General features: G+C 34.2%; 2 protein-coding genes and 1 pseudogene across 2 annotated transcripts; 2 read left to right on the top strand and 1 right to left on the bottom strand.

Moving 5' to 3' along the window:
• Positions 1-34,635: 34,635 nt before the first annotated feature.
• On the bottom strand, positions 34,636-34,723 carry LOC124899909 (annotated as a pseudogene).
• A 12,354-nt stretch (positions 34,724-47,077) lies between these two features.
• On the top strand, positions 47,078-48,490 carry LOC107874466. The gene has a single exon (XM_047414324.1). The coding sequence runs from the start codon at positions 47,078-47,080 to the stop codon at positions 48,488-48,490; it is 1,413 nt and encodes a 470-aa protein (XP_047270280.1).
• Positions 48,491-50,089: 1,599 nt separating this feature from the next.
• LOC107875139 (cation/H(+) antiporter 15-like) lies at positions 50,090-54,486 on the top strand. Its single transcript, XM_016721756.2, has 3 exons — positions 50,090-50,407; positions 51,780-52,784; positions 53,158-54,486. Exons 1-3 carry the CDS (start codon positions 50,201-50,203, stop codon positions 54,322-54,324), a joined length of 2,379 nt encoding a protein of 792 aa, XP_016577242.2. The 5' UTR covers positions 50,090-50,200; the 3' UTR covers positions 54,325-54,486.
• The last annotated feature ends 13,311 nt before the right edge of the window (positions 54,487-67,797 follow it).

Below are 67,797 nucleotides of genomic sequence, written 5' to 3'. Positions count from 1 at the left end.
AATATTTATAATTAGTTTAGTGAATTGGGATATTATGTAATAATAGAAAGTATAGTTGTGGTTTCACGTAATTTTTAGAAAAATAAATGGCTCATAATTGGACTATTAGAAATGAAATGGCCAGTCGGTCTAAATTAATTTCAAAAATGACCAGTCGAGATTGTATCAATATTGTAAATGGGTTGTATCTATATGGTATAAGGAGTGTATTAATATGGTACATGAACTATATCAATATGGTATAACAATTGTATCAATATGATATAGAAATTAAATCAATATGTTTATATACTATGTAGAATGTGCATAAGAATTGTATAATAGTCGTATAATTTACATATATATGATATGTATAGAAACCATATCGTTGTTGTATAAAATATGTATATGTACAAGATATATATAAAAATTATATCATTGATGTATAAAATATATATCTAAATAATCATTTGTAATACCCCGCACATTCCTAGCTCAGTTCAGCCCTTAGTGTATGCCTATATCACTTAGAACCTTAAAATAAAGCTAAGAGTTGAGGGACTTAGTCATTTTTGACTCCCTTTAAGTTTTGAGAATTTTTAAGTTGACCTTCCGGGCTCCGAGATGATGATTTTTTAGTTGAATTATATAGGGGTGTAAATATCATGTCTCGAGTAAAGTTTCAGAATTTTTGGACGAGAGTCGGATCACTTTTAAATTGTCAAAACAGCAGCTCACCGCGATTAGGACGCATCATGGTGAGTATCGCGGTGAGGAGGCCACCGCGACGTGATGGAGAGTAAAAAGGCAATTGTGAATTTCTAGAGGGTCACCGCGATTGCACCGTATCGCGGTGAGTATCGCGATGACCCATACACCGCATCGCGGTAAAGCCCAAATCAGTAATGGTCCTTTTCCAGTGAGTCCCCGCGATTCCATTGCGTCACGGTATGTATCGTGATGACACCCCTAACCATGTCGCGGTAAGGCCTTAAACGGCAACCCAGTTACAAATTTTAAATCCCAAGGGAAATTCAGTCTTTTTTTCAAACCCCCAAATCGTGAAAACAGATTATTAAGTGCATTATTGAGCAAAATATGCTCATTATTCATCAAATCCCTCTAAAAAAAACTCTAGGATTCAATTTGAAACTCCAAAAACCTCTAAATTCCACCATTCTTTTTTCAAGATAGTTCAAAATTCAAGGTTCCCAATTCAAGATCTTCAATAATCAATCTTCAAGAGAACAAATAGGAATTCAAGTCAAGTGTCTTTATCAATTTAAATCAATTAAGGTATGTGGAGTTATGAACAAGGGTAATCCTTTCACCTTTGTGCCCAAAACTAGCTTTTAATGATGTTTTTACATGAATTTACATGAATACACATAAATTTTGAATTAGGGTTCATACCCAAATATTTTTATTTAAATATCATGACATTACAAATGTTTTAGATGATGAATTACATGTTTATTTTGTACATTTATGCTTGTGAAGTAATTTTAGATTTACCAAAGGTTGAATTTCACTATTTTGACTATTGAGCATGTTTTGTGATAATTTGACATGAATTTGAAGCATGGGTTATCAAGCCCTAGTTTGAATATTGATATTCCAAGAATGATTATGTCTTTAAGCCTCTTATGGTTTGTTTTAATCAGTTTTTTAATCAAGATTTGATCTTTTGATCCTCAGCTAAGATATGGAATCCGCTTTCTAGTTTTATTACAGTTTATAGAAAACAGACTAGTTTTGATTACAGTTTTAAATAGATAAATGTATAACTGATTTTTATTATAAACCATTATGCTAGTTTTAAAGTGTATTTCCTACAGAATAATCATACAGATTAAAGGGAGTAGTATTTAGCATCGAGCGGGAAGTGTGGATTTAGCGCATCCTACTTTCCCAGAACTACGAGCCAACGTAGGTACAAATTCAGATTATTCTCATTTCTATATGGATGATAGTTACAGATGTGATAACTTAGCTCAGGTTATACTCCCTGGTAAGAGTATGACACCTCTCCCCAACGTGTGGTTTTTCCCTTAAGAGAACAAGACATTAGACTCTATGTCAGCTTACATGGTTTATGTCGGTTAGAAGAACCTCCATAAAGTTTAAAGTTTACAGTAAAGTCATAACAAAAAAGAAAAACAAAAAAGCTTTAGAAACTAAGTGTGATGGCTCACGGTTTTATTCAGATATTGCGATACATCAGATATTAGCCATGATACATCAGCTTTCAGTTTTCATATATAAAAGTGAGACCTTTCCACACTTAGCTTGCATGGTTTCAAGATAGAATACAAGTACAACTTTTAGAACTAAATGTGATGGCTCACCAGACTTATACAGTATGCTTTATCATTCATGATTTATGATTTTCAGTTTTCAATTATTCAAGCCAATGTGAGTCATTACACTTAGCATGCATTCTTTCATGGACTTCTATGAACTTGAGATATTATTTTACTTCTGCATTCACTCCCACATGCTCAGTACATTTTAAAAGTACTGATCCAAATATATGTCTATGGGCTACATTGTTTAATCATGTAGGTTCAGGTGCTCAGTATCAGCAGCGTGAGTAATTATGAGCATATACACCTACATCCTGGTTGGTGAGTCCTCATAGTTTGGGACCCAGTACTCAAACTTTCATTTATTTCAGTAGCTTGTTTAGTTATTTTCAGTTAGTTCAAGTCAGACGGGGGTCTATCCCAGTGGCTCTCTAGTTGTTAGTAGTAGAGGCTTGTTGGACTATTAGTCATAACTCAGATTTTCAGTATTTATTGATCAGACTTTCTAGTTTATGAGTTCTCATACATTATGTTCAGCTAATTTCAGTATAGTTCAGACAGAATTCAGTATTTTAGTATTGATTATATAATTAAATCCCTTAAACACGAGATTCAGGGTTAGTAGAAGACTTACAGGGTTAGCTTGAAACTACTCGTAGTCTTGAACACCGTGTGACATCTCGAGACCCATTTTCGAGGCGTTACATCATTGTAGCTAAAGATTGTATAAAATATGTGTAAAACTATGTAATTGTTGTATAGAATATATTTTTTATATATGAGATATATAGAAATTATATCATTATTGTATAGATTATATATAAGTTATAAGATGTATGTCTTTATGTTGTTAAAGAACAGAAATAAAAAGCAACAAAAAAAAAAGAAAATAATCAGCAAAATTTTTTAAAAAATAACTAGCGAAAATTTTGAAAAGATAAAGTGGAGCAACAATATTTAGAAAAAAAATGCAATAGTTGCAAAAGGTATAAATGACTATTTAGTGGAAATGTAAAATCAAAGCATTATGGTGTCAATGCATAAGGATCAGCCGCAATACAGAGAGTATTGTAGACATGTAATTTGTCCCCCCTCCCCCCTAGAGTATATTTTTACCCATTTATCCCGTCTTACCATGCACCCTCAACCATGTGATAATCTCCCCACTAAGAGCCAAATAAACAAATCCATAACCATCTTATCCTAACAAGCTCTTAACAAATTCACTACCCACCCTAACTAATTTATCCACCTCACACCCCCTATTTAAGAAACTTTGATCCTAATGTACGATGTGCATATCATTCTGATGTTCAGGATCACAGTATTGAAGATTGTCGTGCTTTGAAAAAAGAAATAGAAAAGATGATTTAAGATAAATTGATTGTGGTACAAAACATTAACAGTGATGAAAGCTCTAGTCATGATGATGTGAAAATCAGTGGCTAAGATGTCAAGCTCAACAATTGAGAAGTCACTCCTCTCCTTGCTTGGAAGGATTGTTGGTAGTTTGTTTTGTTTTCCTTTCTATTTTTTAAATTATTTCAGGGTTGTAATTCGGAATCTATCTTGTTTTGTTTCTCTGTCGTCTTTGTTTAAACCCTTTTATCTTTCCTTTTAATAAAATGTGGCATCCCTTGATTGTTTTGCCTTATTTTAAGTTGTTTGTTTGTCTTCTTTACACAATACATTTTATGTTGGATTCTAGTGTTATGACATACTTGCAGAATTTTTAGTCAGATCTTAAAATCCAGTTTTAATCATGAAACATTGAATCAGAGGGCTAAAGTTAGAAAAAAAAACATTTGATAAATAGGTAGAGTGTTGAGACATTTGGTGACAATGTTGAAGCCTTTTTTCAAAATTAAGGCAATTATTTAGAGAATCACGAGAATAACTTGGTCATCAATTGAAAATCATAGCTCAATTAGGTCAAATAGTGGATGCGTGATTCCTATATCAAGAGAAACAAGAAGATAATCAAATCTACGAAAGCATGAATCATTCGATGTGAGGGATGTAAAACAAAGGTGGAGTTGTATGTTTGACAAGTGTAGAAGAAAAAGTGGCACACATGCTCAGTTAAAGTCAGTGTTGTTAAAGTGTCAAAAATGATCTTCATCTTTCACTGTCATATTGCATGAATTTTCAAGGATTGATATGACGAAGGCATTTCATTCTGCTATCCAAACATTGTGTCATCCTTTGCTTACCCTATTAGAGTTTAGTTCTATTTTCTTTCACACCCCTCTTTTGAAATCAAGATAGAGTCAGCAAAGTTCAAAAAAAAATGGCGAGTAAAATAATAGAGTCAGAAAAGTTTTAAAAAAAAAAGAGAAAAAATGTGTCAAAAAGAAAGATGATGGGTGCCAAGAAAATTGAGTCAAAAAAGTTTCAAAGAAAAAAGGAGTCAATAAAAGATAAAAGAAGAAAAGAAATCAGAATCAAGCAAAAGAACAAATTATCGGAACTACGTGTGACCTGATTCTCCTCTCTCAGGGGTGAGATACATAGGTTGGCCTACTTGGGGCTCGGTCTAACCAAATAAACAATTTAGGATTATCCAGCCAAAAAAAACTAGGGCATACATAAATCTTAATTTTTTGAGTTGATTTCAAAAGTTGTAAGTCCTACCCCACTTCAAGTGTCATTTGGGCCTCATGTCATTCTTTATTTCTAACCCTATCCAAAAGCCAAGTTACAACCAAAGAAAGACCTTCATATTAATCTTTAAAAATATTAAGGCTAAGCATGCAATGGATATGATGATGCATTTTGGGAACTACTTGTTTTCCTCAGCATAAGGAATCAGGAGAGAAAAAAAAAATGAAAGAGTCTTATCGGTGAAAACTCTCACGGGTACCGTAAGGCGATGGTAAGTTAAGAAAAAAAAGTGAGAGAGTCTTATTGGTGAAAACCCTTATGGGCACTGTAAGGCGATAGTAAGTTGAGAGAAATGAAAATAAGGGAGCCTCAATGGGAAAAACCCTCATTGACACCATAAGATGATGATGAGCTGAGAGAAAGAACAATGAGAGAGGATTGTTGGCGAAAACCCTTCAAGGTGTCACTAGCCGAATGAGGTCTATAAGTATAATTAACCTAATGAAGCAACTCAGTTTTAGTGCCATTAATTCAACTACAATGGATGGAAAGTTTTAATGAAGAGATCAAGCAGCTCAATCCGAAAATGCATGGCATAATCATTAGAATTGATTATCATTTTCAGATAAATCTTTTCTTTTTCTTTATTTTCAAAAAACGACAAACAGTGTCTTTTTGTTCTCCGCTTTATTTCTATTTTTGTTCTTTTAAGTCTGTCATTCGAATAAAAAATTATTTTTCTCGTGTCTTTGAGTTCAGTCATGTCAAAACAAGTGAGAAAGGACCTCAAAACTTGATATCAACTTCTTCAATTGCACAAAGTAAGATAAAAGGTCAGCACATGAAAGAAACATGATTGTAAGTTGAAACAAAACAAGCAGGAAGTTTTGTCAGAAAATAAGTTTGGGGAATCAAGGAAAAAACAAGGTTTGAAAGATTCATCTGAGAGACATAGCAAAATGGAGATATTGTGCTTGTTTCTGAGTCACTTTTGATAATTTGAGTTTGGATCATAGTGGAACAAGTCAATAACGTATGCCATTAGTTGAAAGCAAAATTAATGGGACTAGTGCAAGATAAATTGAATCAAAAGCCAAAGCCGTAAGCCAATGACTCTATTTTAAACTCACAAGTTTTCTTTATATGAAACAGGAACATTTGCTACATTCAAATCAAAGGCTTCAAAGCGCAAATAGCCAGAGGTGCAATTGCTCATTTTTTTCAAATGCAAGAGCAGTGCTGCTGTACAAGTTTGGTAATCACAATTCTGGTAAAACTCATCATCTTGTACCCCTAAGAGACACATTCTCTAATTTGGGTCTTTCATGTCTTATGGCTAGAAGGTGCAATTCCTAATTTGAGCCTTTAATCCTAAAAGATGCACTTCTAGTAAGAATCTTTCACTTTCACTCTTAAGAGAAGGAATTTTTGGCCTCAGTCATTTAATTTTACCCTCAAAAGGTGCATTTGTTGATCAGAATCATTGATTCAGCTTTGCATTATGCATTGTTGCAAGTAGTTGTGATTGGGTTTGACACCCGCAAAAGCATTTGATGAATAACTGGGGCAAAAAGAAAATTTAAGTTTTGTTATTAGGAACTTGACTGTAGGACCCTCCTAGCAAAATGAGACTTTATTTTTCTTGAAAATAAAATTTTTCTTTATCATAATCTTTGTATGGAATAATTTTTGTTCTAGTTTTGATTTTGATGTCAGGAGCCCGCCTGGAAAACATGATGATGAAATTAAAAGTCAGGAGTCCGCTGAAGAACAGGATGGTGAAATTGCAAGTTAGGAGCCCACCTGAAGAATAGGGTAATGAAATTGCAAGTCAGGAGCCCGCCTGAAGAATAGGGTGATGAAATTGCAAGTCAGGAGCCCGCCTGAAGAACAAGGTGATGAAAATTGTAAGTCAGGAACTCGTCTGAAGAACAGGGTAATGAAATTGAAAATCAGGAGCTCGCCTGAAGAACAGGGTGATAAAATTGCAAGTCAGGAGCCCGCTTGAAAAATAGGGTGATGAAATTGCAAGTCAAAAGCCCGCATGTAAAACAGGGTGATAAAAATTAAAATTCAGGAGCCCGCCTGAAGAATGGGGTGATGAAATTAAAAGTCAGGAGCTCTCCTGAAGAACATGGTGATGAAATTGAAAGTCAGGAGCCCGCCTGAAGAATATGGTGATGAATTGCAAGTTAGAAGCCCGTCTGAAGAACAGGGTAAAGTCAGGAGTCCACTTAAAGAACAGGGTAATGAAATTAAAAGTCAGGAGCCCGCCTGAAGAACAGGGTGATGAAATTGAAAGTCAAGAGTCCTCCTAAAGAATAGAGTGATGAAATTGCAAGTCGAAAGCCCGTCTGAAGAACATGGTGATGAAATGGCAAGTCAGGAGTCCGCCTGAAAAATAGGGTGATAAAATGGCAAGTCAAGAGCCCGCCTGGAGAACAGGGTGATGAAATGGCAAGTCAGGAGTGCACCTGAAGAACAGGGTGATGAAATTGAAAGTCAGGAGCCCGCCTGGAGAACAGGGTAATAAAATTGCAAGTCAGGAGCCCGCCTAGAGAATAGGATGATGAAATGGCAAGTCAGTAGCCCGCCTGAAGAACAGGGTGATGAAATTTTAAGTCAGGAGCCCGCCTGAAGAACAGGGTGATGAAATAGCAAGTTAGGAGCCAGCATAAAGAACAGAGTGATGAAATAGCCAGTTAGGAGCTCGCCTGAGGAACAGGGTAATAAATGGTAAGTCAGGAGCCCGCTTAAAGAACAAGGTGATGAAAAGACAAGTCAGGAGCCCGTCTGAATAATAGGGTGAAGAAATTAAAATTCAAGCAACTAGGTTAAGAGATTAAAAGTCAAGAAACAAGGTGAAGCCATTGAAAGTCAATAAAGCGAGAAAATTATAAGTCGGGGGTCCGCCCGAAGAATAGAGAGATGAAATTGAAAATTAAAAGATTAAAAATAGCAAGTCAAGAGACCGTCTGGAGAACAAGGTGATGAAATTGAAAGTCAAGCAATCAGGTGAAGAAATTGTAAGTCAGGAGCCCGCCTGAAGAACCGGGTGAAGATTTTCAAGTTCAGGTTTAAATTCTGAAGTACCACTGACAGAACATGGTCAGTTTTTTAGTTCATCTCCAACATTAAATTTGTATGGAGAAAGAATCTATTCTCAAGTTCAACCCGAAGAAAATCAGATCTTTTGTCAATTTGGAAAGCATCAGAAACTCAAGTCAATAGTCCAGAGAAGTTGTATAGATAGGACTTTTGTAATTTCTATTATCTTTTAACTTGTGATTTTTATTTTTGATGTAATGACAGAGCCATGGACCAGAACCTCAACGGAACCTGACTCGATTCTCTAACTCGATATAGTCTTCTTTTTTTCCAATTCTTGAACCACATGTGACTTGATCCCCACACAACTTGGGATGGGTAGGATATCCAAAAGCAAAACTTGGTTGCCCTCTTTCTTTCTGTTTCATTCTTGTGAATAATAGTCGGGACAAATTCTGTCTCATTGTCTACTTCTTTGTCAGGAAACACTTTGTTTTTACATCTAAAGAGGGGCATGATGTAGACACGTAATTTTGTCCCCCCCCCCCCCCCCAAGAATATATTTTTACTCATTTACCCCGTCTTACCATGCACCCTCAATCATGTGATAATCTCTTCACTAAAAGCCAAATAAATAAATCCATAACCATTTTAACCTGACAAACCCTCAACAAATTCACTACCCACCCTAACTAATTTGGCCACCTCACACCCCATACCCCCTTTTACCCACATACCTCACCTCACTCACATATACAAATACATGATTCTATCATCTTCCATAGGGATTACATATACACACAGAAAATATAGATGAGGGATTCCATTTTTTTATTCAAATCATAATATATACACACAGTTACATATTCACTAAGGGAAGACATCACTCATCCTCATAGTACACACATCTTACATATACATACACACTGGAAGGGAGAAAATAGTAAAAAAGAAAAGAAAAAAATAAAGCTGAACGAAAATGGTGAGAAACAGAGGGAGAAGAGTGAAAATCAGTAAATAACGGAAGAAGGGAGATTGGGAGAGAGACCGGCAGTGAGAGAGGGTACTTCTGAAAAAATCCTCATCGAAATCGCCTCCGAAAACACCCTTCGCTGATGGTTTATCACGGTTATGGTGAACCATCATCGAAAAATGACCAACAACTTCATCCATTGACCAAATCTACTTATCCCATCCCTGTTTCTGGCAAAATCCACTGGAGAGCAACCAAAATTAGCCCCAATCAATCTCAGCTCCGGCGAAAACTACCAGAAAACAAACCAAATAGTAGCAGCGTGTACCAATTATGTACGTATCTTTTGGTATTTCTAGATTTTAGTTTGAGTTGGCAGAAAACAGAACAAAGTGAGTATATTGAGGTCCTATGGATTTCGTTATTTAGGTTTAAGTTGGGTTTTCTGGATGCGGTTCTATCTTCGATATATTGAAAGCTCCAATTTAGGTCCAAATTCTCAACTCCGCTCTTTTTATCGTCTTAACGTGTTTGATGGTATGAGTTATTGGTGTGTTTGAATATGTTTGAATTTTCATAATTATCGTGGTTTGATTAGTTGATCTTATGTTGAAATTGATTAATGTTGGGGGCATGCATTGAAAATCGATAAAAGGTTGAATATTAATTAGTTTAATTCATTGAATCATTTCTTGATTTGAAACGGACAGTAATTTTATGGAACTCCATAATGTCATGTGTTAGGCCAAAAATTTATAGGCAAATTGTAGGCCGAGTAGGCAAATTTAGGAATTGTGAATTATTGAATGATTGAAATATTTGTTGAATGGTTTGTTTTATTGCATTTTATTCAATTGTATTCATTTGGTCAGGGAATGTCTCGAGGAAAATTATATTTGTTACCGGAAAAGGCGCCGCGAGATTTTTAGTCAACAGACTGATCGTGATCAAAGTCCGAGGCATTGGGTAAAGCATAGTATAGGATAGATAGAATAGTTTAGATTTTAATTTCTGAATTTTTTATTTCAGTTTGTAATATATTGGACTGGACACTATATTTTTGGACTTATTTTGTTTTGTTTGTTTGATTGATTATTTTTGTGTGTTTTATGTGGTTTATATATTCATAGTGTCATACTAGCCGATACACTCCACAAAGAGACCGCAGTAGAACTACGGGACCGAGGGGTGCCTAACACCTTCCCCTCGGTCAACAGAATTTCTTAACTGGAATCTTTGTTCATGGATCAGTTTGAAAGAGTCAAAATCATTTTGAAAAAGTATTTTCAAAGGTGACTTGGCACACCTAATTTATGCCAAGTGGCGACTCTGAGTTTTGAAGGTAAACAATCCTTTTCGAAATAAATTATTTTCTTTTGTCACTTAATAATAAAAACTCTTTTGAAACAAAAAATCATAATCTTTTTGGTAAAAAAAGGGTGTGTCAAGTATCATGATGGATATTTACAAAAATGGACCAGTTGAGGCATTTTTTACTGTGTACCAGGTAACAAGGAGATGGGTTAATAGTATTGTAAATTATAACTTTGGGGTGGGATATATAGAATGGCTTTAATTGCATCACCTTTCACTTGTAAACATTTGAAACTACATGTTAACTGCCTCTTTTTCCTTTCCCATTGCATAATACTAACTCATCAAGAAATATGTATAGTGGTTACTATCTTGCCTATTAACTTAATGGGAAAGTTTTCTTGTTATTTTGTCTTCCTGGTATGGTATATAAAATGTACCAAATGGCATATAGTGCTTATGCTTGTCCTGCTGAATGCCCTTCCAGTAACATTACACTCAAAATACACCTTTTTGGGGGTAAAAATTGTCTATTGTTACCAATACCAATGCATCAGAAGAAAGGCAAGAAAGCAGTTCACCTGTTAAAGCTAAACCTGTCAACTGGGTCAGGCTAGCCCATTCTGGCCCAGTAAGCCCAGCCCAATTAGACAACCCATCCTGATTTGACCCGGCCCGGTGAGCCCCCGGGCTACAGGACTTTCGGTCTTGAGTTGGTCCATCTACATTGATAGGCTCGGTTAGCCCAGCCCAGTCCAAACCTGGAATAGGCCCATCGATTACCCGACCCGACCCGGCCCAGCATATAATTTTTTTAAATTAATAATGGCATTTGCTGAATGGGGAATTTGACTGTTGGCCCAATGGCTATAATGTTGTTTGGGAGCCCAACAACCATTGGCCAATTTTCAATTTAAAAAAAATTAATTCAAATTTTTTTATATAAATACCCTACAATTACAAATCATTTTTCACACAATTCTCATTCTCTCAAATCTCAATCATTCTCAAATACTCTAATTATATCCTAAAGTGCTCAATTTTATTTTTTTAATTTAGTGATTACAAATACAAGTGGAAATTTTCTAAAGTCAAAACTTTTGGATACTTTTAAAATTTAGTATTGTCGGTCCATCTCTTACCTTTAATTTTTAATTTGTGTATTAATTGTTGAATATTTATTTATATTATTTTTTGTGTATTTTGAATATTTTTAGTTTATTTATAATATGGATAAAATAAGAAACCTCGATAAAAGTATCAAAAAAATTTATCCCGAAAGTGGTAGTGGTAGTAAAAAATAAATTGGTGGCAATTTCAGTAGAGGTAGTTCAAGTAATAGATATACCTGTGTCCCTTCGGTACCGGTTAGTCAACTTTTTAAGGAAGAAACAGGTGTAGGTGCTCACGAAATGGATTATGCAGAAGCACAGGAGAATTATGGTATAGAAGAAGAAAATGAAGTGGATGTGGTTAATTTAGATGAAGATAATGAAAATATTGGTAAGACACCCGCAGTAGAAAATGCTAATGTTAGATCTAAATCGGTTAATATTTCTCCCCGTCGTCCCCGTGCCCCAAGAACTCGTAGAAGAACTAGTATTGTATGGAAATTTTTTACGAAAATAGAAGGAGAAAGTAAGGTGAAATTCATTTGTGAAATTGTATTTGAGCATAAAATCGGAGGCAATAAAGGGGGTACTAGTTCGTTGATGAGACATTTAAGAGATAGACACTTTAGAAAGTTAATTATTGCACAAGGTGGTGAGGCTGTTGGAATGCCAGCACAAACTAGATTGGATCCAACAAGTGATCTGTTGACACCTAATTTTTTCCCTCCAAGACTAAATTTAGTCCTAAGTTTCTTCAATTTTTAATAAAATTGAAATATTTATTTCATCCGAATAAGATTTTTGAAAAGTATATTTGTACATGATTTTGTCACTTTAAGTAGCAATTATATATTATCGTGTTCAATTATGCGATATTATATAATTTGATTACTTAAATGTTTATTCTATGGGATATCGGATTTTAATTAAAGATTATTTTAAAAATGAATATAATAATTAAAATCTTGATTTGAAAATGATCTACTTCAAAAATGGTTTATTTGGAGAAATATTTGCTTGATTTTATCGAATCAAAGAAGCTCGGAATTAAACTAGTTGCTAAATTCGTTTTAAATCTTGATTCAATTTAGTCAATATATTAAATTAGATTTAATTGAAGTCAATTTGACTACAGTTGCAACACAAGTGGCCGATTAATCTTCAATTAGGTCAAAATTTAAACAAATTGACTAAATCCTATCAATAGGCTAATTAATAAATAGCCCAAATCTAATTCATCCTTTTATTTAAACCCAAACAATTTCCTAATACCAATTTAACTACACCCAGCAGCCCATCCTTTTATTTTCCCCTCAACAGCCCATCACAACAATCAGCTAACCCATTTAGCACCTACCCGACCTAGCCTAGCTTTCTATTCCCATTCTCCTCTTCAAACATAAACCAAAAGAAGAACAATCTTCAACATCCCCCATAAAAACGAAGAAACATCAGGAATACCTGAACCAGAACCCATCTCGACCCGTATCAAATTTGATCCCATCAAACAAATCAATAACCTGATTCCCCTCTTTCTCGACCCGAATCCGTTCCCACCAGCACTTAAAATCGCGACAACAATTTTGACTCACTTCAGCAAAACCTAAATCGACCCGACATTCTCCATACTCGTCACGTGCCTTTCCACGCAAAAATAACATGAGAAACATTGAGGAGCTTCTAGAAAATCAATAGGTAGCAGCCAAGTCGCGATTTCAATGAATGTTCTCCAAATTTTATGGAGAATTTGTTAGATCCATACTGAAAAATTACATATGTCCTCGATTCCAATTGGTTGAGAAGAAAATCCGTTTTCCAATGTTCCCCAGAAATTCGTTCAAGAAATCAAAATGGGGGTACAATCGGTTACTACTCTCATCATTTAAATTTCAAATTTTCCCAAAAAAGAATCCTGAAAATATTCCTCAATGTTCCTCTATATAAGCGACCCATTGTGAAGCTGAAAAGGGGGTGGGAACATTTCTGAGAAAAAATCTCTGGTTCGAAAAAATTGAGAGAGAAAGAAGAAATAAAGAGAATGAAATTTTTTAGAAAATTGAGTTTTGAGTAGGAATTTTGTCTTTGTTTTGAAAGTTGGTCGGCTAAATTAGTGTTTCGAGTTGACGGTGGAGAAGTTTTCTGGTGGTCGTGATCTCCCTACCCGCTCGTCGTCCCAGTTGATGCACTTAAAGAGGTAAATACACTCTGTTTTCCCTTTAATTTGATCGTTTCTCTTCTTTGTCTCTTTTCTTCATAGCTGATGTAGTTGAGGTAGTAATCTTGTTCTAATGGGAGTAGCTGATGTAGTCTTGTTTGTGATTTTGTATGTTGGGTTGCCTTCTTGGAGAGGTCTTAAAGACCATAGGGTGTTGTTTTTGGTGAAAGATATTTTGAATGTATTGTTATGTTAGGAATTAATCTCTGTTCTGAGTGTCTACTACGTAGTTTTCTTGGTTCTCTTTTCATTTTGGTTTTGTAATCTGTTATCTATTCTTGGTATTATTGATTAATTTATGACCTAATTCCTAACCTTGTGTATTAGTTGTGGTTAGATTCATGTTTTTTCTTAACAGTTTCAGCCTGATGTTGTTTGGTTTGTTATTGTCGCTGGACAACGTCGCAATTGTCGATCTAGTAGCGACGATAGTAGGATTGCCTTGTAGACTCCTTTGGGCTTGTCAGATGCCAAAGGAAAAATGGGCAAGGTCCAAAAACGTATCAAAAATTCTAGGATACCTCAATGACCACTTTGTTCGAATCTGTCAGAATGAGGAGGAGGATTGGAATAACAGTCATCTTTACTGCAGTTTTTAGAGTCATGGTTGGTCGTATTTTTCGTTTTATTTGGATGTGATTGACACTGAATTGTTGGTTTTGAGAGGTTTTGTTTTCCCTATTCATTTAAGTTTCCTGGTGTATTCGTTATGGAAATATATGAGAGGTTTTCACTTACGAACCTTATAGATTGTCGACTTTGCTTAGTAACAGTGTCGACTTGAACTTATTTGTGGGGTTTTTTTCACGTTTTTTTTATTTTTATTATTTTTATTCTTGATCCTTGATTCGAAATGTTTGGGTGTAATCCATTATCTCTTATTTAAAGTCATTTGAGAAATTGTTGAAACTAGTTTAGCCAGTTTGTCTTTGAAGTAAAAGTTTCATTAAATATCTTTGGTTTACGATGTCTAAGAGGATTAACGGAATTGAAAACCCGCGCTCTTGTGAAAACAGAACTAAAAGTGAAATGTTCATGATATGTTCTCGCCTTTGAAAGTTCTTATGCCAAATCTTCTTGTGGGTATTGTTTGGTCCAAGAGCTTTTATTCCTGTTCATGGAAATTTGCACTGATTCACTTTTGGGTTTCTTTTGGAAACTGAAAAGGGGATTAGAACAACTATTGAGGCATTGAGTTGGAATTTTATGGTCTTAGACGTGAAGTTTGAATTTCTTTTATGTGTTCATGCGATTTTAAATTTGTATTAGGATTGTATAATGAATGTTTTTTACGTATAGTCCTTGCTGACACTTATTCATAAACACGAGATAGCAAATTTTGGCTTCTCTTTGTGTTTCACTTTATATTTTGAACATGCTCCGAAATAAAAATAGCTAATACACAATTATAACCTCTTTCAAGTAGTAAATTGAATTGTATTAAGTAACAGTAAGGTGGAGGTAACATTCCAAAGAGAATGTGTTAAATTATGTGGTATCTTGTTCTTTTCCTACACTGCCATCACTCTATTTTATTTTATTTTATCTTGTCCCTTTGTCATTACTCATATCACTATGCCTTATCGAGTGATGTTTAAATTTATCTAATTATGTGATTCGGATTCTAATTTCTTGCCTTTTCTTCCTTCACATGTCAATTTGCATTGGAGTCCACAATGGACTCCTTCCTATCGTATTATCAAGTGGGCCAGTGAGGGCCATATCCTCAAGGATCAATTCCCGAAGTGATTCTATGGCACTCTAGTAAGAAGATAGAAGCAGATAGCGGGCCCAAGATCATTGACAAAGTTACTAAGATTTGGAAGTGAAAAAAGCCTCATCTTCTTTAGTTTATTTAGCGTTGAGTTGATTGTTTTTTATTCATTTAGTTGCTTATTTATGCATTCATTCGAGCCACGAAGCCAAGGTTTTATCTAATACAGGTAGAGCAAGATTCGAGCCAAAGGCTCGACAATTAGATTGGGACAGGTGAAATGGGTCGAAAGCCCAATTAGACTAGGACAGGTCTCATTGATTTGGGCCTAATGGCCTAAATCCTTTACTTTCTCCTCCTCCCTTCCCCCTTTATGTGTTTATTTGTTTATCAGTTTCATTTAGACTTATTTAAAATCTCTACTAAGTCGCCTAAATTTATTTTGTAAAAGCCTTTTTCTAAAAAATCAATCACTTTTCAATAAATTAATTTTTTAGAAGTTAATCAGAAGATGTTTTCAAACAGTTCGGATAACCGCAAGTTAGCGGACGTTTTAGGTGTCTAACACCTTCCTAAAATGTTAATAGAAACCACTTATCTAGAATCTCTAAATTAAACGATTTTACTGTTTTGAATCATCTAAGTACATTACAAAGGTTTCTTAATTCCTTTTAAAAATTAAGTGGCGACTCTCTTTCAAAAGTCAAAATTTAGTCAAAAAAGAAATGGCGACTCTGCTGGGGAGCTTTAACTAGGTTCTAACTAAATGTTTGATTTCGTCTCTTGATTAACTATTTATGTGTTTATATGTTTCGATTTTGTAAAGTTTAACTATCGCATCTCATGGCATATTCCTGCATTATTTAAACTGTTTTGGGGTTTTGTGGATGTCCCGGCCCCTATTATTCAATTCCAATAATGTCTTGGAAATACGAATGGTTTATTAGCACGTGAGTCATCTAATGTTGTTCGTATTTTCAAACTCAAATTGTCCGCTTGAGAACCATTGTTAAAACCCACTCTAGACACCAAGGATTGAACGAAACCAAAACCCTATTTTCAGTATGAGCCTAGGACGACCCAATACTCGAGCGGGGTATTGGGCCCATTAGAAAACCTGCCCTGCATCTATTGACCCCGAGTCAATTACAGACAATTTATATTTATGTGTTGAAAAAATACATGCTTGTCTAATTCAATCCATTATCTTTTGGGGTCGGGGGAAGGCTTATCTTTGTCTGCTTTCATGTAGGATATGGCTCAACTATATTCCCATGAAAAGTTCAAGATGGTTACTAAATTTGACGATTTCTTGAAACTATGGTGGGACCATATGAGTGCAGAAGAGAGAAAGATTGTTAGAACACACATTGGGAATCTCCCTTCTTTGATCGAGGTGGACGCTTGGTCCGAAATGATCCATGTACTAACAATTTTTAGGGATGATCAGAATATGGTATTTCACTTCGGGGATGTTGAATTTCATCCTACCATTAAAGAGGTATTGATTTGCTATAAGAGTATGGAAATGCGTTTTAAGAGAAGGGAGACACCTGATAAGAATATTTTAGTTCCGGTTGTGTGGGATCGTCAAAAGATCAAGGAGGTATTTTTAGCTGACGACAACACCTGGCTATGAGAACGTGATGGAGCAAATATCACTTTTTGTAAGTTGTATTGTCGGTTTGGAAGATTCAATGCTTTTCACAAATTTGGGCGTAAATTTGAGTCAGAAGCAAAATAGAAGTAGACGAGAGCCTTTGCATTCGCGGTAGGCCTAATTGGAACCATGGTGTTCCCACAGGGGGGAAATGGCACAATTCATCCGAGGGTTGTCTCAGTGACCCATGCACTCTTCTTATGAGTGGAGTACAATTCTAAAAAGGTATTCCACAACTTAGCTCCTATGATTGTAGCCGACATATATCGAGATTTGGGAAGATTTCAAGTCGGGAATCGTTTCTTTCAAGGCTGCAACCTTATATTACAATGGTGGATGATGATGCATTTAGTGAAAAATCCTAGAACGGCTCAACCTGACCATAAAACAAGGAGGAATCTGCTATAATCGCACGACATGTGGTTGTTTTTACACAAGTTCAAAAGGGAAGCATCTCATGAATTTTGGTTTAAGACTCTTGGAGAATTAAGAGATGACGATGTCCAATGGTCCCTTGACTATCTTCATTCAGGGAAATAGATTATTCGAGGGGGCGAGTGGCCTTTTCTAGTGCTTTCAGGTCTCAGGGGAACCCGTCCCTACAATCCTGGAAGAGTTCTTAGGCAATTCGAGATCAAATAGGAGACGCCTCAAATCGATTCGATGCTCAGATTCTTTATCGAATATGATGAAAGCGAGCCCCCTCTCAAAGACTACATGATAAACGAATGGAGAAGAATAAGGTGAATGGAAGTCTCTTTCCGTATAGGGTATGAACCTGAAGTTAGCGACACTTACAAGGAGTGGTTAAAAAAGAACCTCGCCGGAGCATTAATTTCGGGGCCGAACATGCCCACTCGGGTCGTGGATATTGATACCGAGCATCAAATCCGACCCCACAGGCTTTAGGATAAGTTTCAGAAAAGTGAAATCACGCACCGACAGATACATGTAGAAGATACTTTAACAGTACGTATTTTGAGGGAAGATTTAAAAAGAGCTAGGCAAGAGGTTGATGATGCTAGGAAGTGTTTAATAGATTTGGATGATAGCATGGCCTCTCAACTCGATAGTATAGGAAAAATGACTTACGATAGCAAGGCATAGCTATGTGGGAGTCATCTGATCATCAATAGGTATCAAATAGCACAGGAGGTGAACAAGGAAAAGAAGGCAAAGGCAGATGAAGGAGCCTCCGGTAGCTAGTTTTTCTATTTACCCTACGCAAGAACTTATTTTCTTTCATGTTATTTCCCTTTTTCCCTAAAGATTGTATCCCTCTTTTGTTATCTTTTGTAAGCATTTATGCCCTTTTTCGTGTCTATATAAGTTGGGGGATAATGGATTGACTTTAAGGAAGTGTATATTTTCTTCAAAATCTTTAGGCCTGAACCCTTGGCTGAAAAAAGGTCACCCCAGTAAGGATACGCATTATTATAATATTTTGTGTATTATAATTGTCTTATGCGCTTATGTGTGTTTGTTTGGATCAAAGGCAAGTTTATCCGCAATTCTCCTATGGATAAATTTGGCTATGACTCAAACAACTCTACATGGTTATTTCATGTCAAATATTTTGCATTACTTATCACATACGAAAACTGCCTTTAAGTTGTTTTACTTTACAGATAATAGAAACTACGTCGTGTTGATATAAGCTGGCAGAACATCCCTACTTCACCCGATCAAAAGCGCACAAAATCCCATCCTCTGACCATCATTCAATAATGGCTGGATATGATGAAGAAAACGTATTGACCATCAGGGACAATGTAATAGCGGAATAAAGTGAGATGATTGCGGAACTCGCAAGAAAGCTTGAAATGTTTTAGGAGGAAATAAATCGTACTCGAGAATTAGCTCACCTGGACATCACTGTTAATTCTCCCGCTCTAGGAAAACACGGGAATCCACTTCAAATCCCTTCCCTTAGTACGCCTATTCTTAGGGATCAGCCAAATAACATATCATCCGTCTCTGCCCCTCCACTTGTCTAAAATATCAATCGTGAAAATAACCCAGATGCTTACCATCCACAAAATCCATCTCTAACCCCACAAAATCCATCTCCCAATCCATTCCCAAATCCCTAGAACCCATTTGCAAATCAACAAAATTCGTGTCCAAATCAACAAAATTCACTCCCAAATCCACAAAATCCATCCTCGAATCTTCCATCGAATCTATCCCCGAATCTACCAAATTCATTTCCAAATTTGCAAAATCCTTCTCAGATGCCACCAAACTAATCGCAAATTCCATAAAACCTTCCTAAATTCCAAAATGTCCTCCCCACCTACCAACCAACTTCTTTTAATCCGTAAAATCAAGCCTCCCTTCCAAATCACCCTCATGCCATCATATCCCCCGACATCTATAATCCCCTTCCTAATCTCGAGATGGACCATTACTAAGAGAAGGAGAAAGAGTGGAGTACCGAGCATGAAATGAATTTGCTAGATATGAATAAATATATCATGAGGATCAAAGAATCTCATGGAGCGAGGGACCACGACGGTTTAGGGTACGATGATTTATTTGTTCACCCTGGAGTAGATCTACCAGAAAGGTACAAGGTCCCTAAGTTTGAAGTATTTGATGGTGTTGGAAATCCAATGGCCCATCTGAGGAGGTACTGTGAGCAACTGGTGGGGATCGGGAAAAATGAGGCATTATTGATGCGCCTATTCAGCCGAAGCTTAAGCGGAGAAGCCCTAGATTAGTTCATGTCCCAAGAACTGAAAAGATGGTCTAATTGGAAGGAGTTGGCTAAAATTTTTCTTAATAGATATGCATTTAACATTGAGATAGTCCCTAATCGATACTCACTAGATCGTATTAAGCAGAAGAATGACGAGAGCTTTTGAGACTATCCCTTCCGTTGGAGGAAAGAGGCTGCTAAAGTGCAACCTCCTATGTCTGAGGAGAAGATGGTATCCGTATTCTCTCATGCTCAGGAGGGACAATTTTATACTAAGATGGTATCCGCGGTCAGGGCGACATTCGTAGATTTGGTGAAAATTGGGGAATTTTTAGAAGAAGGCATTCGAATAGGAAAGATTGTCAAAACCCAACATCATCTGGGACTTCCATGTTCCCAAAGAAGAAAAGGGAAAACGTAGGTCAGGTCTCTACTGATTCTTTTGATAAATTGAAGAGGAAATTCAAGCCTAGTAATATTCTTTCCTCACTACCGTCACCAATTCTTCAACCTGTATTCTATGCCCAACCCCAATATCAAGTTCCATTTCCCCAATGTCAAGTTCTGCAACCAAATTATCAGTCTCATGTTCAAGCTATTCTTCCAAACAATCAAATAAATGTCCAAGTTTCTCCAAACTATCATCAAGTACCTCCTCCTGCTAATAAAAATCAGTATAACTACCCACGTGTAAGCCTCGAGAAAAAGTCTCCCAGAAAATTCATTCCATTGGTTGAAAGTCGTACCCATCTCTTCAGAAGATTCATGAAGGTCGATTATTTATAGCCTATTCCACCAAAGACTACCAATATTAATTCTCAATTCTTTCATGCCGATCAAGTTTGTGCTTATCATTCAGGAGTTCCCAGGCATAATACTGAAGATTGCACCAATCTAAAACAAAAGATCCAGGACTTGATTGACCAGAAGATCATCACTCTTCAGGCGCCGGCACCAAATGTTGCTAGTAACCCATTGCCTAATCATGAGGGAGTCGCGGTTAGCATGATAGAAATATCAGGCAAATGGATATCTAGCGAGAGAATTGCTAATATGGATTCACGAAACTCCAAAAAGACAGGAGTGGAAATGATAGAGAAATTTATGTCTACCTTGAGTAAGAATTCAGAAGGAATTATTGAGCCTATTATGGTCCCAGAAAGAGCATTTAAGCATGGAGTAGGATACCAACCAAGAAAGGAAGATGAGATCGAAGATAATTCAAAGGAGAGTCTGTTTAGGCCCTTGCCACTCTTGTACCAGTCATTTCCCGTACATGAGATGTCAAACAATGATGGTCTTGGGGATGGGATAGGAGATATGTTCGAAGGATGCCATGCTTTACCAAATGATTTCCCAAAGTCCTATGGGGTGAAGAAGATTGCATCAGAGGAGGCCTTGCAAAACTGGACCTCCACTCCACTCATAACCCGTCACCCATCATGGTAGATGAAAAGGGCAATTACTAATAGTTTTTAAAATTGGTGATGATCCGAAGGAAGCCCCGTGATCCACCCTTTTATGTCTCAAATTTTTGTTTCGTGTTTTACTACTTTCAAAAAGGCATGGCCCATATTTGTGTGGGTCATGAGCCATAGTTTTATTTATTTTCCAAAAGGTCTCCCTTTATTTAAGAAGTTATTTTTTTTAAAATATGATTATCTAGCATGGTTTATTTTGGTAGCAATAATTTAAAAACCTGGCAATATCATGTCATGTTAAGGGTTAGACGAACAAAGCAAAGGAAATACTGATGAACGGAAAAGGTGATGAGGAGCAGTTAGTAGTAGATATAGAGGAATGTGAAAATCAAAATAAGCCCAACCTGGAAGAGCCCTAATCCTACCTGATATGGACGGTCAATAGTGGACCAAACCAATCAATTTTGATGCGGTAAAGAGATATTGTGTTTGAAAGATGTTGTAGTTTTTGTTTCTTGGTTTATTTGTAATCGTCTTTATAATAGTATCAATTTCATGATGTGTAATTGCCTAGAACCCCTTTCCTTTATGTACGAACTATGTTTGACCTGAATTCTCAAGAATGAGATACATAGGCGGCCTATGTCGGCTTCGGTCAACCCCTTAGGAAAATGTATCCTTTCCTTTTATGTATGAACTACGTGATGACTTAATTCTCAAGAATGAGATACGTAGGTGGCCTATGTTGGCTTCGGTCAACCTATTAGATTTTTCTATATATCCTTAGTGTAGTATTGAACTACGTTTGACCTGATTCCTGCTTCAACGGGATACGTAGGCGCCCCAACGGCTTGGTCATATAACCCCAAGAAATAGAAACTGGGGCAGAATTTTTTAGAAGGAATCTCAAAAATTCACAAGGGAAGATCGACATCCAACAAGGAGAACGAAGACCAACAAATGCTTTGGATCTTCTCAAGATGATATCATCTCAGACTACTTTAAACTGGGGCAGAAATTTTGAGGAGGTCCTCAAAATTTCCACTAATAAATTGAAATATATTTCAAATTCCCCAGCACTAGAGGTCGAAGTTAAAATTTGAGAATCACTACCTGTTATAAAGTCTAGGAAGACTGAATCTCCGTCTTTGATAAGACTTCTGGAAGAGAGACTCGACAATGCTGAATCCCTATCAATCCTCTGTCAAACGTCGGACGTTGTCAGAATCAAGAGAAATATGGTCGTCGAGCTAGCACATGCAGAGATTTTCTAAAGTTTTGTAGGAGTTTTCGAAACTATTTTCTAAAAAATTAAGACTACTTTAAAAAAAATCTATATAAATCTTTGACTTAATGATTGCCTAGACATCAATTAGGACAGGGAGTCAAGGGTGGAAATCCCAACATGAAGGAGTACCCAAAAATAGAGTAGAGCAAATGGAGAATCGAAGAAAGTCAACTTGGAGCAGTTTCACTCAAACTAATCATTTTTCTGTGGATGCAGGGACCGTACACAAAATGAGAGTCTCTTTCAAAATCCCTGAGCAAATTGGGAGCCACACCAGAGCACTAATGCTCAAGAATGGTAATTTTTGGTAGCCCTAAAAATTAGTTTAATACCCATTTTTCTAAAAATAGTCACTAGTAAAAGCGACTTTATGTCTACTAATCGTCTACCTTGAGTACAGAAAAATGTAGAAAGAAAGACGCAGACAAACAAGCTCAGGTGAAACTGTTTTCAAATTACCAAGAGGGCCATTCATATCATCGCCGAGAGGGTCATTTCATATCATTGCCAAGAGGGACACTTCATAGAATTGCCGAGAGTGCAATTTCATATCATTGCCAAGAGGTCCATTTATATCATTTGCCGAGAGGGCCATTTTATATCTGTTGACACGCAAGACATAAATGCTAGCGTCGGGGATATCATCAGTATTTTATATTTGTTGACACGTAAGACATAAATGCTAGCGTCGAAGTTATCATCAGTATTTTATATCTGTTGACACGTAAATACATAAACGTTGGCGTCGAGGATATCATCCCATTTTATATATATGTTGACGCGCAAAACATAAACGTTGGCGTTGAGGATATCATCAGCATTTCATATCTGTTGACACGCGAGACATAAACGCTGGCATTGAGGATATTTCATTATTTTATGTATCAGCATCTGAATGCATCAAGAGCACACGATTTTGAAGGGACGCCTTTAAGTCGCTATCTAAGGACGAATGATATATAAGATTTCCTAAAAATTGACAATTTAAGGAAAATCTATAAGTCATATTATTTGAAATAGGATAGTATACAAGATCACCTATGAGTTGATAGCCTGTGGATCATTCGTAAGTCATAACAACATCCTAATCGGATAGTGTGCAAGATCGCCAAAAAGTCTATAGTCTGGAGGTTATCCATAAGTCACAACTAAATCCTTATCAGAGAATATGCGAGATTATCAAATTGATACGTCCAAAGGTTCTCTATAAGCCACATCATATCCATGATCGATTATGTACAGGATTACCCAAGGAATAGTAATTTGAGTAATATCTATAAGTCATATTGTATCCAAGGTCGGATGATGTAAAGGAACACCTAAAAGCTAGCGATTGAAGGCATATCTGTAAGCCATCTCTTATCCAAGGTCGAATAATATGCAGGATTACCTAAAAGCTAGCAATTCAAAGGATATCTGAAAGTCGCCTCGTATCCAACATCAAATAATGCGCAAGATTATCCAAAGATTGAAAATTTATGGGAAATTTATAAATGACCGGAGAGGTTATCATTCCACATACAACAAGTGATACAGGTGACCAAAAGGGTTGCCGCATCAATGCAAGATTACACGATTGTAAGAACCATTCTGCATAAAGTATCATCGGTATCCAAAAGGGCTACCCCACTTTGAAGACATATCTCATAATTATACAACAACCAAGATGGTTGTTGTGTTTGTCGTTGCCAGTTATTTCATTCCAAATAGTTACATAGAAAGATGACTTCGCTTCTTAGACAACAACTCACATGGAGATATGGTAAAAAACTATATGCCTTTATCGTGAATTATGTTTAGCACTAATAATTTTGTTTGAGATATTGTCGAAAGCATCCGAGAGGATGAAAATCTCAAATCAAAGCCACAGGTGTGGACGACTCCAAGTAGGACGCAGCACAACGTGGAACTCTTTCTTAGTAGCAAAACGGGACATAGTCTAGAGAAGGACGTCAAACTCTTTGGACGCGAGCTAAATGATGATCACCACCACCATCCAACCACACCCCTGTTAGAAGGCATGTGGGTATTTTGGGATATTTTAGTTTCATCTTTACCTTCGGCATACTTCTAATTCATACCGAGGATAACCTTCTCTTTCTTTCAAATTTGAGTGATATGACGCCTAGAGTTTTGGAAATTATTTCCAAATAAGTTCTTTCCTATGGATGTGAAGGATCCCACATTCATGTTTAAGAGGTTACAAGCCTCTTTTCCACAACTCGATCATTAACTTGTCACTCATCCCGTACCAAAGATCATCTGAACCGATCGAGTCAAACTATAAGCAGTATGATTCCCTGAAATCTTAGGGATGAGTAGGATGGGCTCTGTGAAGAAAACTCAATTGCATTCCAACCTCCCCCAAATCCCTTTATTTCCCAGCTTCTCAATTTAATCAAAAACTCTAAAACCGTGATAGTTGGTGAATTTTCTTAAAAATCGTGCTTAAAATCAAGATTTATGAACTACAAGTGGCCTGAATTCTCATGAAACCTGAGATATGTAGGAACCCTGATACCGAGGTTCGGCCATAACTCCATGAAACTCGTGCGGAAAACCAACCTCTCTTAGAAACGAATTTATGGTCGGACAAGAATTAGGAACGTCAACCTCCCTTTGCCTAGGGTTACTTGCATCCACCCTACCCAAAGGGAGGGGCAGTTGTTGACACCTAGTTTTTGCCCTCCACGACTAAATTTAGTCCTAAGTTTCTTCGATTTTTAATAAAATCGAAATATTTATTTCATCCAAATAAGATTTTTGAAAAGTATATTTGTACGTGATTTTGTCACTTTAAGTAGCAATTATATATTATCGTGTTCAATTATGAGATATTATATAATTTGATTACTTAAATGTTTATTCTATGGAATATCGGATTTTAATTAAAGATTATTTTAAAAATGAATATAATAATTAAAATCTTGATTTGAAAATGATCTACTTCAAAAATGATTTATTTGGAGAAATATTTGCTTGATTTTATCGAATCAAAGAAGCTCGGAATTAAACTAGTTGCTAAATTCGTTTTAAATCTTGATTCAATTTGGTCAATATGTTAAATTAGATTTAATTGAAGTCAATTTGGCTACAATTGCAACACAAGTGGCCGATTAATCTTCAATTAGGTCAAAATTTAAACAAATTGACTAAATCCTATCAATAGGCTATTTAATAAATATCCCAAATCTAATTCATCCTTTTATTTAAACCCAAACAATTTCCCAAGCCCAATTTAACTACACCCAGTATCCCATCCTTTTATTTTCCCCTCAATAGACATCACAACAATCAGCTGACCCATTTAGTACCTACCCGACTCAGCCCAGCTTTCTATTCCCATTCTCCTCTTCAAACATATACCAAAAGAAGAACAATCTTCAATATCCCCCACAACAACGAAGAAACATTAGCAATACCCAAACCAGAACCCATCTCGACCCGTATCAAATTTGATCCCATCGAACAAATCAATGACCCAATTCTAAATCAACCTGATTCCCCTCTTTCTCGACCCAAATCCATTCCCACCAGCACTTAAAATCAAGACAATAATTTCTACTCGCTTCAGCAAAACGTAAACCGAACTGACATTCTCCATACTCGTCACGTGCCTTTCCACGCAAAAATAACACCAGAATTATTAAGGAGCTTCTAAAAAATCAATAGGTGGCAGCCAAGTCGCGATTTCAATAAATGTTCTCCAAATTTTGTGGAGAATTTGTTAGATCCGTACTGAAAAGGTACATATGTGCTCGATTCCAATTGGTTGAGAAGAAAATCTATTTTCCAATATTCTTTAATTTTGAAATCCATTCAATAAAATCAAAATGGGGGTACAATCGATTACTACCCTCATCATTTGAATTTCAAATTTTCCCAAAAAAGAATCCCAAAAATATTCCTCAATGGTCCTCTATATAAGCGACCCATTGTGAAGCTGAAAGGGGGGTGGGAACATTTCTGAGAAAAAATCTCTGGTTTGAAAAAATTGAGAGAGAAAGAAGAAAGAAAGAGAAAGAAATTTTTTAGAAAATTGAGTCTTGAGTAGGAATTTTTTCCTTGTTTTGAAAGTTGGTCGGCTAAATTAGTGTTTCGAGTTGACGGTGGAGAAGTTTTCTGGTGGTCGTGATCTCCCTAACCGCTCATCATCCCATTTGCTGCACTTAAAGAGGTAATACATCTTCGTCTCTTTTCTTCGTAGCTGATGTAGTTGTAGTAGTAATCTTGTTTTGATGGGAGTAGCTGATGCAGTCTTGTTTGTGATTTTGTATGCTGGGTTGCCTGCTTAGAGAGGTATTAAAGGCCATAGGGTGTTGTTTTTGGTGAAAGATGTTTTGAATGTATTGTTATGTTAGTAATTAATCCCTGTTCTGAGTGTCTGCTACGTAGTTTTCGTGGTTCTTTTTTCATTTTGGTTTCGTAATCTGTTATCTATTCTTGGTATTATTGATTAATTTGTGACTAATGCCTAACCTTGTGTATTGGTTGTGGTTAGATTCATGTTTTTTTTTAACAGTTTCATCCTGATATTATTTGGTTTGTTGTTGTCGCTGGACGACATCGCAATTGTCGATCTAGTAGTGACGTTAGCAGGATTGCCACATAGACTCCTTTGGGATTGTTAGATGCCAAAGGAAAAATGAGCAAGGTCCAAAAATGTATCAAAAGTTCTAGGATACCTCAATGACCGCTTCGTTTGAATCTATCAGAATAAGGAGGAGGATTGGAATAACAGTCATCTTTACTGCAGTTTGTAGAGTCATGGTTGGTCTTATTTTTCATTTTATTTGGATGTGATTGACACTGAATTGTTGGTTTTGAGAGTTTTTGTTTTCCTTTTTCATTTAAGTTTCCTAGTGTATTCGTTATGGAAATATATGCGAGGTTTTCACTTACGAACCTTATGGATTGTCGACTTTGCTTAGTAACAGTGTCGACTTGGACTTATTTATGGGGTTTTCTTTCACGTTTTTTAATTATTATTTTTATTATTTTTCTTCTTGATCCTTGTTTTGAAATGTTTAGATGTAATCCATTATCTCTTATTTAAAGTCATTTGAGAAACTGTTGAAATTAGTTTAGCCGGTTTGTCTTTGAAGTAAAAGTTTCGTTAAATCTCTTTGGTTTACGATGTCTAAGAGGCTTAACAGAATTGAAAACCCGCGCTTTTGTGAAAACAGAACTAAAAGCGAAATGTTCATGATATGTTCTCGCCTTTGAAAGTTCTTATGCCAAATCTTCTTGTGGGTATTGTTTGGTCCAAGAGCTTTTATTCCTGTTCATAAAAATTTGCACTGATTCACTTTTGGGTTTCTTTTTGGAAACTGAAAAGGGGATTAGAACAACTATTGAGGCATTGAGTTGGAATTGTATGGGCTTAGAAGTGAGGTTTGAATTGCTTTTATGTGTTCATGCGATTTTAAATTTGTATTAGGATTGTATAATGAATGTTTGTTACGTATAGTCCTTGCTGACACTTATTCATAAGCACGAGATAGCATATTTTGGCTTCTCTTTGTGTTTCACTTTATATTTTGAACATGCTCCAAAATAAAAATTGCTAATACACAATTATAACCTCTTTCAAGTAGTAAATTGAATTATATTAAGTAACAGTAAGGTGGAGGCAACATTCCAAAGAGAATGTGTTAAATTATGTGGTATCTTGTTCTTTTCCTACGCTGCCATCACTTTATTTTATTTTATTTTATTTTATCTTGTCCCTTTGCCATTACTCATATCACTATGCCTTATCGAGTGATGTTTAAATTATCTAATTATGTGATTCGGATTCTAATTTCTTGCCTTTTCTTCCTTCACATGTCAATTTGCATTGGAGTCCAAAATGGACTCCTTCCTATCATATTATCAAGTGGGCCAGTGAGGCCCATATCCTCAAGGATCAATTGCCGAAGTGATTCTATGGCAATCCAGTAAGAAGATAGAAGCAAATAGCAGGCCCAAGATCATTGACAAAGTTACTAGGATTTGGAAGCGCAAAAAGCCTCATCTTCTTTAGTTTATTTAGCGTGGAGTTGATTGTTTTTTATTCATTTAGTTGTTTATTTATGCATTCATTCGGGCCACGAAGCCAAGGTTGTATCTAACACAGGTGGAGCAAGATTCGAGCCAAAGGCTCGACAATTAGATTAGGACAGGTGAAATAGATCGAAAGCCCAATTAGACTATGACAGGTTTCATTGATTTGGGCTCAATGACCTAAATCCTTTACCTTCTCCTCCTCCCTTCCCCTTTATGTGTTTATTTGTTTATCAGTTTCGTTTAGACTTAGTTAAAATCCCTACTAAGTCGCCTAAATTTATTTTGCAAAAGTCTTTTTCTAAAAAATCAATCACTTTTCAATAAATTAATTTTTTACAAGTTAATCAGAAGAGTTTTCAAACAGTCCGGATAACCACAAGTTAGTGGACGTTTTAGGTGCCTAACACCTTCCTAAAACGTTAATAGAAACCGTTTATCTAGAATCTCTAACTTAAACGATTTTACTGTTTTGAATCGTCTAAGTACATTACAAAGGTTTCTTAATTCCTTTTCAAAATTAAGTGGCGACTCTCTTTCAAAAGTCAAAATTTCGTCAAAACAAGATCAATTAATTAAGAATTATAATAAAATGAAGGACCGTGAAGAAATAGCGAAAATGATAGTTGTGGATTTTTTGCCTTTCAGTTTTGCTTCTTCGGATGTTTTTATTCATTATATTTAAGCAATTTATAATCCTATGTTTAATGGTATTCCTAGAAGTACTTGTCGAACCGATATTTTTAGACTCTATACACAATATGTTTATTATTTATCTACATTATTAAAAAAATATTCAATGTAGAATTTCTCTAACTTTTGATCTTGGTCGTGCTATTAATAAAAATAATTATTTAACCATTACTTGTCACTGGATAGATAGTAATTTTGTTATGTAAAAATGTATTTTAGCCTTTTTGTATGATGAAGATCGTAGACATACTGGAAAATTTATTTCGAAATCTACTACTAAAGTTGCAGAATATTATGATATTGAAAAAAAAAATCTATGTATTGCTTTTGATAATGCATCTAACAACAAGACTGTTATTGACAAGTTAAAAGTTGACCTTTCTCCGCCGTTCTTGAAATATTCCATGTTAAGTGTGCTTGTCATATATATAATTTAATAGTAAGAGATGGTCTTGAATTTTTTGAGCTTTATATTGAAAATGTCCAGTTTGTTGTTGGCTTTATTCAAGAAAATAATTGAAAAGGTAGAGTGAGAAAATTTAAAGCTAAATGTGAACAAAATGGACTTAGATCGGTATTTATGCTCGAAGAATATGATACTAGATAGAATGCTACTTATACTTATTTAAAAACTTGTCTTGCTTATAAAGTTTCTATTACAATGACTTTTAATCAATATTGTGGTTTTTTTTTCTGAATGTATGCTACATGATTCTGATTGGGCTGTAATTGATAAACTTGTTAAATTTTTGGAAAAAATTAATATAGCTACAGTTGAATTTTTCGGTGCTTATTATCCTACTGTGTGTAATATTTTAGATTATTTAGCCGACATTTCTTGTTTGCTTAAAGATTATAAGGATAGAGAAGGTTACAAAGAAGTTGTTGGTGCTATGTTTGCTAAATTTAAAAAATATTTTTATCCGCTTCCCCCAATATACTTGGTTGGTGCTATACTAAATCCATGTTTGAAATATAATACTATGTGCGACTTTAGTTCTATTATTTATAACTCCTTAGAGATACAGCCTAAAGAAAAATCAGATTTTTTTATGGCTATGAGTGATGCGAACAGTTACATAGAAGCATTATATAATCATTATGCTGATTTATTTGATGTAGCTGTACCGATAAATATCACTCCAACTGTCGCTCCTCAAGCTTCCGAGGAACCATCATCTTCTAGAAGGCCGGCACATAGTGGTTTTCCTGATTACTTTTATGATTTAAATGTTTGAGACAGGGTTTCTCCTTCAACATACACAACAAATTCTCGGGAAGAGCTTAAGTATTATCTTCAATAGTCGATAGAGGATCGTAGAGCAAGGATCAACACGTTAGATTGGTGGAAGAATAAAGAAAGGCAATATCCTGTGCTTTCAAGATTAGATAGAGATATATTGAATGTTACAATGTCAATCGTTGCATCAAAGGGAACTTTTAGTCAGGGACGACAACAGTTTGAAGACAACCGACACTCATTGGGAAGCAATACTATGAATGTTCTAGTTTACCTTAGAGATTGAATTAGAGCGGAACATAGAAATTAAGGAATGGAGGTGGTGCCAAAAGACGAACAAAATCTTGAAGAAATTCTGACTTCAAGGGAAAACTCAGCACAATCAAGTCCAATGCATGGTTTTGCCCCCCATTGATTTTGACTATCCTATGACAGTTCCCGTTAATATTAACATGCACGAATTGAAAAAAATGATGCAAAATTTATAGATTTTTCACATGTAAATTATAAGTTTTGGATCATTTTGCAATTAATAAAATAAAACATTCATTCACTCCTTACTTTGTAATTTTTTTCATTTAAATTGAAGTTCTAGTTTGAATTAAATACTTTTAACATATAACTATCAAACTTTTCACTAAGTAATAAAGATAACAAACATATATACACTTACAGAAAAAATAAATGTCTTTTAAGTTCAAATATAACGAAAACATATAATGAATATATGTTCAAAACTTCAAGTATTATTATATTAAGTGGCATACATTGCAATCTTGTATGTATATATGTGTTTTCCAAAGTACTATAAAATGTAATGTATATATCTTTCAACTTTCAAGTGGTATGTAAAGTAGTATATATTCTACATAGATGTGTATATATTTTCTATAGACACTAAAGTAGTATATATTTAACGTATACATGTCTATATATTTTCTAAAGAAGTATATATAGAGTGTATATATGTTGTATGTATATTATTTCAAGTGGTATTTAAAGTAGTATATATTCTACATGTATGTGTATATATTTTCTATAGACTAAAATAATATATATTTAATGTATACATGTGTATATGTTTCTAAAGTAGTATTATATGTAATGTATATATTGTACGTATATATGTGCATATCTTTCCTATTGAATCTAAACTAGTATCTATTTAAAGTATACATGTGTATATGTTTTCTAAAGTAGTATATATTTAGTGTATATATGTTATATGTATATTATTTAAAGTAGTATATATATTGTATTGTACGTATATAGGTGCATATATTTCCTATAGAATCTAAACTACTATCTATTTAAAATATATATGTGTATATGTTTTCTAAAGTAGTATATATTTGGTGTATATATGTTGTATGTATATTATTTAAAGTAGTATATATATATTGTATTGTATGTATATAGGTGCATATATTTCCTATAGAATCTAAACTAGTATCTATTTAAATTATACAAGTGTATATGTTTTCTAAAGTAGTATATATTTAGTGTATATATGGTGTATGTATACTATTTAGAGTTGTATATATATTATATTGTACGTATATCTGTGCATATATTTCCTATTGAATCTAACTAGAATCTATTTAAAGTATACATATGTATATGTTTTTCTAAAGTAGTATATATTTAGTGTATGTATATTGTATGTATATTATTTAAAGTAGTATATATATTGTATTGTACGTATATATGTCCATATATTTTCTATAGAATCTAAACTACTATCTATTTAAAATATACATGTGTATATGTTTTCTAAAGTAGTATATATTTGGTGTATATAGGTTGTATGTAAATTATTTAAAGTAGTATATATATTGTATTGTACGTAAATAGGTGCATATATTTCCTATAGAATCTAAACTAGTATTTATTTAAAGTATAAATGTGTATATATTTTCTAAAGTAGTATATATTTAGTGTATATATGTTGTGTGTATATTATTTAAAATAGTATATATATTGTATTGTACGTATATATGTCCATATATTTCCTATAGAATCTAAACTAGTATCTATTTAAAGTATACATGTGTATATGTTTTCTAAAGTAGTATATATTTAGTATCTAAATGTTGTATGTATATTATTTAAAGTACTATATATATTGTATTGTACGTATATATATCCATGTATTTCCTATAGAATATAAACTAGTATCTATTTAAAGTATACATGTGTCTATGTTTTCTAAAGTAGTATATATATGTTGTATGTGTATTGTTTAACGTATTTAAAAGGGATAATATCCACGAAAATACCTAAACTTTGACCAGATTTTCAGTTGAGCATATTGAATTTTGCGGGGGTCCTATTACCCCCTAGACTTTTTTAAAATGGAATTATTACTCCCCCTCACCCCACCCCCCACCCCCCAATGCTATATCCAGTTTTGGAGTAGAAAGTGTAATACACGCGCCAATCTGATATTGATACGTGTATTTTTTATTTAAAATTAATTTTTATTTAATTTCTTCTCTATATTTATTCTATTTATCATTTTTTTCACCAAAAATCTTGATTCTTAATGTTTAAAATTTGGTTGCCCCATTCTCCATTTTCTTCTTCAGTAGCAAGTCAGTAACCATTTCCTATTTTGCTCCACACTTGTGTAAGTCAAATTTGAGCTTGGCATTTCATCAAACGTTTGGTGGGCAGTTCCCCTCCGCATTGATTTTCTTCTTCATTTTCAATAGCAATGGCTCTTTCAGGTTCCATAGTGAATTACCATGAGAAGAAAATGGAAAATTGAAAAATGAGGTTGTGTTGAAGATGACCCATTCGAAACTTTTTCTTAAAAAAAAATTGCGACCCAGATCAAATTATCAAAAAATAAACCACACCCACAAGTCATTTCACTCTAAAATCACAACACAATACCCAAAACACAGAACCCAAAACTCAAAATCATTACACATTTCTTATTCTTATTCGACACCATAATAAATTTTAATCTCCATTCTTAATGTCCTCCACTTTATCATAGCTCGTCAAAAATTGCACTGACCATTGCCTTAATTTTTTTTTAATTTCAGAGAATTGTGGCTGAAAGTGTTGAGAAAACGAAAAAAATCTTACCTTTAACAATGGAGATGAAACCTTCAACAATGGAGATGAAAATGAGAGAAGAGTAGAAGAAAGGAGGTAAGGAATTTAATGAAAAAACTAGAAAATAAATTGAGAGGATTTCTGACCAAAAAATAAAGTTTATAATAATTTTTTATCACTATCACGCGCCCAAAGTCGGTGATTACACGCACATGTAAAAGTTGGCAGATATATATCATTAAAATACAAAAAAAAAAGTGTAGGGGGTAATTGGACCCCCAAAAAGTTTAGTACGCTCAACTGAAAATCCAATCAAAGTTCAGGTATTTTCGTGGATATTATCCCTATTTAAAATGTATATAGGTGTATATATATAGAAAAAATTATGTAAATTTGAATTTAATTTTTTTTTAATGGTCAAAATTGGATTAATGTTAAGTGGGCCGGTTTCGGTCCATTTGAGCAAATTTTACTCTTTGGGTTCGGACCGGGCTGGTCCGTTAACACTGACCCGACATCTGACTAGCCCATAACCCGATTAATTTTCATGGGTCAATGCCGGTTTGAACCGCACCTGCCTGGTTAATAGCCTTAGTTAAAACGATGCTACAAAATGTAAAGTTGCCAACTTATTATTTGGTTAACTGTTGTATAGTTATTTGGTTAGCTGGTGTTGCAAAAGGGATAACACCATAACAAAAATTATTTGAATTTTTCTCATCATACACATTTGGTTGTATGTTAGTAGGTAAATTTGTTAGTTGGGTGATTTTGATAGTTTTAAAAGTTAAGGGCATAAAATTACATTTAAAAAAAACTTTCCAAAAATTTAAAGAAAATCTTTCAAAAAGACATGGTCAAACACAACTCCAACTCCAACTTTAAAAAAATTTAGTAGCCGTTTGTCCATGAAAACTAAAAAATTTTGAAGTTGGAGTTGAAATTGGAGTTGAAGTTGGAGTTGGAGTTGTGTTTGGCCATGTTTTTTTGAAAGATTTTTTTAGACATTTGAAAAATCTTTTTTAAATATGATTTTATGTCCCCGACTTTTAAAAACTATCTAAATCACCCAACTATTAATTTACCTACTAACATACAATCAAATGTGATTCTTATATATAGACACTTCCATTACTCGAATCAAGTTTGCATTAACAAAATGCAAAAATTGAAGAAAGATAATGCAAAAATGCAAACATTGAAGAAAGATAGAGTTGAAACAAAATTGAAGAAAGATAATGCAAAAATATTTTAGATGCAATCTCAGTCGAAAGATGGTAATATTTTTGTATTAATCACTGTTCAATCAACAATTATGAAAAAAAAAAATCATCATTAATTGCATCAGTGACTAAACACTTAAAACTCTTAAACGTTATGAGGGTTTTGTGTAAAAATTTTAAAAATTGGGGTTATATGTAATAATAATAAAAGTTGAAATTGGAGTTGGGAAATAGTGAAAACAACAAAAGTTGTTTTCACTTTTCAGAAAATAATTTCAATTAATTTTTGAAATTTTCATGGCCAAACATCACAACTTTAATAAAGTGAAAAAAATTCTGAAAAAAGAGAATATTTTTTATGGCCAAACGGCCTCTTTTCATGGTCAAACGCCTACTAAATAACATAAATCTCACCCTTTTGAAACATAATTACCTTCTCTCTTTTTTCAATTAAGTTTCTCTCTCCCGATATTTATACATAAGCAGTTGTGCATATACATAACAATGTTATCTATATTGATTAAATATGGCCGCGTTTAGAAAAGAAGCAAAACGGATATTCCTTAACTATGAACCTCAGTTAACACAACCTTTTTTAATAGTGGATTACTGAATCCCTTTAATTCAGTAACAGCTATGCAATTTCAAAATTTGAAACACATATTCAACTAGTCCAATCAACAAAACACAATTCACATCATTCAAGTAGTGTTTTCCGATTTTTCATAAAACAACTTTTCATTTTGTATGAAAAAAACTTTGAGAACGTATATTTTATTTGAGGTTGATATCGTCCATTGCGATCGAATTAGATATTGAGGAATCACGTATAAATATCATAAATCTCAGGATATGTATAACCTAATGGGTGTAGATTTTTGTGTTAATGGAAAAATTTCTCCATTCTTCTGCTGCTATTCATGGCGAAGAAGAAAGGAAAAGAATCTTCTTGCTCGTAGCTTTTTCTCTTTTTATTAATGTATGTATTTTTTTATGAATGTATAGTTCCTTCTCGTTGTTGTTTCTTCTTTATTAATGGTTGTTCACTCTCTTTATTATTGTTGTTACTTGAACTTTAGAGAAAGAAAAATGGTGTTCTATTATTTCTAATGGAGGAAGAAAAATATCTGCTAATCCTCAATTTTCCTTATGTTTTTCTCTGTTTTCTAGTTTATATCCCCCTCGTTATTATGTATATTCTCTCCTTAATGGCTCATCTTTTTTTCTTGACTTTGTTATGTATATCTATATCTCTGTTTTTTTTATTCTCACTTTGTATAGGGTGAAGAAAAATTTGTCGCCTGAGATGTGTATTCGCAAACCTATATATAGAATAGAACTTTGTTATGTCTATGCTTGTTTGATATTTTTTTAACATACCATATACATAATTATTTATGAACAATTTTATTGTTGAATAATTTTTACTCAGGGACATCATATACATATCATCAAGATGTATATTAATGATTTAGTAGTTGAAATTCAACAACGTGATACATAAAGTAGTTATGTATATTTTTGTATTTTCTTAGGAAGTCATATTGTCTCTTAACAGTAAACTATACATTAGAAATTTGTATGAAAAATACATTAAAGTCATTACTATGTATAGTAATGATTTAGTTGCTGAAGTTCACAGCCTGATACATCAAGTAGCTATATATATAACCACTAGAGTTGGCATGGTGGTTCGCGTCATGTCCCTTAAGAAAGAGGTCGGGCGTTCGATCCCCGCCTCTGGAGAATGGAGCAAACTCTGTAGCCAGTTCCCTACCGCTTAGTGCGCTGACAGAGGAATGGAGGATTAGTCTCACGGCTGCCGGCTGTAGGGATACCTTGGAAAACCAAAAAAAAAAAAGTAGCTATATATATATATATATATATATTTGTATTAGCTTATGAAGTTATAATTTCTTTTAATGACAACTTATACATTACAAATGTTTCTTCAAAATATCTGTTAAGTACTCTAAATATTATAGTATTCAAATACAATATTAGTGTTAGAGTTACAAAGTATATAAAAATATGTTATGTATCTAATATATTTCTTATATACAAATCATTGTACCAGAACATACTCCTTATTTTATACTCATAAAATTAGCAAACGTAAAATTTACGAACATAAATCATAAACATAATAGAAGATAAAAATACTTTATTTGATAATATGTTATAATTGTCTGTCAGAACCCAAAACAAATATCTTCATCATAGCAATACATATCATATCTTGACCATTCATTTGAGAACACAGTTGCAATCAAATTATTCAGAACAACGGTTAATTTTTGAACTATTCTAAGTTTATAATCCTGATTCATTCAGTGGTGTAACAAAATTAAACCTTGATTTTGGAGGATTATCATTGTCACTAACATAGTCTTTCTTCGACTTGACCATTTCGTAATGACTATAATGTCCAATTACATAATTGTTTTATGTATATGATACATTATGCACTCAATAAAGTTAAAATCAGAACATACTCTCCATTTTATATTTATAAATCAATAAATAAAAATAAAACGAAGATAAGTTGCAAACATAACAGAAAATACAATGTATAATGTGATAAGACATTATATTCAATTTATTCCAAAATCAAAACATATATCTTGAGCATAAACATACATAACATGTCTTGAACATTCATTTTTTTAAATAAGGCAGAATACATATAGAGACCCCTCAACTATTCGACTTTTTCCGTATAAGCACCTCAATTAGGTCATGTATCTATTGAATCCTTTACTCTTTCACAAATGGTTTCAATTAAGCACAATCTGCTGATGTGGTAAAAAATATAAAATGTGTGCAATACACACGCTAATGATTTGGCAAAGTAACAATTAAATACTGACACATTGCATTTTAACTTAAAATAATCATAAAAATAATTTTTTAATATAATTAAATCTAAATTTTAAAAAAAATACTAATACATCCCACCCCACTGCAGCCTACCTGATCCTCCCCCCCCCCCCCCCCCCCCCCCTTTCCTTTCAAATACTCCTTTCCTCATCTTTGAGCACAGAAAAGTATCATCTTTGAGCACAGAAAAGTAAAAGAAAAAAATGGCATCTTTTTTTTCTTCACTTATCTCTAAAAAAGTTTTATTTCCACCATTGAAGCAATTCTTACAACCTTTTTTTAAAAAAAAAAAAAAAAAAAACTTCCTCATTTGTTAAACATAATTTTAGTGAGAAGGAAAAAAAAAACTCACTTCACTCCTTTATTTCTCCACCAAAACAAAACCCAACAACAATTTCAAATGAATTAGTGTATTTTGGGTATTTCAATTTGGATAATTGAAGATGGATTGTTTGTAATCGGAAGAAGGGAAGGTAGAGAGGAAAAAGCTAGATTCTGTTGGAGTCCATTTTTAAATGATATATGACATTATACATCAGCTTTACACAAAAGCCACGCCCACAACTTCTCCGATGAATTCACAAAAACATACTTTCTATATTTCAATGAGTATGTATATTATTGCAATATACATAATAAAAGTTACATGTATTAAATCATATACATAACTAGTGTTATATATATATGCCTAAATATGAACAATTCACGATTGAAAAAATCTAAATCCTATACATGTTGATGCTATGTTTAAGGGTTAAATTAACAATAACTGCAACGATACAGATATATATATATATTAATAAGAAATTTTAAAAATTGTACTCGGATTCGAAACAAAACTCACATTACTTTGGGGAGACGGAATCGTGACGAATCTTCTTTTTTCTTCTTCCTCGACGATTCACCAACTTACTTTTTAAAATTACTAGCAATAATTCTCGCTATCAAAATTTTCAGGGACAAATTCAAAGATCGATTTTTTTTTATTGAATGTGATCTATTTGAGTTAATCATAAATTAAAAAACGGAGAATCATCCACTACTAAGTCAGATTTAAAGAATTAAGCACATACATGAATCAAGTATGAGAATTTTTTATTTGATAAAGTTTAAAAAAAATAGTAAAATATACTAACCTCCACAAGAAATTTGAAGATTTTTGCTAATGAAAAATTTCAGTAAGTTTGAAGATTTTGATGAAGAGTTTGATACAATCACACGGTGCATTTGAAAATTGGTTAACACTTAAATGTGGCTCCTTGATTGTATGCACTTCTTAAGGAATAAAATGTATAATTGGGGAGGTAGAGTAATGTATATGAATTATAGAGAGAAAAATTTTAAAAAAAGAAATATTTATAATTAGTTTAGTGAATTGGGATATTATGTAATAATAGAAAGTATAGTTGTGGTTTTATATAATTTTTAGAAAAATAAGTGGCCCATAATTGGGCTATGGGACATGAAATGGCCAGTCGGCCCAAATTAATTTGAAAAAAGACCAGTCGAGATTGTATCAATATTGTATATGGGTTGTATCAATATGGTATAAGGAGTGTATTAATATGGTACATGAACTATATCAATATGGTATAACAATTGTATCAATATGTTTATATACTATGTAGAATGTGAATAGGAATTGTATAATAGTTGTATAACAAACAGATATATGACATGTATAAAAACTGCATCGTTGTTGTATAAAATATGTATATGTACAAAATGTGTGTATAAATTGTATCATTGTAGTATAAAACATGTATCTAAATAATCATTGTAGCTAAAGATTGTATAAAATGTGGGTAGAACAATGTAATTGTTGTATAGAATATATTCTTTTTTATATATGAGATATATAGAAATTGTATCATTATTATATAGATTATTTATAAGTTATAAGATGTATATCTTTATGTTGTTAAAGAGAAGAAATAAAAAGCAACAAAAAAGGAAAATAATCAGCAAAATTTTAAAAAATGAACTAACGAAAATTTTGAAAAGATAAAGTGGAGCAACGATTTTTTTTTAAAAGGAGGCAATAGCTGCAAAAGGTCTAAATGACTATCTAATGGAAATGCCAAAATCAATGGCTAGTGGTGTCAATTTTTTGAGGCCCAAATAGTGAATGCTTATATAATGGGCCTTCTCTAATTAACCACCCTAAAGAAAAGCCCAATCATATGTTCACTTTGAACAAGCGCAAATCACATAAATATATAATTTAAGAGTAAATATTACAAAATATTCCACTATTTTTATTTTTACAAAATATACCACTAGAAGACTAACAAAACTTATCAAATAATATAAAAAGAAGAAGAAAAAATAGTTAAAAGTATCTTTCCTATAATTTCTCCTAATATATTTTTCAATTCCATACCCACCTCCATAAAAAAATTATTTGGGGGGAAATTTTAAAATCATTACTATAAAATTAGCATACACGAAAGAACATGAAATTTGAACTGTTACTTTTCATTCAACAATTTCTTCTTCCTATTCTTTCCCTTCTATTTTATATTGGATTTATTTTTGTTTTACTCTTTTCTATTTTTTCTTATTATTATTAATTATGTACCTCATTTTTATTTTTTTATTTTCTTCGTGCGTTCTTAATTATCACGAAAAGAATATATAGTTACCCATATGTAAAGATTGAATTTTAGGATTTCTTTTGAAGAAAGATCTGGGAAAAAATATATTATCCATCTTTACATCAATTTCTATATATTTCAGATACCATAAAATTATTAGTACACCTATTTCTATATATATCAATATAAAATTATTATTATTGATAAACCTATTTCTAAAAAATTCAAACACTAAAAAATTATTGATACACAATTTCTAAGACACCTTAAAATAAAATTAATAATATAGCAATATCTATATAATTCAGATACCATAAAATTATTAATATATCAATTTCTAACTATTTCAAAATCATAAAATTGTTGATACACCAATTTTTATACAATTCAAACACCATAAAGCTGGTGATACATCAATTACTATATAATTTAGACATCATAAAGCTGGTGATACACCAATTTATATACAATTCATACACCAATTTCTATACAATTCATACATTATGATACATCAATTTATATACAATTCATGCACCATAAAATCATTGATACACCAATTTTTATACAATTCAGACACCATAAATCTGTTGATACACCAATTTCTATACAATTCAGACACCATAAAGTTGTTGATACACTAATTTCTACACAATTCAGACACCATAAAGTTGGTGGTACACCAATTTCTATACAATTCAAACACCAATTTTTATATAATTCATACATCATGATACACCAATTTTCATACAATTCATGCACCATAAAATCATTGATAACCTTCACTTGTCGATGTCATAAAAAAATGCTCGAAACTTCTCAAAAATATCAAAAGATTCAATCTAGTTGGCCTCTTCCTTTCCAACAACGTAGAAATAGAAGAACAAAAGAACAATCAGTAGTAACAAACATTGACAAAAAACTTAAAACCTCAATCAAAAATCAAATCCATGGCCATCGTCGCCAAAAAATCAGATTCCTCCACTGTATCCAAAAGAAAAAACACTCTTTCAGTAAAAAAAAATAGACACACAATCACACACAGAGTAAAATATCAATGGAAGGGGGAGAAAATATGGTGAAAATATGGGAAAATAGTGAGGAGAACGTTTGAACAGAGAGGAATAGTGAAAAGGGAAAGAGAATCGAAGGAGAAAGGGAACACAAGAGAAAAAGGTCAGCTGATTTTGGGTTTTCCGGTGAATAACTCACCGAAATCAGCATTCTCTCATCAAATCCAACTTCCGCTGCCCCTAAATCCCCAAATCCTTCTCCGTTTCTTGTTCTCCGATGAAATTTCACCGGAAAACTTCATTGTGCTGACTGGAAGGGTCCACCGGAGCTCCGACATAGCAAGCCGCCATTAAAACCGCGAAAAAATTCACCCAAAACCGTCCCACCTCCATTTTCTGGTGAACCAACACCCAAAATCCATCGTAAAAACCACTCAAAAATCAGATTCGACCAGCCCCGATCCATTTCATTCAAACCCACCGAAAAACAAAACATCACTACTGAAGTGTAAGTATGAGAAAATTAAAGAAGAAGACTCTAGAAGTAAATACATATAGAGTAAAATATATAAATACCATAAAGGATGAATACATATCGCATAAACTCAACCAATTTACCTAAATTAATTCCAAAATATTTTTTTTTCTTAAATTTCGGATATGTAATTTTTAAAAAATAGTTTTTAGTGGATGATAAATTTTATAAATAAAAATATCATTTTGTAAATAAAAAAAACTACTGGTATATTTTGTAATTTAGGCTCTAAATATGTATATTTATGTGATTTTTCCTTTGAACAATGTCCATTTGGCGCCCAAATCAACCTTACCATCAATGGAGAAGTTCACATTCAAGCTAAACTTCCTTGGAAATGTTCAAGTGCGTCTCATCTTATTCATAGTTCTCGTAAACCTCACTTGCTTGGCTTACATATATTCACCGTCACTATCAACTCCGACAACTTCTGCTTAAAATTGAATGTCTGCCTTATGGACAACATATCTATATTCTAACTTTTGTCAATAAGACAAAACTTTTGATCAATCGTGTAGGCTTATTGTCTCGAAATATTAGGAAAATCTGACTTATGGTCAAAAGTTAGAATGCCTGTTATGGACACAACTTAATACACATATAATAGATTCGCTAACCGCAAAAAAAAAAAGCCCAACCATGTTTTCATTTTCAACAATATCCATTTGGCGCCAAAATCAACCTCATTCAATTTCCATCAAAGAAGATATTCACTTTCAAGCTAAACTTCCTAGTAGAGGTGTGCAAAAACCGAACTGATAAAAATGTTATTGGTTTATTATTATTGGGTTATTGGGTTAATGATTTTATAAAAAATATTATTGAGTGATTGGTTCGGTTTGATTTTTTCTTATTGCCGATAACCCAATAAAACACACACACACACACACACATATATATATATATATATATATTATGACTTATTGTATATTTCTCTTAATTTCTCTTTAATTTCTAAAAATTAACAAATCTATTATTTCAATTATACAAACTCTTAATTCTCCTAACAACATTTAGTCTAAACTTGAAGATTCTTGTAAATTAAAACACATCATGTATGATTTTTGGTTGCAACTAAGATTCGACTTTTTTTCAGGTTAGTTATTATTATTTCTATTCTATAAATATTTTCTTATCGGTTAAACCGAACTGTTAAGGATTAAAAGCTGAAAAATCGAGAATCGATAAAAAATATCTTATTGATTTGGTTATTGGTTTAGCATATTTAAAAAATAAAAATCGATAAACCGAACCGATAATATATAAAACCGAACCGACCAATGCACGCCCTTACTTCCTAGAAAATATTCTAGTTCCTCCTATTTCCTTCATAGGTCTCGTATTCATCGCTCATTTCACTTACATCTTCGCTGTCAGTATCAAATCATACAACTTCGATAACTTCTCCTTAAGTTAGAACCTCTGTCTTATGGGCAACATGTCTAACTTCTAACTTTTATCTATAAAACAAAACTTATGGTCATTTGTATAGTTTAATTGTGTTGAAATATAATGAACGTTTTACTTATAGACAAAACTTATTAAGCGAGGCTAAAAAGTTTGATAACTTCTCCTTAAGTTAGAACCTTTGTCTTATGAACAACATATTAATGTTCTAACTTTTATCTATAAGACAAAACTTTTGGTCGATTGCGTAGGTTTATTGTCTTGAAATACAATGAAAGTCTACTTTATGGGTAAAAGTTAGAACATCTGTCTTATGAACAAAATTTATTAAACGAGACCAAAAATTCAAGACCACCCTTATGAAAGCCTTTACGAGGACAATATATTTTTAGCAACCCATAAATAGAACCATTTTTGAACTTAATCCACAAATAGGACCGTTTTCAATAATATTTGTGTTGGAGTCCCACATCGGTGGGTTAAAGGGTCTTTGGTCTCCTTATATGGTCTTGGGCAATCCTCCCCTCATGAGCTAGCTTTTGAGGTTGAGTTAGGCCCAAGGTCCATTTCTTTATCATGTTATCAGAGTCAGGCCCACCCAGTCCATTGTTTCTGATGTTGGGCCCCCCGTCTTATATTGTCCACGCTCCAGATGTCCAGTCCTAGGCGTGCGGGGGGTGTTGGAGTCCCACATCGGTGGATTAAAGGGTCCTTGGTCTCCTTATATGGTTTTGGGCAATCCTCTCCTCATGAACTAGTTTTTGAGGTTGAGTTAGGCCCAAAGTCCATTTCTTTATTAATTTGTTTAGCATCAATATCGACAACATTTAATTTCCAATTATAGTAGCCTACTTTTATAAAATTACAGTAGAAAATAGGCAGCAGTAGCAAAACTTTGCAAATTTACAAATTGTAGCCTACCTTGTAGTCGCACACTATATTACTATATTTATCTATAATCTATAATCTATCTATAATCTATATCTATATCTATATCTATAATCTATATCTATAATCTATATCTAAAATGTATAATCTATAATCTGTAATATATTAAAAGTGTGAAGACCCTTAGAAAAGTGATTTGAACTTTTTACCCTTCATTAAAAGACCTTCCTTTACACAAAACTATCTTTTCACTATTTTATTTAATTATTTATATTATATTAACTTGACTCCTAAAATATATGAAAGGAGAATCAATTAATATTGTCCTTTGTAATGATCAATTAGAAAAATACTCCTAAAATAGGATAGAAAAATACTCCTAAAATAGGACTCTATTAAAGAAATACTTCTATAAATATTGAGATGCACGTTAAACTAGAGAAGGAATCGGTTTACTTATTGGGAAAATATGATTGATGTTAATCTAACTTGATTCAGTTGCATGTCTAAATTGGTGGATGCTTAATTTTCTAACCCTCAACATATTCATTGGTTTTGTCAACATAATATAATTCAACGTGTGTGTATATATCTTCTTTGTTATCATTCAAGTCATTCTTTAGGGTCAAAATTTTCGCTTAGATAAGAATTATTTTCATCAAAATTGAAACTTTGCGATCGCTATTGTATTATTTTGTTGTAGTTTACAGGCCGTAGATGAGGAATTTACAGGTGGTAGATGAATGCCGGTCGGCTTTGAGAAATTTTTTTTAGGTAAAGATTAGGTTTAATTGTGTTATTTTTATATCTTTATTTTAAATTTTTTTTTTGTTAATGTCAAGTTTATTTGTATTATTTTGATATTTGTATTATCGTATTATTTTGTTATAGTTTACAGGTGGTAGAAGAGTGTTAGATGGTTTTGAGAAAATTTTTGTGTAAAGATTAGATTTAATTATATTGTTTTGATGTCTCTATCATCGTATTTTTTGTTGCAGTTTACAGGTGGTATATGAATGTCGATCAACTTTGATAATTTTTTTTGGTAAAAGTTAGGTTTAATTATTTAAATTCTCCGAAAGATGTTGAATTTAATTATTGTATTCATCTTTATTATTTAAACAAATATCCTATTTAGTATAACGTTTGAATTCAATAAAGTGAGATACACGCGCGAGGCGCTTATACTTAAACTAGTATATTAAAAGTGGGAAGACTCTTAGAAAAGTGATTCGAACTTTTTGTCCTTCATTAAAACACTCTGCAATAGACAAAATCATCTTTTCACACATTTCCTTCAATATATGGGAAAATTCTGATAAATAAATATATGAAAAGATTAAGAATCCTAAACTACATAAAATATTTCAATCCTAAAATATTTATGAATCCTAAAATATATGAAAATAAATTAACAGTCCTAAAATAATAGTTGTAAAGAATCACACTAAAATCTTTTTTACCTTTTTCACCGTTTTCTTTTGATTGCAAATAAGTTGGACTTTTAAACTTCTATATTTGATGCCTTTTTTTGTTTGTTTGTTTAAATTTATCTTCAAAATAAGTCCGTCTTTTTTTTATTATTGCTTTAAATTAGGCTTAACAAAATTGAAGATCCTTTAACTTCTAAGATGATTTTTTCATAATCTTTTATTATTTGTATTTGCCTTCATAAATAAATCATTATTGATTGATTCTTTAATATGTTTGTATAGATGAAGAAAGATTTATGTGAAATATGCGGACAAAACTTCGTATCAATTACAAGTGAATTTAAGGTATGTTTTTTCTATTCTAAATTTTATTTTTTATTCATATTAGTTGTACTTCTTACTAAGGCGTAATTCATGTTAATATTCTTTTGTCAAAATCATACTTACATTAAAAAAAATTATTGTCAAACAAGTACAAACAAAGTCATTAGTTGGCTAGAAGATAAAACATAATGGTGATTAGAGATTTTATGCATTAGTAAATCAAATTTATAACCGACTTCATTCTTCCATCAGGGATAATTTGAATTGCTCATTTTACGTTTTAGTATCGTCATCAAAAACTCTAAAGTATATTTTTCCTTTCAAAGTATAATATTAAATAATTGATATTTCAATATCATATTTTTCTTTAATTCTTTGTCCATATCTTTATTTTATAATTTATAATTGTTTGCCTTGAATGAAAAGATGCATGAAATGGAATGTGATTTTACGTGTCTTGACGTGAGCAGTATGAAAAGAGAGAATAAGGAGATCTTTTGAAGGGTAAGCTTTTTTTTATCAAGAAATTAGCCTTACGTGACTTTAAATGGATTCGATTCATAAAAGCAGAATTTTTAAAGGCGGATCAAATATATTGTTCGATATAAATGATAGAAATTTATTCTTTTATATACACTTATTATTATCTTCATACACACGTGCAAAGCACGTACACTTGACTAATATCAATAAATACAGGTGTATCAGTGAATACAAATCTGTCTATTTCTTCTTCTTTTTTATTTGTATTTTATATTTTCATTAGATAGTCATTGTATCAATTATTTGTATCAACGAATATAGGTTTATTAGTGAATACAAACCTTTTTTTCTCTATTTTTTTTATTTTGTATCTTCACTCCTCTTTTTCCCCCTCTTTGTATTTTATATTTTCACCTCTTTCTTACTCAAATGTATTAAACTTATCATTTATATTTGAATGGTTTAATTTATTTATTTTTGGGGGAGGGTGGGGGGGTGGGGGGTAAACAAGATAGAGCGAAAGGGGGAGCGAGGCGAGGGAGCAGTGGCAGAGCTATATGTAGGATAGGGGTTCGGATGATGAAGAATTATATTATATATACATGGTTAAAATTATTCTTTATCTATATATAATATATATCGAATCTCCTTCGGTTAGTTCATATGTTCACTTGTAAATCTACTTAATAAAAATTCTAGCTCCGCCACTGCGAGGGAGATTTGGAGAGAGATAGAAGAAGAGAGGTTACCAATTATATTTAATTAAAAAAAGAAGCTATAAATTATACGTAATTAATTTAAACTTAATCTAAATTGGGTAAATAGGGGATTTTGTTCATTGACCCATGTAATTTTTCCTTTTCTTTTCCAATATAATATTAATTTGGCGCCAAAATCGACCTCATTCAATTTCCATCAATGGAGAAATTCACATTGAAACTAAACTTCCTTGGAAATATTCTCGTGCGTCTCGTCCCCATCATAGTTCTCGTGTTTCTCGCTCGTTTCGCTTACATCTTCACTGTCAATATCCAATCACCGCCGGAATCTTTCACTCTTTCCGTCTCCGGCGACATCTACGGCGCCGATAACCGGAATTACTACTACTCCGTCTTCCAAAATCTCATCTCCGATGGATTCCTCTCACCTAATTCTTACTCTCTGTGCATCGAAACCGTCACCGGCGAAGATGTCGAAGCTTTGATCGATATCGGAGTCGTTGATTCCATCGGAATTTCACAGAATCAATCACCGCCGTTGATTTACTACGGCAATGCTGATCGACAGCCGTTCGATGATGACAGTTTCGATTTCGAGTTCGCTGGAAATGGAGTACTTGATCGATCATCGAAGCCAATTGAATTTGCTAAAGAAGTTTCTAGAACATTGAAGCCCGGGGGTATTTTCGTAATTCACACAATATCGAAGGATAATTACAGTCTCAACTCGTTGATTCAGTTGTTCAGTTCCTTCAAATTGATTCGATCTATTGAAATCGACGGTTACGGCTACGCCACGTGGCAACCGTTGATTCGTCAGGTTATTTTCGAGAAGGTGATAGGATGTGTTGATAATTTTGAGAAAATGAGAAATTTGAGATATTACTGCTTTACCCCTGAGTATAAGCGGGAATTAATTCAAAAAGCGGAGCCGTTGAAACTGTGGAGAAAATCCAAGAGGGATGTGAAAAATGTGAAGTATTTGTCATCAATGGTTGATATAAGTTTTAAGAAAAGGTATATATATGTTGCTGTTGGAGCAAGGAGTTATGGTTCAAGTATAGGGAGTTGGTTTAATAGAGAGTATCCGAAACAGAATAAGACGTTTGAGGTATACGCGATAGAGGGTGAGAGGGAATATCACGAAGAGTATAGGCGAAAGGGGGTGAGTCTTTTGCCATATGTAGCATGGTTGAGGAACGAGACGTTGTATTTTGAGATAACGCGAGAACAAACTAGGAAGAGCGTGGAGAGGGGTCGAGGGATAGGGAGGACACAATCAGCGCGATCATCGTTGGATTATGTAACGGATTCGGATAAGATTTTGGGGTTTGATTTCGCGGGATGGTTGATGAGTTTGTTTGAAGAAAGGGATTATTTGGTTGTGAAAATGGATGTGGAAGGGAGTGAGTTTCATTTGGTGAAGAAGTTGATTGAGAGTGGTGCAATTTGTTTGATTGATGAGTTGTTTCTTGAATGTCATTATGATGATGGTAGATGGCAAAGGTTTGGTTATGGTAAAAGGAGTAGGAAATATGATAAGACATATAGTCAGTGTTTGGAGTTGTTTACTTCTCTTAGAGACATTGGGATTCTAGTACATCAATGGTGAATTGTTGTATACATTCTAACATCCAAAGCCAATAGTTTTTTGATTCTTTGTATACACTTTTGTCCATGTTGAGACAAGTTGAATGTAATCATGTTATGTCTTGAAGAAATTGGTTGTTGCATGCAAGTATATTTGGCATGAATTAATTGCCAAGGAGCTGAAAGCCTGAAGTTCTATGCACTTTGTGGTGGTTGGCAATGCCTAGCATTGGCTATGGTAGTTAGCAGCGATAGTGCTGGTGGTAGGTGTTGGTGGTTAGCAGCGATAGTGGTGGTGGCTGTTGGCAATGCTAGCATCCTCTATGGTAGTTAACAGCTATAGTTGTGGTGGCTACTGACAATGCTAGCACCCGCTTGGGTAGATAGCAGCGATAGTGGTGGTGGCTGTTGGAAATGTTAGCATCTGCATGGTAGTTAGCAGTGATAGTGGTGGTGGCTGTTGGCAATGCGTAGCATCGGCTATGGTAGTTAGCAGCGATAGTGGTGGTGGTTGGTGTAGGTGGTTAGCAGTAATATTGGTGGTGGAGGCTAGCAATGCCTGCATCGGCTACGGTAGTTAGCAGCGATAGTGCTGGTGGTTGGCGTTGGTGGTTAGCAGCAATATTGGTGGTGGAGGTTAGCAATGCCTAACATCTGCTATGGTAGTTAGCAGCGATAGTGCTGGTGGCTGTTGGCAATGGTAGCATCAGCTATTGTAGTTAGCAGCGATAGTGGTGGTGGTTGGCGTAGGTGGTTAGCAGCAATATTGGTGGTGGAGGTTGGCAATGCCTAGCATCGGCTTTGGTAGTTAGCAGCGTTAGTGCTGGTGGTTGACGATGGTGGTTAGTAGCAATAGTGCTGATGGTTGTTGGCAATGCCTAGCATCCGCTATGATAGTTAGCAGCAATGGTGGTGGGGGCTGTTGGCAATGCCATCATCGGCTATGGTAGTTAGCAGCAATAGTGGTGGTGGTTGGCAATGCTATGGTAGTTAGCAGCGATAGTGCTGGTGGTTGGCATTTGGTGGTTCGCATCGATAGTGGATTAGTGGTGGTGGCTGTTGGCAATGCTAGCATCCGCTATGGTAGTTAGCAGCGATAGTGGTGGTGGCTGTTGGCAATGCTAGCATCCACTATGATAATTAGCAGCGATAATGGTGGTGGTTGGCGTTGGTGGTTAGCAGCGATAGCGGTGGTGGCTGTTGGCAATGCCTAGCAACCACTATGGTAGTTAGCAGTGACATAGTACTGGTGGTTGACGTTGGTAATGGTGATTTTGTAGTAAAAGATGTGAATAAATGGTAGGGAAAAGTCGTTTTGATAAAATATCAATTCCCAAATAGTCATTTAATACTAATACTAGGACTATGTTCAAAATTTGAGTGATTCAAATCTATTCAAATCCATTAAGTGATTAAATCTTTTAAAATCAAAACGAATAAATTTTACTTATGTGAAGTCTAAACCATTCAAATTAAGACATCTTGAAATGCAAATAAATATAATTTAATTACTATAAGATTTTTTTTTCTTCTAATTTTCATACAAAGCTCCACTTCTCATGCTGGTCCATTCATCTTTTCCATCCTCTAGACAGGAACCAAATTCTCTCCATTTTTTTTCCTGCATTTCTCTGTATCTTTTAACAAAATGAAACAACAAATTTCTTCATTTACAATATGATATCATAATATATGAAACAACATTAACATCATAATATATGAAACTTTAATCATGAGCAAAGAGAAGGCATTGAGAGCCAATGTAGTTTGCACATCATTCAATCAGATCAATTCGAAAGGTTTTTACATCGGAGATGATCCTCTTGATTATGCTGTTCCTTCTCTGTTATTGCAGCTATCTCTCATCTCCATTTTCACTCGTATTCTCCAATCACTTCTTAAGCCTCTTGGACAACCCCTCATTGTTTCTCAGATTCTTGTGAGTATCCCCTTTGATTGTGTTTTTTTTATTTGCCTTAAAACTTGCATTTTGGTATGACCGAAGTTATTTTCTTGAAAAATGTTTTTTGGTGGTATTTTAGGAGTTGAATGCTAAGACGATCACTCAATTATAGTTATTATCTCAGAAAGTGATCTTTCGTTGAAGAAAATTGAAATGACTTTCTGAGATAATAGGTGTTAGTTGAATGACCATACGAGAAATCAACAGAGTTTTTTTTTGGTGAGTGGTAACTATGTGTTAAAGATTGATATTGTTGTAAGCAAACAACAACGACAACAACATATCTAGTATATTCCTACAAGTGGGGTATAAGCAGCAGACCTTTATAAGGTAGAGAGAGACTGTCGTGATAGACCCTTGGCTCAAGAATAGACTCGAACTAGTTTGGTATTGAGGCGTAATTGGCTGGTCGATATGAATGGTTCTTTTGTGAATTGGTGAAATTTTTCATTTGTTCAAAGTATTGAAGGGATTTGTTGGGTTTTGCCTTTTGATTTCTTCTACATGCTTAGGGAATAGGTCCTAGAATTCGATTTGGTTAGAAACACTCTCTTCTGATCATCCACAAAGTGCTATGCAAATGGAAACATTGAATTCACCAACACATGATTTTCTATAGTTTCTTTAACGAGTCGCTTCTTGACTCACGTCATGCTGGATTTGAAGAAATAGAAACGGAAATCTAGTTCCGCTATATATAAGACCAATACTGAAGATTTTTTTTTCTTTCAAAAAGAGGTGATTAGACATGACATGGAACAATTACAACTTACTGAGGACATGACCCTAGATAAGAAGGTATGGAAAATGCAAATTAGGTTAGAGGACTAGTTTGTGCGAGTGAGTCGTAGCTAGTAGATAGGATTGCTTTGGTGTTGCCTTGCTAGTAGTCGTAATGCTAGGCACATAAGTTGGAGTTTCTTGTTCGGAGGGTTTGCGTGAGGTGTGTGCTTTCGGTTAGATAGTGTATAGTACTACTCTGTGGGTGTCTTATTTTTGTTATTTCATCTTGTTTCATGTTTTATTACGGCTTTGTTTACTATCTTTTTGTCCTGAGCCGGGGGTCTATCGGAAACAGCCTCTCTATTTCTTCGAAGGTAGTGGTATGGACTACATACACTTTACCTTCCCCAAATCCCACTTCGTGGGAATACACTGGGTATGTTGCTGCTGTTGTTGTTGTAGTGGCATGTGCATTTAAACATATAACTATTACATGAACTTAAACACAATTCTATAAATTAGTGATGGCTATCTCTAGTTGCATCTTTTTTCAATCAAGAAATCTTAAATATGTAGTTATCTGAAGTACACTGATCAATTTTGTGTACGAACTTGTGTTGATCAGGGTGGAGTGATACTCGGTCCATCGGCCATTGGGAAAAATGGAGAACTTTCATCTAAAGTTTTTCCTACTAAAGGCAGATCAGTACTGGATACACTATCGGTTTTCGGTTTCATGCTTTTCATTTTTCAGATTGGAGTCAAGATAGATCTCAGTATAGTTTTAAAATCTAGTAAAAAAGCTTTAGCTGTAGGAATTTTGGTTTTTTTTGTTCCGTTTGGACTCGCCAGCTTCACTGTGTTTCTTCTTGAAAAGTTCGTATCTTTGGATCCAGAACTCATCATGCTACTTTCAAGGGTAGTAATTCTTCAATCTATGACAGCTTATCCTGGCATTGCTTGCTTTCTTGATGAACTGAAGATTCTTAACTCGGAAATGGGACGATTAGCTTCTTCATCTTCGATTATATGTGATATTTGTCACTGGACTATTTTAAGTCTAAAGTATGCTCTAGGGTTAGCTAAGGCAAAATCAGCGAGAGTAACGCTGGGATCATTGGGGTCTATTGGTCTTTATATCATTGTTATCGCGTTTGGAATCCGACCAGCAATTATGTGGGCAATCAGGCAAACTCCAGAGGGGAAACCTATCAAAAATGTCTATGTTCTTATTGTCCTTGTTCTGCTATTATGGTGTGGTTTCACTGGTGAAGTGATTGGCCTTAGTTCTATTGTGGCTTGTTTTCTTTTTGGACTGTTTGTACCAGACGGACCGCCATTAGGTGCTGCAATAGTTGAAAGACTCGATTGCTTTGTGTCCGTATTGCTTATGCCCCCGTTTTTCACCATTTGTGGATTGCAAATGAATGTTTTTTCGATAGTGAGGCTGAAATATTTAGGAGTGCTGCAGTTGGTTGTGTTAGTTGCTTTTATCGGAAAGACCGTTGGAACAATATTGCCCCTTCTTTTATGGAGAGTACCACTACGCGACGCCTTCTCTCTTGCTTTGATCATGAACTCCAAAGGCATTATGGAACTCGCTTTCTTGAATGACTTCAAAAAGAACAAAGTAAGCCCCTATACTCTTTTTTTGATATCGTAATGTTGAAGGGAGGCCTTGGAGTAACAGTAAAGTTATCTCCGTATGACCTATATGTCACGGGTTCGAGCCATGGAATCATCCACCCAGGATAGGCTGCCTACATCACACCCCTTGGGTGATATCCCTTCCCTGGACCCTGCGTGAATGCTTGATGCTTCATGCACTGCCCCCTTGGGTGATCGCCCTTTCCTGGACCCTGTGTGAATGCTCAATGCTTCATGCACCGGGCTGCCCTTTTAACGTTGATAAACACTAGAAGAGAATATGTGAATGGTTCATGCACATAAAATAGGTTTTACATATGAAGTTGTCCTCATTATTTGTATTTGTGATGATGCAGGACATGTCTGAAGAAAACTATACAATCATGTTAATCTCAGTGGTTGTTATAACAGGAGTTGTATCACCTCTTGTTAAGGTTCTATATGACCCTTCAAGTAAGTACATTGCCTACAAGAGGAGGACAATAATGCATAGCAGAGAAAAAGATGAATTTCGTATACTTGCTTGTATACACAGCCAAGAAAATGTTCGCGCAGTCATCAGTTTACTTCAAGTCTCGAATCCTACAAAAGAAAGTTGTATTAATCTAGTAGTTCTTCATCTTACTAAGCTAACGGGCCGTGCCTCCTCAGTTCTCATAGCCCATCAAAAGCGTGACAGGCCATCAACAAATCCAACACAATCTGAAAGAATCTTCAATATTTTCGAAAAACTTGAGCAACAAAACAGTGACCTCATTATGGTACATTGCTACAAAGGAGTCTCACCATATGTAACAATGCACAATGATGTTTGTTCCCTTGCTTTAGAAAAGAGAACAACTCTTATCATTGTCCCTTTTCACAAGCATTGGATGTGTGAGAAAAGAATCGAAACATCCTATGCATATCGACATCTAAACAAGAATGTACTTGAGAAATCTCCTTGTTCAGTCGGGATACTGATTGATCGATGCAAAAAAAAATCTCGTTATGCAATCACAGTACCATCATTATATAGAGTCGTGGTACTATTTTTTGGCGGAGCAGATGATCGCGAAGCTTTGTCATATGCAGAAAGAATGTCCAAACATCCTAGTGTGAAAATGACATTCATACGTTTCACCAGATCAGGTAATGCATTTGAAAATGTTGTTGGTGGATCGGAGAGAAGTAAGGTTCTTGATTCACAAATCTTGAATGAATTCAATCTCCAATACCTTCATTCAGAACAAGTTTCTTATCAAGAAGCAGAGGTGAAAAGAGGCGCGGACGTGTTAGAAGTTATTAAATCTTTGGGACGTTTTTATGATCTTGTTATGGTTGGTAAACGTCACGTAGACTCACCAATATTGTTGCAATTGACAAAGAGGACTGATGAGGATGGTGAATTAGGTATTGTAGGAGGCATTCTTGTCGCCTCAGATTTTGAAAGTGAGACTTCAGTTTTGGTGGTGCAGCAACAAACCAGATTATGGGGACTTCATGATCCTGAAGAGTCTACACATTTGAGAAGGATAAACTAATTATAGTTGTATAGACGTATGTCGCTCTGACTCATCAAAAATGTCAATGGATGTGTGTTACATCCTGAAGAGTCTACACATTTGAGAAGGATAAACTAATTATTGTAGTTGTATAGACATGTTGCTCTGACTCATCAAAAATATCAACGGGTACGTGTTAGATCCTGAAGAGTCTTAACACATTTGAGAAGGATCAACTTATAGTTGTATAGACCTATATCGCTCGAACACTTCAAAAAATGTTGATGGTGCGTGCAAGACCTTCCAAAAGAAGTGCTTTTTTCGAGAATCTAACACAGGTGCTGCAGCAAACCTATATAGGTATAGACTATGCCAATATGACTTGTTTTAATACTCCTTTGGTTCCAATTTGTATACACAATTTTCCCTTTAGGGATGTTCAAAATGCTCCATTTCTACTAATCCTATTATCATTCTTCTTTAGTGGATCTTTAAACACATGTATAGGATTTGAGCCAAAATTAATGGGTTCGAATGTATTCATAAAAACTAGCTTGGATGACTAATTTTAAGAACCGACAAAATATACCAAAATTAGAAAGCGAAACAACTATTCAAAACTTTGACAAGTGATACTCATAACACAATGCGCTAGGGTTCGAAATTCTATTGGAGTTTCAAACTTCATGAACGATTCATGAAGTTTGAACTCCATGAACGATTTGGTGCAACAACAAACAAGATGGCCGGGTACACATACTCCATGGTCCTGAAGAGCCAGATAGGTGGCCTAGCTAACATAGCTATACGTCAGAACTAGTTGCATTCCTTTGCTCGCTACTATAAAGTCAACATTTAAAAAGGATCAACTTATAATTGTATAGACTATGCCAATATGACATGTTTTAGTACTCCTTTGTCACAATTTGTACCACAGTTTTCCCTTTTGGGATGTCCAAAGTGCTCCATTTCTACTAATATTATTATTTATTCTTATTTAGTGGATCTTTAAACACATGCACAGGATTCGAACCAAAATTAATGGGTTTAGGTCGAATGTATCTATAAATTCATTAATAGATGACTAGTTTTCAGAAGGCTTGTTAATATTTAGCCACTATTTGAAATGTAACTGAGAAATAACCGCTTCGTAAGACGAAAATAACATCTAGATAAAAATATACCAAATCAAAACACGAAATAACTAAGCGAAGTGAAAAAGTTTTTGAGGTGTTAAAAAGAGTAAAACTTTAGGGGTTGTTACGTTGGAAGTAAGTTATCCCGAGATTAGTTATTCCATCTTTAAGGTGGGATGAAAATAACACTACAATTAAAAAATAACTATTTTCGGGATGAGTTATCCCATGTATTTTATTCCAACCACATATGAGATCCAAAAATTAATCTCGAAATTAATTATTCCTTATTTCTTATACCAAATTAGCCCTTAGAGTTGTTAAAAAGATTGATATTAATTATGATGTTTCAATGTTCATACGTTAACATGAAAAAAAAATAAAAATTTAAAGTGATAGCCTGCATACGTCAAATAGTTTAGAAACTATGACTATACTATTAGAGTTTATTATTTAAATCTGATAATTAACACATATTCATTTTGATCGCAATATATGTGATATTTTTGGCTTACTGATTGAAGTCAAATTGGGTAATCTTCGAATCTAAATTGATTAGCTCAACTCAATATTTTAAAATTTAAATTTAAATATTTAAAAATTAATCAAAAAATTCTATAATTTGTGAATATTCTCATGTCAATACCATGAAAAAAAATACATTTTAAAGTACTTGCACAGAATTTACATTCTTTGAATCTCGAAAAATAAAACGTTCCTTGCAAAGTAGAAGAGATGAAAGTATACGTGACTCAAACAACCTATTGATTGATGATGAACATGTTCAACCAGCCACTAGAGCAAACCGCACTTAGCTTGTTTGAAATTCTTATACTCTCTTTGTTTTAATTTGTCTGGTCTAATTGTTTCTTTTAGTCCTTTTAAAAAAAGAACGACTTGTTCAATTTTTAGCAACTCTTTGGTTTCAATTTTTCACATGGCATATTTAAGATTACAAGATTAAAAAGTGTTTTAATACAATTGATATATCTTTAATTTAAGATACAAGGTTCAAATATCTTCTTTATTTTCTTAAACTTATCGCCAAATCTAAACAGGCCAAACAAATTAAAACGAAGGAAATACTTATTGAAAAAACAACATAAATTCTGATAGTATGAAGTTTAATTACAGAAAATTCTGATATTTTATATAATTACAGAAATCTCTATTTGGGGTCTATTGAGATACATAATTAGCTCCCGATACATCCAACAATTATACATAATTAATTAAAATTTTTGTAATTACTTTATAAGGATGAAGATTTATGTAAACCTAGTCAGTTGCGGTGCATGTTTATGTTATTTTTCCATATTTATTTTTAAAATTCCTCATTAAAATTTCTGATTTCGCCACTCAAACACTCTCTCATCCAAGATATGATTACAAGTGTCAAGATTGACAAAATGCATAGAATATACTACTAGTATCTTCAATCTAGATATCATATCTACACCATGCATGCACAATGAGATTAGTCAATCCAAGTTCTTTGCATTGGGAATTGGTGAGATGAGTTGTTAGTTGTGGTCGATGACCGTGAACTCAGCTTTACCAAATCTTTTTGATCCCAACATATATATTCTTCTTTTGTTTATTAATAATCTGAATGCCAAAGTTGTTGGAATCAATAAAAAAAAAAAACTGTATTTCTCAATGAATACTTTTTTGATTCCAAGTCAGTGTTCAGATCCATCAAGGGGCTCGATTAATCCTCATTTGTATCAGAAAATTTTACTTTTGGAGTAAACATGTTTTTACTAAAGACGAATAGAAAACTTTACTTTTGGAGTAAAGAGTTCCTTACTAAAGACGAATTTATACACAGAACTCAAATCAGAACTCTTTGATTAGGGATAATATCATTCCACCACAATTTTTAGTAATTTTTAAAGGTTACTTACAGTTACTTGTAAGGGTGGTAATGTGGGGCAGGACGAGGCGAGGTAGCGGCTTAATTAACGAAGCAGAGCAAGAAAGGGCGAGTCAATATATATTTTTAGAGAATTTCACATAGGGAATGGTAGGAGGTTAACGGGGTAGGGCAATGGAGAACTTAATTAAACGGGGCAGGACAGGACAAAACACATTTTCAGAGAAATCTAAATAAGGCAAGACGGAGGTAGGGTAAGGGCTTAACTAATGAGGCAGGGCAAGGAATGTTGGGTTCAATTGGTGTGAATGGAGAATGGAGGGACATAACCTTTGAAGAAAAGACATATTATTTTGGAAGAGGTGTGTCTGTTCAGAATGAAGGGACAACCTTTGAAATAAAGACATACTGTTTTGGAAAAGGTGTGACTGTTCAGATAGTTGTGTTTGTTCAGAAAAAAAAGACACAATTTTTGAATGAACAGACATGACTCTTCCAAAGGATACACCTTTTCGGATGAACCATTGCCACCTTTTCGAGGGCACTTTATGACTATATAAACCTGCATTTTTTCCACAGGTTTAGTATGAAAAAATTTCTGCATAACAAAAATATTCTCTTACTTCTAAAAACTCTGTGTGATCAATCAAACTTTTGAGTGAGTTGGAAGAGATTTCAATTGTTTGAGGTACCACTACAGTTGATTTGTTTGGCCATTTTATCCTGGGAGGAAAATTCCATAACCTCGGGTACAGTGAGGGGAATTATTTTTTAAGGAAACTCCGTGAAGTCGGGGGACTTGGCCTTAAAATTCTGTTTCATCTCATTTATGAAAGTTAACATACTTCTTGGATAGATTATCTATAATCTTGTGTTGAAGGTGTTAAGGAACTTCATAAGTGTTCTAGTCTTAGACTTGAACTTGTGTTGAAGTTATTGTTATATGTATATACAGATTCTTGTACCCAGAAACGTTGAAAAATAACAATCTTAAGGAATAATCTTTGGAATTTTTTATTTTTTTTTGCTTATTTGGTGAAATTTTCTTTTCAGTAAAGTTTTTTTTCGAAATCTGTATAGCTTGATTTCTGGAGATTAAAGCTTTTAGCTTTTTACTCCATTTGAACTTATGTAACGCTCCGAATCTAGTACCCGAAACGTTACACGGTACTCATGACCCCGAAGGACCTCAAGCTAACACATGACTGATATCTATACCTGTATACTGCATACATACTGTATAATGTGGAAAAATGAACTGAAAACCCATAAGTTTCAAAACTGTAACATAAGATCTGATAAATCATAACATATGAATGGGGTATGAGATACCCAAAACAAAACTGAAATAAGCTATTCAAAATATATTATAGTCTGAAAAGCCTCTAAATATAACTGTCTGAATAAGAAGTTGATGGGATATATCTCCAACTAACTCTAACTAATAAATTAGTTAATGAGATAATAAAATGATGATCGTGTCCTCAAAAGATGAGGACTCACTTCTAACTCTGACTGCTGAGACTGGAATCTACTGATAGTCTGGAACTCGTGTCTCTGAACCTATGGTATAAGACATCATAGCGGAAATGCGTCAGTACTTTGAATGTACTGGTATGCATGTGAGGTAAGCTGAATGCATGGAGTTCATATGCATGAACAATACTGGATAACTGACTAATATGAACATGAGAATACATACACGCATACATAGTAACTATATCTAAAATCATGATCACATGAATTTACTGATAACTAACATGACTAATGACTGAGTTTTGATAACTGATATAACTGATAACATGAGTGACTGTATCTGACAGTCCTGAATCTAATAAAACTAGCTGAGTTTCGTACTGTATCTGAATTGACTGTATCTGACAGTCATGAGATCTGAAGAACTATCTTAGTTCTATTACTGAGACTGATTGACTGTATCTGACAGTGCTAATTCTATAACATGAAACTATGGGAAGTAGTCATCTAAATGACATGCCCCTAATATGCCATTATGGCTGATTGGGGTCCAATTTGTAATTCCAATTGGAAGGGTGTCAATGTCGCGCCACCGATAAGGACAAGCTGTAGGTGACCCTCATCTGATAGAGTCCCCTAAAAGAGAACAATGGGACCCTTATTTGACAGTGTTTATCCACCTCATCAACCTTCATCGGACAGTGCTGATGTCTCAACCTATGCTGGCTACATAGTTTTGGAACGCAAGGATGATTTCTAAGAATCACACTCTCATATGACAGTGTGTGTCCCTATCTTTGGGTTCACTCGGTGCTAATTCCTACTCTCATCTAATTTGACTCTGAACATAATTAACTGAACTGTACATCGACTGGGTTTACTGAATTCTATGACTGGCGGAATACTACTGATATCTGATAACTGTCTGAGTTCATGGGATTACTGAGGTTACTGAATTACTGAGCTTTCCTGAGTCACATGACTGACTGAGTTCTGTGGATCATGGCTTGACTGAGGATATCGTGAAAATATGACATGGCTCTAAGCATACAGCTAATCTTTCGGGTACAAGTAACCCCATGACTCGATGGAAAGGAACTGACAAAGCATGACTTTCTTGAATACATAACCAACATCAACAATCCATAATACAATAAATTGGGGATTTCATAAAGTACATGGTTATCATAATCTTGTACATGAATGGAAATACATATCAACATACCAATATTTCATCAACTAGTCCCCTAAGTAATCTTTCAAACATTCATAATGCACAACAATATCATAGAAGTCATTTTGATAATAAAGGTAAAGCATGCATTTATCATTTGGATAACAATTTAGTTATAAGGCATAATTTATATCCGTTTTTGGCATTTTATGAATGCATAGGTGAGATCATCAAATTTCACCTATGCATTCATAAAATGCAAACTTAAGGCATAGGTGAGATCATCAAATTTCACAAATCATAAACCGCCAAATTCATAGATTTCAATTTATATGCTAACGTAGTTTCATAATTTCACATAAAGATCCCAACTTGGAAATCAAACAACAACCATCACAAAAACTTGAACAACCCACAACATAATAACATGATTCATAATTTAAATAGGGTTCTTGAGCTTTATGGATGAAAGGAATCCATAAATCAACACAACACATACCTTAGTACGTGATCCTACGAAGATTGATAGAGAAACTTCTTGAATTTGAATCCTCCAATTGGAACCCTAGCTTGTTCTTGAGAGTTTTTTGAGAAAAAGAAGTATATTTTGCTTCAATTAGGGCTAAATCCCGTGTTTGGGAGCTTATATATGGGTAGAAAGGGACCATTTGCCCTTAAAATGACCCAAAAATGGAGTGTTTACGTCACTTGGGCCATAGGATATGTGGCGCACACCTTATTGCGTAATCTAGGTTGTGCGGAGTACACCTTATCGCATACATTAGGTTGTGCATCACACACCTTATGGCAGAAGTTAGGTTGTGCATCGCACACCTTATGTTAGGCGACGCACTCCACTTTGCAAAGCCATAACTTCTTGCTCGGGTGTCAAATTTTAGTAAAATTGGTATCGTTGGAAAGCTAATTAGATTATCTACAATTTGGTGGGTCTAAATATGCCAAAATACCACATATAAAATAAGTTATGCTCATTCAAAGATGACCCTTGTGGAATCAAACACTAAAACTTGAGGGATTCAAAGGCTCTTAGCTTGCCTTAATCTAAGTGACTCTTATGAACATGCTTAACACATAATGAGCTCTTTTCTCACTAGGATACTCATTGTAAGTTATGTACTCAAATATGAATCACAGAATAGGAGGTTTCATACATAGGAACAATGGTTCATTTTCTAGCTTAGAAATATACGGGGTATTACAATATCTCCCCCTTGGGAATATTCGTCCTTGAATGAGACTGACTGAAAGGTGAGAGATGATAAACTGAAGTACGTACAAGACATACACTACTGAAACATGATTTCATGACTGACATGGCTGATAGGCTGAACATATCATATTGAACATTCATAACTGATGCATGGGTAACTGATTCATAAATGCATGACTGAGATTTCTGATAAACTGGATTTCTCATAATGAGGATGCATATCTGATGCATGACTGATAAGCTAAATTCATGCATATCTAATGCATGATTATATGACTGAACTGATACGTGAATGCATGACTGAAGATGTAATGGTACTTAGTACCAAGTTTATAATAGAATTCTGAGCATAAAACTGAATACCAAGTTCATAACGAAACTAAACATGATAACTGATACTAAATTTGTAACTCAAATTTGGACACAAAACTGAACAACTTATGGAAAGCTATTACCTTGATCTGAGTATGAGTTAGCAGAAAAGAAGTGAAGATACTTGGTCCGCATGTCTGCTCTTGCTTTCCAAGTAGCTCCCTCAATGAACTTATTTTGAAAAAGAACTTTGACTAGAGGGACTTCTTTGTTCCAAAGTCTACAAATCTGATAGTCTAGGATTACGACTGGAATCTCTTCAAAAAAGAAGTTGTTCTGAATATCTATGCCCTTTATAGGGACTACAACTGATGAGTCACCTATGCACTTATCAAGAAAGGAGACATAGAACACTGGACGAACTGAGGCTAGATCTGAAGGCAATTTGAGCCCATAAGCTACTTTGCCGAAACGATTGAAAATTTTGAAGGGACTGACATATCGGAGACTGAGTTTTCCCTTTTTGCCAACTCTCTTCACTCCCTTCATGGGAGAGATATCTAGATACACAAAGTCACTAATCTCAAACTCGAGATCCTTTACTGAACGTGCATGAATAGGAATATGAGAATATAAATGAGTCTGAAACATGATGCATGAACTGAATACTGTGAATTGAATATCGTAAACTAAATCGAGCCCCTAAATACATAGCTCACGAATGATATTGAAGCTTGAGGGTCAACTTATGAGTGCCTACACCAAACTAGATTCATTACATGAATAAAGAATGGGATGTTTATGTCATAAAAGCTTGGGGTTCATAGTGTATCTCCCTCTTGGGATGCTATGTCCTTTGAAGAATGCTGACTTGGCTGAGATATTGAGAAAAACTAGGGCGATGCACAAGGCAACTACAAACTGAATTATGATTGATTATCTGAGATCTGAAACTGAGTCATAATTCATGGACTGAGCTGATCTTTCTTTTATATAGTTGGTTCATATGAGAATGGTTACATTCAGGAGACTTCAGATAGTACGTCTGGATGGAAGGGACGGGAACCCAAGCCATGCGTACTTGTCCGTCTGACTGCTAAACTGAATTACTGGCTTTGCGAATTAACTCATGCTGAAAATATATAATCGATAGAAGCTTTTCTTTAAAACTATTTTTGTAGAGTTCTAGTGGCTTTAGGGTGCAAGGAAACCTTGGCATGATTTGATTAAGATAGCTGAATAAGAAAATTATCACTTCGCTAAATTTTGGTAAGATGAGTTGAGGTCTACAAACACGATTTAAGATGAGGTGACTAAGCCTCCTGTACTACAATTGAGACTACTCAAAAGATTCACGTGGGTGTTGAGCACGATTGCATAAATATTTTGACTTATCTGATTAATTGAATAATTGATAGCTGAATACTAGGCATGTAAGACTGCACTATACATAGTCTAAATAGCTGGACTGAGTCTGTAGAATATTATGCATAGAAGGTAAGAACTAACTGAGTAACATGAGGTAACTTGGGAATGGATTCATGAGGTCTGTATTATTTGTGAATGCAGGACCAAGTGTATGACATAATTTGGAAACATTCTGTAAACTGAGGTACTGAAATACTAATAACTGAGTAATCTGACAATTGTATGCTAGGGTCAAGCAAATCAAAAACTGAACTGAGTTTTGGATCTGATTACTGAACCAAAGCTGAAATTATAACTAAGGTTGTAACTGGGACTCATAATGGAACTAAATGTTGGGTCCTAAAAACTGAATACTGATAACTGAGGTTTAGACTGGTACTAAAGTACTTAATTCTAAGACTGAACACTGATCACTAAGTACTGAATACTAAAATTGTAACTGAGATGGCAACTGAGTTTTGATAGTTACGTAATGAGAACTGACATAAGTCAAGTATCTGAATGTACACTCACACTCTGTACTTTCCCAACTTCTAAATACTACCTCTTGCTAGCCATTTACTTGCACACTAACATGACATTCAAGCCTATCTTCATAACTACACCCTCGTGTATAATAAGCATACAGTAATCTTATATTAATATGTACATCTACTCTCTCCCATTTATTCAACTGCTCAACACTACACAATTTTCATAAAAAAAGCTCACTGAAGGGCTGAATCAGGAGGACTTGAAGTATAAATGAATACTAACTAAACTTTGACACTTGACTGAAGCATGAGGAATAGAATATAAATATCATGGATTCACCAAGAGGTCTAAACTGAGGATATGCATAGCATAGTCTGAATTTAACTGATCAGAAGAGGTGTAGTAGGAGTCAAGAAAGCTGAGTATACTGTAGAGCATGATATGTGTACATGAGTCATGAGCTGCATGACCTGAGTTTGGAGTTTTCTATATTCGTGGGACATGATTTGTATTACTGAGGGGAATAAAACTGAACTCCTTATGCTGGGAACTGGAATCGTACATGATTCTATGAAAAGTATGGGAATATAAGATGGGTTCATGGAACTGAGATATAAAGCATGCGTAGGCATCATGCTGATTGAAGTACGAAACTTTACACTAAGATAAGAATGGGTCTGGAATCGTTTTCCCCCTACTGTCTTTCTATACGTACTGGCACTACTACTGGAATCTGAGGGCCTGACTTGGTCACTTGGTTTATTATCCCTCCCCCCTTAGATTTAAGCCATCATCGTAAGTCTGTGAACACTTTACTAAGCTCTAAACTGAACTGCAATCATCATTACATACTTATACTTTGTTCGACACATGGTTGACTTACTAAACATACCATCAGGTCTCCTAACTCACATCTCTACCTTCATACTTAGTATCAAATCAATAAACTTAAATTCTTGCTAGCACTGTTCAAGCCTGCTAATTTACTTCGGTAAAAATATCTCCATGAATACATAATATGTTTAATATGGATAATACTATCCCAACTCTACTATTGCTAAACTCCTGGGTTCATGTATCTAACTCTAGGTCATATGCTATTATCGGATTTTGAGAAGGGGTCTGATGGCATATCTAGATTTGGGTTCGTGGATGAGTTATCATGATCATGAATGAAATCTGTACAAATTTGAAACATAACGAAACTAATGGGATACTTTTGAGTTGTGGGCAATCTCATAACTCTCCGCGGGGTCTGTCTGAGAAAACCTTATCTCTAGGACTTTGAGCTTCACTATTTTTGTTACCTTGAAAGTAAGGTGAAGTTGACATGAGTAAAGCATGATGAGAATCTTCATGAGTTTCCTAAAGAACCTTTCTATAGCATGATCTGAGACATGAAAGAAGGGAAACTGTTCCTAAAACATCTCATAGCCTCTTGCACATAAGTGTGGTGTACAACACACTCATGCGCAAGACTCTACTAGATGCGGCTTTCAGACTCCTAGGACACTATTGAACCTTAGGCTTTGTTACCAAGTTTGTAATGCCCCGAATCTGGTACCCAAAATGTTAGACGGTGCTCATGACCTCAAAAGACCACAAGCTAACCCATGACTGATATCTGTACCTGTATACTGCATACATACTGTACAATGCAAAAACATAAATTGAAAATCCATAAGTATCAAAACTATAACATAAGATCTGATAAATCATAACATATGGATGGGGTATAAAATACCCAAAACAAAACTGAAATAAGTTATCCGAAACATACTGTAGTCTAAAAAGCCTCTAAATATGACTGTATGAAAAAGAAGTTGATGGGATATGTCCCCAACTAAATCCAACTAATAAATTAATTAATGAGGTAATAAAATGATGATCATGTCCTCGAAAGATGAGGACTCACTTCTAACTCTGACTGCTGAGACTGGAATCTACTGATGCTCTAGAACTCGTGTCTCTGAACCTATGGTATAAAACACCATAACACAAATATGTCAGTACTTTGAATGTACTGGTATACATGTAAAGTAAGTTGAATGCATGGGGTGCATATGCATGAACAATACTGGATAACTGACTAATATAAACGTGAGAATACATGTATGCATACATAGTAACTATATCTGAAATCATGATCACATGAATTTACTGATAACTAACATGACTAATGATTGAGTTCTGATAACTGATATAACTAATAACATGAGTGACTGTATCTGACAGTCCTGAATCTGATGGAACTAGCTGAGTTCCATACAGTATCTGAATTAACTATATCTGACAGTTCTGAGATCTGAAGAACTATCTGAGTTTTATTACTGAGACTGATTGACTGTATCTGATAATTCTAATTCTGTAACATAAAATAGTGAGAAGTAGTCATCTAACCAATATGCCTCTAATAAACTATTATGGATGAGTTGGGGTCCAATCTGTAACCCCAATTGAAAAGGTATCAATGCCACGCCACTGGTAAGGACAAGCTGTGGGTGACCCTTATCTGATAGAGTCCCCTAAAAGAGAATGGTGAGATCCTCATCTGAAAGTGTTTATCTACCTCATCAACCCTTATCGAACAGTGTTGATGTCTCAACCTATGCTGGCTATATAGTTCTGGAATGCAAGGATGATTTTAAAGAATCACACCCTCATATAATAGTGTGTGTCCCCATACTTTGATTCATTTTGTGCTAATTCGTACTTCCATCTGATTTGACTCTGAACATAATTAACTGAATTGTACATCATCTGGGTTTACTAAATTCTGTGACTGACGGAATACTACTGATATCTGATAACTGACTGAGTTCATGGAATTACTGAGGTTACTAAATTATTGAGCTTTCCTAAGTCACATGACTGACTGAGTTCTATGGATCATGGCTTGACCGAGGATATCGTGAAAACATAACATGGCTCTAAGGACACAACTAATCTTTCAAGTACAATTACCCCCAGGACTCAATGAAAAGAAACTGACAAAGCATGACTTTCATGAATACATGACCAACATAAAAAATCCATAATACAATAAGTTAGGGATTTCATGAAGTACATGGTTATCATAATCTTTTACCTGAATGGGAATACATATCAACATACCAATATTTCATCAACTAGTCCCCTAAGTAATCTTTCAAACATTCATAATGCACAACAATATCATAGAAGTCATTTTGATAATAAAGTTAAAGCATGCATTTATCATTTGGATCACAATTTAGCTATAAGGCATAATTTAAATCCCTTTTTGGCATTTTATCAAACATCTTACATGCACAACTTAAGGCATAGGTGAAATCATCAAATTTCACAAATCATAAACCACCAAATTCATGGATTTCAATTTATATGCTAACATAGTTTCATAATTTCACATAAAGATCCCAACTTGGAGATCAAACAACAACCATCACATAAACTTGAACAACCCACAACATAAAAACATGATTCATAATTTAAATAGGGTTCTTGAGCTTTATGGATGAAAGGAATTCATAAATCAACACAATGCATACTTTAGTTCGTGATCCTACAAAGATTGACAGAGAAACTTCTTGAATTTGAATCCCCCAATTGGAACCATAGCTTGTTCTTGAGAGGTTTTTGAGAAAAAGAAGTATATTTGCTTCAATTGGGGCTGAATCCCGTGTTTGGGAGCTTCTATATGGGTAGAAAAGGACCATTTTGCCCTTAAAATGACCCAAAAATGGAGTGTTTATATCACTTGGGACATAGGATATATGGCGCACACCTTATTGCGTAATCTAGGTTGTGCGACGCACACCTTATCGTATACATTAGGTTTTTCATCGCACACCTTATGGCAGAAGTTAGGTTCTGCATCGCACACCTTATGTTAGGCGACGCACTCCACTTTGCAAAGCCATAGCTTCTTGCGAGGGTGTCAAATTTTGGTAAAATTGGTATCGTTGGAAAACTAATTCAATTCTCTACAATTTGGTGGGTCTAAATCTCCCAAAGTACCATATATATGACAAGTTATGCTTATTCAAAGATGACCCTTGCAAAATCAAACACTAAAACTTGAGAGATTCAAAGGCTCTTAGCTTGCCTTACTCTAAGTGACTCTTATGAATATGCTTAATACATAATGAGCTCTCTTCTCACTAGGATACTTATTGTAAGTCATGTACTCAAATATGAATCACATGATAGGAGGTTTCATACATAGGAACAATGGTTTATTTTTTAGCTTAGAAATATACGGGTATTACAACTTAACTAGTGATTTGAAGACATAAAATATTCATCACAGGTTAAAGATCACTCGGTTGACGATTGGAAGTCATAAAAACTTCATCGTTAAACTAGAAATAAGAGGTGTTTAAAGTTGCTGCAACTTTATTAGTAGTATTTTGACATACTAAAG

This window comes from Capsicum annuum, chromosome 6, assembly GCF_002878395.1.
Source record: "Capsicum annuum cultivar UCD-10X-F1 chromosome 6, UCD10Xv1.1, whole genome shotgun sequence".
Classification (NCBI taxonomy): Eukaryota; Viridiplantae; Streptophyta; class Magnoliopsida; order Solanales; family Solanaceae; genus Capsicum; species Capsicum annuum.
This window is presented reverse-complemented; position numbering and strand designations above follow the sequence as displayed.

Excerpts from the sequence above, each read along its gene's own strand:
- LOC107875139 (XM_016721756.2), top strand. The coding sequence starts at position 50,201 with ATGAGCAAAGAGAAGGCATTGAGAGCCAATGTAGTTTGCACATCATTC. Across the intron at positions 50,408-51,779 it reads TCATTGTTTCTCAGATTCTT|GGTGGAGTGATACTCGGTCC; the intron begins GTGAGTATCCCC and ends TGTGTTGATCAG. Across the intron at positions 52,785-53,157 it reads ATGACTTCAAAAAGAACAAA|GACATGTCTGAAGAAAACTA; the intron begins GTAAGCCCCTAT and ends GTGATGATGCAG.
- LOC107874466 (XM_047414324.1), top strand. The coding sequence starts at position 47,078 with ATGGAGAAATTCACATTGAAACTAAACTTCCTTGGAAATATTCTCGTG.